The sequence below is a fragment of the Eleutherodactylus coqui genome, chromosome 12, assembly GCF_035609145.1.
Source record: "Eleutherodactylus coqui strain aEleCoq1 chromosome 12, aEleCoq1.hap1, whole genome shotgun sequence".
NCBI lineage: Eukaryota > Metazoa > Chordata > Amphibia > Anura > Eleutherodactylidae > Eleutherodactylus > Eleutherodactylus coqui.
Window position 1 is genome coordinate 10,161,714 of NC_089848.1, and position 60,948 is coordinate 10,222,661.

General features: G+C 46.6%; 2 protein-coding genes across 2 annotated transcripts; one reads left to right on the plus strand and one right to left on the minus strand.

Moving 5' to 3' along the window:
* Nucleotides 1–19,530: 19,530 nt before the first annotated feature.
* Nucleotides 19,531–48,515, minus strand: PSMA2 (proteasome 20S subunit alpha 2). The gene is made up of 8 exons (XM_066584492.1): nucleotides 48,430–48,515; nucleotides 33,216–33,292; nucleotides 29,998–30,130; nucleotides 29,770–29,892; nucleotides 22,853–22,934; nucleotides 21,894–21,967; nucleotides 19,891–19,948; nucleotides 19,531–19,814 (listed from the first exon to the last, which is right to left on the minus strand). The coding sequence occupies exons 1-8, from the start codon at nucleotides 48,468–48,470 to the stop codon at nucleotides 19,698–19,700; spliced, it is 705 nt and encodes a 234-aa protein (XP_066440589.1). The 5' UTR covers nucleotides 48,471–48,515; the 3' UTR covers nucleotides 19,531–19,697.
* Nucleotides 48,516–48,805: 290 nt separating this feature from the next.
* Nucleotides 48,806–60,715, plus strand: MRPL32 (mitochondrial ribosomal protein L32). Its single transcript, XM_066584946.1, has 3 exons — nucleotides 48,806–48,965; nucleotides 58,258–58,424; nucleotides 60,313–60,715. The coding sequence occupies exons 1-3, from the start codon at nucleotides 48,812–48,814 to the stop codon at nucleotides 60,562–60,564; spliced, it is 573 nt and encodes a 190-aa protein (XP_066441043.1). The 5' UTR covers nucleotides 48,806–48,811; the 3' UTR covers nucleotides 60,565–60,715.
* Nucleotides 60,716–60,948: the final 233 nt, after the last annotated feature.

Consider the following 60,948-nt stretch of genomic DNA (forward strand, 5'->3'; position numbering starts at 1 on the left):
CTCACCAATAGGTGGCAGGGCAGAAGGTGATGTAACTGGACTGTTGGGGCTCATGTTTACATTGGAAATATAGCCTATAGATTAGTAATGGTCATTAAATGTGAGTCAGTGTGAAAATCTATAAGGCAAAGTACAAGCACATCTGTGAAGGGGTTCTCCACTTTGGATATTCCCTACGTCTTATGAACGCCCTTTAAAGAGGAATTCAACTTTTAAACTTTCATTCCTAAATCATTAATACAAGTGAATATAAAAAACTTTTAAGGAAAAACGCTTCACTCTCCACTCATCAGCCTCCTTCTCTGCTGTGACTCTCAGGCCTCTTTCACACGACCGTATGTGTTTTTATGCTCTGCCAATCACGGGTAAAAATCACATGAAAGAATAAAAGCCGAAAGCAAGTTTCGATCTTAATTATCGTTTTCTCATCCATTCACATGGGTGGCTGCGGCGTATCGCAGAGAAAATGTGCTGCGGGGCGAAAATCCCTTGGTTGGCAAGGCAGTCACGATTTTTTGATGCGGCTAAATTATCTGTGGTCCTATGATCTCACCCTCTAAATGTTCTGATAACATCAACACACGGAAAGATCAGATTATAGATGCAATCCCTAGAAGTTTATGAAAGGGGTGAACTTCTGGAGGCAAAGAGAGACACAGAGACATGGCTACAGCTAATAGTAATTGTTTTATCTCACACCAGTGCTGGATTCACATCTACACTGCTCAGTACTGCTGTGGAGTACCCTCCATGCTGCTGCTGCTTCTGAGAGTTTGCAAACCGAGAAATAGAGAAGAACAACAAATAAAAGACTGCCTGCAAATAATTTGTCCTCACACCACCCCATATGACTTTTGGATCGATTTTAGGGCTTATTTAAAGGAGCGTATATCGGCTGGCGTTTTCCCTGAGCAGTCCCCATTTCTCTCCCCCTTACCAGCTCTCTGCCTTTCTCCTCCAGTCCCATTTGCAATGGGAGGGGGGTCCAATCTCAGTTCTGCCCCGCCCACTCCCATTGCTGGCTACAGACAAGGGGTGGGGAGGGGCGGGAGCTTAGCTCCGCCCCATCCCACCCACTACCATTGCAAAGCGGGGAGGAGAGTGGCAGAGAGCTGGTGAGGGGAAGGGAAGGGGGGACTGCTCAGACGGAAGTGTATATCGGCTGGCCGTGTAAACACCGGCCTATATACGCTCGTGTAAATAAGCCTTTGCTCTAATTTTTTCAACAGTTAATTATGCAGAATTAATAATGTGAAATTTTAATGAACTGGAACTTTATGAATGCAGCAATACCAATTTTTCAAATTTTTTATATTTTTTTTGATGCAACTGCCAGGAAAGTTTTTTTTTACTTTTAATCTTTCTTAACTTTATAATAATTTAAAAATCTTTATTTAACTTATTCTTTTAACTTTTTTTCTCCCCATAGGGCTTATATAATGAAATACTATGGTATTGCATTAGGCCGTGTTTTAGCAAGCTTCCTATTAAAGATGCGGTACAGGCACATCTTTGTAGATCGAAATACATGGCAGCCGTGTAGGCCTTCAGAGGCTTCCTGGCTGCCATGACACCCAGATAGCAACTCCGTGATCGCAGTGGGGCTGTTTGACACATTTAAATCCCCATCGATCGGGGCATTTAAATGCCGCTATTAGAACTAACAGCCACATTTATAAGGATACCAGCCATGATCTGTGCTGTCTCTGATCACAGCTGTTGATCGCTGGTGTTGGCTGGCAGAGACAGCTAATATCTGCTGTGCATGGGGTGATTTCGGCTCTCAAACCTGTTCCATGCACAGCTTATGCTGTGGATGGCTATATACATCCTAATTGCATGGGGTATGTGCAGCTAGGATATATATAGCTGTATATACCTTGAGATGGGGTAAAGGCAGCTCACCACTCTGCATTTTTGCAAATTTTGCAAGAAAGTCAGCCAGGCAGTTCTGTCTCTTGTTGCCTGGCATGTTCCTTGTCCATCTAGGAGTGCCCTGTGGCCATACCGGTAACCCCCGCAGCTTAAGACAGTCTCGGACTATGAATTCTCATAAGTTACCTTGAAATCTCATGTCCTTAATAATACGCTATATACTGCGTTAATAAAGTATCAATTGATTGGTAACCATTGAAAGGCAGAAGTGCCTGACGACCGTCTCAGAGAAGGCAGCAAAGACACAGACCAATGGAGACTTTCAAATTTGTTCAAGTCTTTATTGATGGGGGAAGGGCTGGTGATTTTTTACATAAAAATGATGGGTAATTTTGGGTGATTGGGCACTGTGTAATGCTTAAAGAGGTATTCCCGTGATTCAAAGTGAAAGTTATATGCTTCATAAGGTGATAACAGAGAATTGTGCAATATAATGTTATACCTTGTTTTACAAAGCTTCAGAGATATTGCTTTACCCGTGGTCTCCCCCCCCCCCCCCCTTCCCCCCCATTGGTATCAGGTAGTTACGGCCTGTACGCTCCGCTGTTACCGGTCAGGCATGCTCAGTGCCTTCATATTCTGTATTGTTGACCCAGTTTGTACAGTTGTGAATGCCCACGTCAGTAACTGGCAATGGGGCATTGTGGGGGATACAGTTTCTGCAGCCCTCCTCCCATTTTAAGTAACAATGTGGTAATCTGAAGCTAGCAGTGGTAGAGCATGGCGGCAAAAAAGGTACTAAAGTTCAGTTTGACAATTTAGATGGATGTTTGGAATAATGGCAATAAGTGGAACTGTTAGGACAATTTTGCCCAGTCTCCGGATTATCCCTTTAAAGAGACGCTTTCAAAGCAACAGGTTGTCTGTTTAAAGCAGGGCAGATCCTCCATAGCTGGGATGCTCTTTGCAGCTCACCTCTCTGGCTAGGAGATAAGCATTCTCAACGGATTTAACTCTGAATTCCCGAATAACATATGTGGAATAGGTTGTCTGAAGTTGATAACTCCTTTAAGTACTGAGCACATTTAAATACTTAAAACAAGGGAACAGAGCCCAGAAAAACGCATGTTTTGGTGAAATTTTACTGTTCTACAGCGCTAACCTCAAATTCCTATTTCAAGAATTATTAGCGCTTGTTTGGACAACACTGCTGAAATGCGTGGAGATCCTTTGCATCATGGTTCCCCTCCCCGGCCTATTGACAAACTGAGGGGAAAAAATATACCCAAACGATTAGCTTTAGTTGATTTTAAAGCTTTGAAAACTATTTATAGTATCGGTCTATACATGTGATTAATCTATACAAGATGTGATACGGGCGGGCATGTAGGCTCTAGGACCCTGTTGGACCGCCTATAGCTTGGATAGAAGATGTGATACAGGGGGCATGGAGGCTCTAGGACCCTGTTGGACCGCCTATAGCTTGGATAGAAGATGTGATACAGGCGAGCATGGAGGCTCTAGGACCCTGTTGTAAAGCCTCTAGCTGTGACACAAGATGTGATATGGGCATACATGGAGGCTCTAGTACCCTGTTGGACTGCCTATAGCTTGGATACAAGATGTAATACGGGCGAGCATGGAGGCTCTAGCTGGGATACAAGATGTGATGCAGGGGGCATGGAGGCTCTAGTACCCTGTTGTACCGCCTATAGCTTGGATACAAGATGTGATACAGGCAGGCATGAAGGCTCTAGTACCCTGTTGGGCATCCTCTAGCTTGGATACTAGATGTGATATGGGTGGGCATGGAGGCTCTAGTACCCTGTTGGGCATCCTCTAGCTTGGATACTAGATGTGATATGGGTGGGCATGGAGGCTCTAGTACCCTGTTGGACTGCTTAAAGCTTGGATACAAGATGTGATGCAAGAGGGCATAGAGGCTCTAGGACCCTGTTGTATCACCTCTAGCTGGGATACAAGATGTGATATGGGCGAGCATAAAGGCTCTAGTACCCTGTCGCACCGCCTCTAGCTGGGATACAAAATGTGATATGGGCGGGTATGGAGGCTCTACTACCCTGTTGCACTGCCTATAGCTTGGATACAATATGTTGAAGTTAGCATCCCAGATGGTCCCACTTATGTTCTTTTGGTGATAAATCTGGTGACAGGGCAGCAACAAACGTGTGACAGTGTTGTGGGGGCTTCCTGTGATCCCCTTGTGTGCGGCCGAGCATAGTACTACTGGAAAATGCCTCTTCCTGCCAACGCTCACCACCAAACAGTGGTAGGTACGGGCGGCAGTGCAGAGGAGATAGAAAACTGTTAACCTGCCCTGCTGTTGGCAATAGTGCCGGCCAGCTTGAATTCCGGTAAGTTTGCTTTATAAGACACACTGACTGGGGATAAAAAAGGACGTCTGAGGGCGAAGTCAGACGAGCGGGCAACTAACAGCTGAAAAATGTCTCAAATGATTTCCAGCGGTAGTTTTCCCATGTAAATCCGGGACCCGATCGGGCGCCATGTGAGGAAGCGCTCAGTAGTCGCTACTCTTCAGCTCACATAAATTAAGTGAATAGTGAGTTCTCCCTCAGTGTAAACATCAACAACTGCCTGTTCACCGCCGATGCAGGCGGACAGCTGGGAGAAATCTCTGGCGCGTATTGCCTCCATTCACCGAACAACTAGCGCTCCCGGGGGAGAAAATCTTCACATTAAATGAAGTCCACAGTGAATTTCCTGCAACAAGTAAAGCATGCTGGGATTGGAAAATCCACACCATGATTCGAATCCACAATGGATATTTTACACTATTAGATTAGACGTATAAAGACGCACATCTCACCTATGACATGAATGAATGGCTATTTCATAGTTCTGCAGAAACTAGCGGTACTGTATGGAGGTCAAAAGTTTTAGGCGGCTGTGAAAAAAATGCTATAAAGTAAGAATGCTTTCAAAAATAGAAGTGTTATGGCGGCTTCATCCGACCGTATGTGCAATAACGCTCACCGCAGCGCTATGTATTAGCACATGAACAAGGTTGGATGAGGTATATTGGTGGGCATGTCTGCGCATAGTGCTGTACCTTATGTGGACGCAGGGCCTGTCCACACACATACAACATACCCCTTCCATGGATTAAAAGGCTATTTAGCCTAATGAGGTCCAGATGTGATTTTTTTTTTGCATTTTTGCGCAGTGTTTCACACATCCCAGCCTCCCGCCATCATTCATTGTAAACAGGAGTCGCCCAAAGATCAAGTGACTCTTTTTTCCGTGGCCGACAGTCACTTGTTTTTTGGTTCTGCTAAAAAAAAACAAGGAACTCCGACAAGTGAGTGATTTGTCTCTCGGTGCCTGACGGCGGCGGCACGTTGTACTCGGGATGACTATTGCCAATATTCACTGTTTCCAGCAATAATTCAGGTGATAATCGCCCCATGTAAATGTACATTAAAACTTCATGTCCAAGGCCAAAATTGTATTGTGGAATCCCCGCGGGTCACCCACGTGGACGATCCGCAGTTCAATATAGCGATAAACAATCATTTGGCATCCACAGGCAATTAAATACCTGTTGACATCATTTTATCCTGGCGTGCGGATCGCTCGCGTGTAATAAAAATTGCAGCATTTTCCATTTTCCAGATTCCCGCACGGACAACATCCATTAAAGTCAATGGAAGCCATCTGATTCATGGCACACCCGCAGCTGACACTGCGGACGGGCCACGGATCCGTGGGAAAGCGGGAGATTTTGAGGGGAAAAGTGCACTGCGCATGCGCACAGTATGCCGATCGTTGCGCCCGCACACTCTGCACTGCAGAAGAAACGAAGATCCAGCCGTAACGGAGAAGATCTGCACCGCATCCAGACAGGTGAGAGAATATCCATGGCTGCGGGCACAGGTAGAATCCACTGTGGGTTTCTGCATGTGGACCTAAGGCTTTAGTGTCTGAGCGAGCCAGCAGCCGGCCTGGTACATAATAGGCCACCAGTACTGAACGTGGTAGGTAAAGTTTAGCAGCGTTGCTTGCCAACAAGGAAGGAAGAAGAGTTATGGTAACATAATGGCTGCAGTAGTTTTTAACAGGTTATTTACAAATAAGTTTAACCTTGCAATAAATATTCTACTTGGTACTTCAGACGGGCGCAGACCGCCCAAAATAATTATATTTGTAGCCACAAGTTCAACTGCTAGATCTCCGAGAATCAGATTATTCAAAACTGTCACTGAGCCACTAAAGAAAATGCTGGAATCTTGTGCCGGAGGACACCACCCAGCGACAATTGTTCTAGGTAAGTACCGGAATGAAACTGAGGGAGACAAAGAGCAGGGGGGGGGGGGGGGGGGTGCAAATTAGTGTTTACTGAGGGCCACATCAGCCTTATGAATGCCTTTGAAAGGGCTGATTGAAATTATAAGGCAGCTTTTACATCTGTGTTGGGTTTCTGCCCTCCTGCTATATTCAGGGGGCAGAAAAGGGGAGTCCCCTGCCGAATGGATACATCTTTTGATATAATCAAACTGCATGCAGCACTTATTCTTCTAGTACTTTGTGTCAGATACAGCACAGATGTAAAGGCTGTATAGTAACAGTGACCCACATAGTGGCTGCAGTAGCAACAGTGACCTCTGCAGTGGTCCAAGTAGTTATAGTGACCTCCATAGTGGCTGCAGTAGTAACAGTGACCTCTGCAGTGGTCCTAGTAGTAATAGTGACCCCTATAGTAATAGTGACCCCCATAGTGGCCGCAGTACTATTAGTGCCCCCATAGTGTTCCTAGTAGTAACAGTGGCATCTGCAGTGGTCCCAGCAGTAATAGTGACCCCCATAGTGTCCCTATTAGTAATAGTACCCCCCATAGTGGTTCCAGTAGTAAAAGAGACCTCTGCAGTGGTACCAGTAGTAATAGTGACCCCCATAGTGGCCACAGTAGTAACAGTGCCCCCCATAGTGTCCCCAGTAGTAACAGTGATATCTGCAGTGGTCCCTGTAGTAATAGTGACCCCATTAGTGTCCCCATAAGTAACAGTGACCTCTGCAGTGGTCCTAGTAGTAATAGTGACCCCAATAGTGTCCCCACTAGTAACAGTGACATCTGCAGTATTCCCAGTAGTAACTGTATTTCCCATAGTGATCCCAGTAATAACACTGGGGGGAAGAGTTCACCAGTAACAGACTAAGTATGGACTCCAGACCTGAACTGCAGGTTGGGTGAGTGGAATACCTGTTAGGTAGCTGCACAGCCGATGGGCCATCTAGAATGAGGTGGCCGGCTGCATCCCGCCCATAGGTCTTGTATTTCACATGTTTGAGTTAGAGGAAACCACCCTAGCAAAAAAATTTAAAAAGCTGTTCCGTGGGTACTCTGCTACCATGCTCCACCATATGAATTAGAAGGTATAAATGGGAGTGCTTGAGAGTGGGAAAGGAGTTTCATCTTCTGGAGTTGAGAAAGTTTAAAACACAGAGCCACATGGAGGCACCTTCAGCCTCCTTGTGGTGAAGATGGAAGAAGAGGAGAGATTTCCTGTGATCTTTCAGTTCTGGATGTGAGTGGAGTGAGCCCCCAATAGTGAGAGAGCAATTGTAAGTAACTACTTCTTCTGACAAGGCCAGTGCAGAGGTACTATCTCTTTGTCTGATTTTCCTACGTGGCCATCCAGAGCCAGGATCACCGCGTAGAGGTACACCCTTTAATTATCACACCCACGTGTCTGCAAGTTGGGGTGGAGGTACTGCAAGAAAAATAATCTTTACTACATTTGAAAGTCATTTGCCTGCACTGTAAAGTCTTAAAGCGAACTGCCTTGTATAATCTATTCCAGTTTGCAAGTAAAAGTTTATGTCTGGTTTTAACCGTTCTTAGAGACCCGTGGTATTCAAAGACTGTCTCTGTCTGCGTTTATTCTCCGCCGAAGGTCATACCGGTGTGTGGAAATGGTGGCTTCACCCGTGAAAACTACAACCCCTGTTATTCTCTTAAACAGCATTTCTTATCCTAGAGGTGTCCTGTGATTTGCAGTGATACTCTGGCCTTGGCTGCGTGTTATCCTTCTGGGAAAGGAGTCTGGTAAGTGCCACCGTGACACGTCAGCACTATACCCTACCAGCTCCCCACGTATGTCAGTTGTCCGGGGTCTCCCTATGGGAAGCTGCAGTGGCGCTGCAGAGGTATTGTTCTATCTTCCTTATTTGCATATTAATCAGAGGTGATATGGGCAGGCATGAAGGCTCTAGTACCTTGTTGGGCCGCCTCTAGCTTGGATACAAGATGTGATATGGGTGGGCATGGAGGCTCTAGAACCCTGTTGTACCACCTCTAGGCCAGGAAGGCGGCAAGGGCAGGTGAAGTATCTGGAGTAACCATGGGAATGGTTCTCGCCCCTGCCTTGAAACAAGAAAACAAGATGTGATACGGGGGCAGGTACAGAGTCTCTAGTACCCTGTTGTACCACCTCTAGATTGGATACAAGGCCAGGAAGGCAGCAAGGGCAGGTGATGGCATGGGAATGGTTCTCGCCCCTTCCTTTGAGAAAACCTCTGCTACTGAGGCTCCAAGGTAGAGCGAGCTGGAGGAGGAGGTGGAGAGACTGCAGAGGGAAGAGGAGTCCACCTCTGGTCTGGGCACTGCACTGTCATCAAGCGAAGATGTCAGGGGGTGACTAGAGAAGAGGCAGAAAAAGGATGTGAGGAGGAAAAAACATTAACCAGGGAAGAGGAAGTCTTCTCCTGACGCAGGTCAGAAACTAAAGGAAGAGAGCGTGATAGGGGAACCTGAGAGGGGTGAGGCGATGTCGGGGGAATGTGCCCCCCCCCCTATCCCTGTGATGATTAGGTCCCGGGTAGGGAGCCCCAAAGCCGCCAGACAAACGTTTGCCCCCCTTTGAAGGAAAGAGGGATGCAAACGAGGGCATGAATACATCAGAGACTTTGAAGAGAAGGGGGTAGAAGTGTGGATTTTCAGGTGAGGAAGGAGGAAGAGGTAAGGTGAGAGTCATCCAACCTCAATCACCCTAGATGGCGGCACTCAGTCCGTTGACGCTGGCCACCATTAATGTGGCTAGCATTAAGTCAGATACTGCAAGATTTATGGCCTTTGATTTTTTCATCCAGGTTGACTTTATTTTTTCAGGAGACGAATCTAGCCAGCATATATCAAGCAAAAAGGGAATGGACGAGTAGTCCATCCTATTGGTCTGTTGCCGCCGAGCAGTATAGCAGAGTGGTGGTCCTTTTTAAAACCGCAGATGTCACATACCAATGGGTAATTGAGGTGGAAATGGAGAGGTGTTTGGTCCTAGACGTTCTTGTGGGTGGGGGGTGGGAGCTATGACTGATTAACATCTACGGTCCTCAGAGTAAATATGAGAGAAAAGACCTTTACACAAGGATCAAGCCTTATCTTTTTTCAAGCCAGTTGGTAGTCTTTGGTGGGGACTTCAATACTGTCATGAGGTCCTGTGATAGGAGGGGTTACCAGAAACAGACTGGCTTATGCTGCATCAGATTAAATAGTTAGTGAGGCTTGTCTGGAGGACGCCCACATTGGGCATGTCTTAGGTAACACGGGGTTCACCTGTTATCAAGGTAGCAGTAGGTCTAGGATAGATAGGTAATTTTTAAAGGAGGAAACTGTCTCCTCACCCTTGTTGTAGGTGGAGGTGGAGTTCTCCAACCACTCTTTAATTATGCTTGCTCTGAGTGTTTCAGATACCCCACAGGTGGGGAGTTTTGTGGAAATTGAATTCAGCTCTCCTGCAAGAAGCAGAAATAAACGTCTTTTGAGGATTTCCTTCAGAGCCAGGTTCCACTCATGGGCCTGTGTAACAGTAACTTGGAGTGGTGGGAGATCTTCAATAAGGGGGTTGCAAGGTTTTCTGAGAGCTATCCAACCTCAGATCCTTGACCTGTTACAGTTTAGATGAAAACAAAGGTTTGGTACCGTGTTAGCCAGTAGAGCAATATGTGATTGTTCTCAGCAAGAGAAACCAAGTAATCTTGTAGATATGAGACCTTTTAATGGCTAACAAAAATACATGATGTAAAAGCGGGCTTGCGAACCTCTCAGGCTCTTCGTCAGGCTAAAAATGGAATAGATCTGAAGAGGCATGAATACTTATACACACTTATAACATGCATACTTATGACAAGGCACAGACATGGATGTGATTGGTTTGCACTTAAAAGGAATACTGCAACAGAAAACCAACTTTTTTGTCTAGGCACTGATAACGGAGTGAAAGTTTTTGGTCCCTGAATCACAGTTGGGGGGTCGTCAGGCCAGAAATGCTGCAAGAGGTACACAAACATTTTTTTTTTTTTTTAATACTGTAAATTTTTATTTGAAGTTTTCAGATTTTACAATATTGTAATAAACATTTAAATGAAATACATCACAGTCTCATTGTTATATCATAGAAGCTGTTTGTAGTGGAATGGATCGGGAGAATGAGAGAAGAGAGCACACATAGTAGGCATGTTTGAGCAATCCTCCCTCTTGGTATCCCGGTCCAATCAGGAGTTCAGACTGTTGATTAACAGTAACAGAATACTAACGGCCTGGCCAGGGCCCAACCTGAGTTTTGTTTGGGGGGGGAGTAGGGGGGAAATAGGGAAAAGTAGGGGAGGGGTGACTTCTGAGACAGAATTTTCGTTCCCATGGGGTGGATGTCGTAGAGGGCGGTCTCGGGCCTCAACAAGGCAAAGCGACAGAGGTAGATCGTTGTTATTCTAGTTCTCTTATGTGCTTAGGGAGGTTAGAAATCTATTGTTTTGCGATGGGTAGGAATATTCTAGCCATGGGGACCATATTTTTAAAAATTTCTCGTGTCTGTCGGCTAGAATAGAGGTCCGCTTTTCATTTATTAGGTACCAGTCCATCCTGCGCTTAACCTCACTGAAGTCCAGGGTAGCTTTGCGCCATGAATGGGCAATGACTTGTTTTGTGGCCAGAAACAGGAAGGATATTAACTTTCTTGAGTCAGGAGGGATATTGGTTATGTTTTTATTTAATAATGCTTCCCAAGGGTCTTTGCGGATGTTGAAGCCTGTGACTGAATATATTAGGGAGTAAACTCGAATCCATAGTCTCTTAACCCGAGGACAGGACCACCATATGTGGAGCATATCACCCGAAACTTGACATCCGCGAAAGCAGTTGGGAGAGCGTCCGGGGATTGCGTGGGCTACTCTATCTGGGGTTAAATACCAGCGGAATAAAATTTTGAATGAAGTTTCTAGCATTAACCCTTTCCAATCCACTGTCTGACCTCTGAAGACATTATGATTTAAGGCTGTACAGCTCCGATGTTGGAAGACATCCGTCGGGGTTCTCTTACTGTATATTGCCAGCCTCCCTGCTGTCGGAGCCTATCCAACGTGTCACCTCATGCAGTACTGGCTTTAGCCAGCATATAGCGCCGTTGTATAACGGCAGAAAAAGAGTAAGCCCCCTAGGAAAACCAGGATACAAATTGGATTAGAAAGGGTTAATATGTTCCTGGCGCTACTGTTGGTAGACTCCCATATCTGAGTCCAATCCTCATCGGATAGAGTTTTGCCTAGGTCTCTTTCCCAACGCGTTATGTACGGCATTTGAGAACGATAGGAGGAATGAACCAAATCTGAGTAAATCTGCGAAATGAGGCCTCTTGCATGTGGGTATTTCTGACAATATTTTCCGAATGGGGTTAAGGTCAATGGAGAGCTTGTGTTCTTGAGCAGTGAGGCTATAAAGCGTTTTAGCTGCAGGTATCGGAATATTTCCGAAGATGGTAAATTATATTTTTCCTGTAGTGTAGGGAAAGGGGTAAGCTCTTTTGTTGAGAGCAATTGGTATATTTTGATGAGGCCTGACTTCGTCCAGTTCTTAAACAACTGAGGCGATTCTATTCCTGGTATAAACATTGGGTTTCGCAAGAGTGGCGCTAGGGGTAGGTGAGGAGATATTAGTTTTTCTGAATATTTTATTGAGTCCCAGATATGGAGGGAATGGTTGATAACAGAGTTGTTGACAATGGATCTATGTTTAGGTACACAAACATTTTTAACTAGACTCTGATAAGGGATTGAAAGTTTATGGTCCCTGAATTACTGTTGAAGGGTCGTTTTCACCAGGCAAGCAGTCTTATCTGTGCAATAAATGTCTCACACCTCCCATTCATGCATAACTCCTGGGAAATAATTTAAGCCAGTGTTCAGCGTGTCAAACGTTGTTATCAATTTATATTCCCAAATTGTTCTATGGTTTTGTAACTTGAAACCACCCTTTAATATCAAAACTCTCATATCTCCTATGTCATGTCCATGGTTAGAAAAGTGCTCGGCCACAGGTAATTCTCTCTTTCTGTGATTAATTGTGTGGCGATGAGACCTCATCCTCGCTTTCAGTCTTTGCCCTGTTTCTCTGACATAAAGGCCCCAACAGGACATTTACTACACATGATCAGGTACACAACATTGGATGTGGAACATGTGAATTTCCCTGGGATCTTATAGTCCTGCTGTGTGTTGGGGATCCGTATCCTGTCCGCAGTCAGTACATGGCAGCAGGTCTTACAGCTCCTTACCTTACAGGGATAAGTTCCTTTTTGTGTGTCAGAAGGAAATGCACTCCGGATTATAAAGTTCCTCAAGTTAGGAGGTTGCCTGTAACACAGAAGGGGAGGGTCTGGGAATATGGTTTTCAGACGGTCATCCTTGCGTAGGGTATGGTAGAGTTTCTTTGCGGTTTTCCTTAGTACCTCTAGTTGCGGATTGCAGGTCACTACTAAAGGCACACAATTGTTTCTTTCCTTCTCCTTGTATTGGAGTAGTTGATTCCTGGGTATCCTGGTGGCTCTGGTGATTTGGTCATCAATTGAGGTGGGATGGTAGCCCTGATTTTAAAATGTCCTTTTAAGATGGTATAAATGTTCCTCTGTTGGGTTGGAGCAGATCCGGTTGTATCTGATGGCCTGGCTGTAGACGATGGACTTTTTAATGTGTTTAGGATGGAAACTGTCCCATCTGAAGTATGTGGGCCGATCAATCGGTTTTCGGTATAAGGATGTCTGTATTGAGTTGTTTGAAATCTTTATGGTGGTGTCCAAAAAGTTGATTTCAGTATATGAGTAGCTTAATGTCAGGTTTATGGTGGGGTGGAATGCATTGAATCTCTCATGGAATTTTATTAATTCTTGTTCGGTGTGGGTCCAGATGATCATGATGTCATCAATGTAGCGGAAGTAGGCCAATGGTTTGCTGGGGCAGGAGGCCAGAAAGTCACTCTCCAGTTTTGCCATAAAAAGGTTGGCATATTGCGTTGCCATTTTACTGCCCATGGCAGTTCCGGTGAGTTGCAGGAATATCTCTTTGCCAAAGGAGAAATAATTGTGTCCGAGGATGAATCTTGTGAGGTGTAGCACTGCGTCCGAGGCGACCCTATTAGCCTCAAGGTGTGTCTGGGAGGTGGTCAGTCCCTCCTCATGTGGGATTTTGGAATACAAGGATTCCACATCCATAGTGGTCAGGATGGCACCATTGGGGAGGGGACCTATGGTTGACAGTTTGCTCAGTAAGTCCGTGGTGTCTTGTAAGTAGCTGGTTGTGTTTCTCACCAGTGGTTTGAGGATGCCTTCCACCCATCCTGAGATCCCTTCAGTGAGGGTTCCCACACCTGAGATAATCGGCCTCCCTGGGTTGCCAAGCTTTGTGTAGTTTTGGAAGTATGTAGAATGTTCCAACCTTGGGGTTCTCCGGTATCAAGACCAGAAGTTTTGTGGAGCCCACAGACAGGTTTCTGATGACCCTTTTCAATTCCCTCACATATTTGAGTCGGGTCCTGATTCAGTTTGGTGTAGTATCTGGTGTCTGTTAGCTGTCTGTCTGCTTCTTTCTTGTAGTCTGATGTATTCACGAGGACTATAGCACCACCCTTATCTGCAGGCTTAATGGTGATTTCCTTGTTGCTCTTAAGTGCATAGATGGCCCTTCTTTCCTGCATATCAATATTAAAGGTTTCCCTTCCTTGTCCAGTATAGTGGATTGTACCGCATGCCTAAAGAAGTCTATGTATTTGTCCAAAGTGGGATTGCGGCCAGGAGGGGGCGTCTAGTCAGACTTCTTTTTGGCCGCAAGTTTCTCCTGTGTTTGTGTGCTTGAAAGTCCTGTGTCCTCTATATCATGAAAGAATTCTTTCAATCTTAATCTTCTGAAATATTCCTCCATGTCACTACAAAGTTGTTTTGTCAAGCGCTTTAGTGGGACAGAATGAAAGTTCCCTGGAGAGAACAGTGAGCTCCACAATACTGGGGTTGTGAGATGACAGATTGATAACACAGCTGTTTTTACCTTTGTCTGTGTTATGTTGGGGGGTTCTGTTCCATCTTGCCAGACTCGGGGTGCTCCTGATGATCGGTGTTTGGGTATAGGCCTGCTCTGAGTCGAAGTCTCCGGCGTTTCTTTTTCTTGTTCTTAATAAGGCAGCATCGTAGTGTTGTGTAAAAGTGTTGCATTTCCAGGTTCACGTCCTCTGTAAGTGTATTACTTAAAGTTTGTATCTCCACAAGGGCCTTATTCTTGTTGCTGTAGAAGACGTGGATAAAGGTGGTTCCGCGGTCTCTCAGAAGTCCTGTAGCAAAGACGTTGTGCATAACGAGTATTTTAAGTGTGCAGAGTTGGATTCCTCAGGCAGTTTATATGAAGAACTGAGGAGTAAACTCGAACAGCTTGTCTCAGCTGGAGGCAACCGTGAGGAAGTCTCTAGAGTGAAATCCCTGTTAAAAAGGTGCCAGTATGATAGACAGACAGCCTTGGTTTTTGAGAGGAATTTAGGAAATTCCGCTCACCCGACCCCTAAAAAAACTGTAGGATGTCAGTGAATAGTTAGTTGGTCCCAGGACTGATTAATAGTACAGGGTCTCTGAAAAGGCCCAGTTCAGAGATCCTGGAGGTGGTCAGATCCTTCTACTCAGACCTTTTGGCAGAGAGGGATCTAGATCGAGGATGTCGGCTTTCTTAGCTGAAACCCTCCCTGAAGGGAAAGAGCTTTCTTCAAATTGCCAAGCCAGAGATCAATCAGAGAAGAGGAAGTAAAACTGGCCTTTGATGGGCTTAAGCTCAAGAAAATGCCAGGATTGGATGGCTTAACATCCAAGTTTTATAAAGCCTTTAAGGAACAGTTGGTTCCCCTCTTGACGGAAGTATACAATGAGTGCCTTTCCTCGGGCAAAGTCAATGAGGAGGTCAGCTCTGATTATTTCATCAAAGGGTAAAGATCCGTCCTGTATCAAGAATTGGCATCCCATAGCGCTACTCAATACGGACCGGAAGATTTTGGCTAAAGTGCTGTTTAATTGTATAGTGCGGTTTGTGCCGGAGATGCTTTCTGGGGATAAGCACTGCTCTGTTCCTGATCGAAGCACGTTTAGTGCTGTACTGAGTGTCCAAGAGGTTGTGAAGCAGGGCAGGGCTGGGAGATGGAGGGGATTCCTGCTGTCCTTGGATCAGGCAAAATCTTTTGATAGGGTTAACCATGAGTACCTTTGGTACGTCCTTTTAAGATAAGGTCTGGTGGAGTTCATCACTTGGTTAAAAATTGTGTACAAAGGGGATGAGAGTTTCCCGCTGGTGAGCGGTTGGGTTGGACGCTCCTTTTGGTGTGGGGAAAGGGGTCCATCAGGGCTGCCTCTTAAGCCCTTTGCTTTACGTGTTTGCGATCAACCCCTTTTTAAGGAGGTTGAGCCGCGGACTGTTGGCGGAGGAGAGGATGGGCCTTGGGGACCCTGGGTCTTCGCTGAAGGCAGTGGCCTAAGCCAATGAGGTCACGATTTTTGTCTCCCCTCATGAGGAGGCGGGATGGGTGGTGGCAGAGGTGGGTAAGTATTTGGAAACATCCAGATCCCAGCTCAATTGGGAAAAGGCTGGAAGAAGATGCTCATTTTAGTCTCTCAGACACCCTCCTAGGCCCCAGGAGTCAGTGAAAATCTTGGGCATCCATTTTGGCCAGGGTGATTACCCCAAGGGAAATTGTGAAGGTAGACTGAAAGATGCCAGCCAAAAGGTGGATCAATGGAAGGGATCATCTTTGTCCCTGAGGATAAGGATAAGCCTTATCAAAACTTTCCTGCTCCCTTTATTTATCTACCTAGGTAGTGTTTGCATTTTGCCAGTCTTGTTGGACACGGATCTGTAGCCTATTTTTCCAACTGTTATGGGGCTGAACCCGGTGAATCGAGAGGTCACATACTGTTCAAGAAAACTAGGGGGATTGGGTATGGTCAATCCTGTGGTGTTTATAATAAACACTCTTAAGATCAATCTAGCCAACTTCCAATATATGGAAAGGGCTCATTGGTGGGTGGGTAGTTTCTTCTAAGGCATGGTTTTGGCCCTTTCTCCAGGATTGGGTGAGATGAGGGCGTGTGAAAGACCTGCATACGCCTCATGGATAGCGGGTTACATTGCTGCGGCTCTGAAACTGATCCGTCGGTGGCGTTTGGGGGTTGCATAGATTGGGACCCCATCAAGAAAATTCCTCGATATGGGGGGGGTGGGAAGGCGCTTGATCTCCCACTTCCAGTAGCCATTGGCCCTCAGGGACTGCCCAAGCCAGGACCTGGAGGGTGGGTTGATTTTGTTAAACTCAGTAAGGGCCCCTCTGAAATTTTGGGATTTGGCCTGGTGCTCTTTTCATGGAAAGCTGTATGTGAGGGACAATATAGGAAGTATAGGAACACTGAGGAAAGAAATTGCTCCCTTGAGGAGTGTGGTTCCACGGTGGAAACCATGGAGCATTTCCTGCTTCGATGTCCCTTTAATACAGAGGTATACAAAAGGGTGGGAATTTCCATCAGCTGGCCCCAGCTGGCTAGCCTCTCTAACTTGGAGTGGGCATATGGAGCTTTCAGAGTTCCAGGTGGCCAGAACAGGTGCATGTCATATTTAGTTAGCCCAGTGGTTAGGTACTTCCTATGGCACACGGGGTGTTTAGTTTCGACACGGCACAAAAACCCTCCCGGTGGAAGTAGTATGTAGAGCCATTCTTGGTGACCTAGGGAAGGTGCTTTCTTGGGAAGGCAGCAGGTTGGGAGGGGTCTCTCTTTTACAGTTCTCTAGCCTGTATTGCCCTTCTGTTCCTGATGCTTGAGAAGGGCGTCATTTTGAACGCCGAAACACATTGCATGTCTGTCTACGGTAACGTCTTGGTTACTTGTATTTGTTAATTTGGACTTTTACTAAATTTTTGGAAACTGGGAAGCAGATCCCAAGGGATTAATTAAAGCATAAAAAGGTACAGACAACAAGAGCGTGGAAGATGTGTTTTTCTTTCTGTTCCTGGAGGAGGGCTGGTCTGTTTCCCACAGTAAAAGTTTTTAGTTTTATCTCTTAAGTTTAAAGAGAAATGGGGCTTGCAAACAACCAAACCAGGACTCAGCGGTAAGATAGCGAAGGTAATCTAGTTTAGATAAGTATGGAAAATCATAGGAGGTTTTTGGTTTTTGTTTAATTATTTGGCATAATGTAAATATATGTATTTTGAGAAAAAAAATATTTTGTATATACAGGAAGTAAAAAGCATTTTCTGTTAGGAATCTTCCTTCTCTCTTGGGCCCGGTCTAGAAGAAAAAGGGTGGGGGCTCATAGGATGAGAGGAGGGCATGTTTTGTGGTTTTGTATGAGGAAAGGGTCTAATACCAGTTTTTTCCTTTTAGGGGAATGACTGGCATCGCTGATCGGTTGTGGACTTTGTCAAGTGATGACTCAAAGCAGAAGTAAGAATGTAAAGACAAGGAGAAGAATATCTCTTCAGGAAAAATAAGGCAAAATCTGCGAGTCTCAGATAAAAGAATTATATGGACTAGGATATGTGTATATCTTGGAAAGAATTTTTGATTTTGTAGTGCTTAAGAATTTGATGTGAGCTATGTCTTTTATGAAAAAAATGTTTTTCAAATTTATAATAAAAAAAATAGAGTTCTAGTACCCTGTTGTACCACCTCTAGCTTGGAAACATGATGTACTATGGACAGGCATGGAGGCTCTAGAACTCTGTTGTACTGCCTCTAGCTTGGCTACAAGATGATACAGACAGGCATGAAGGTTCTAGTACTCTGTTGTGCCACCTCTAGCTTGGATACAAGATGAGTTACAGGCAGGCATGGAAGCTCTAGTTCCCTGTTGTGTCATGTCTAGCTTGGATAGAAGATGTGATACGGGTGGGTATGGAGACTCTAGTACCCCGTTGTACCACCTGTAGCTTGGATACAAGATGTGATGTGGGCAGGCACGGAGGCTCCAGTACTCTGTTGATAATAATGCTTATTAACAAAACTTCCCTACCCTTTGAGGACGCATCACAGTTAAGGGACCCAATGGACAGAAAAATTGAGAGTTTCCTTAAAAGGCCCTGGGAGTCAACGTTTACTTTAGTAGAGTCCAACACAGCAACTACCTCTGTTGCAGGGTCCATGTACTTATGGCTTGCTCAACTCGAATCTCATTTAAAACAAACATCAAGAGAGGAAATATTGAAATGTATTCCTCTGCTTAAGGCGGCTACAGCTTTCCTAGCAGATGTATAAGCGGAGTCTGACATTCGCTGTCTGAAATGCAGCGTTAGGGAATTCCGACAGACGGTCATTATGGCTCAGAGCCTGGACCGGGAACACATTATGAAAAGAACAAGTTGTGTTAGATTCCCTTTAAAGGTGGATATCTGTTTAGTCCAATTCTAGACAGGCTCCAGAAGACAGGAGATAGGAAAAAAGGATTTCCAACAGATTTGCCGAAAAAGAAAGGAAACACACCAACCCAGAGGGAAAAGTAAGAAAAAGATGGGCAGATGGCTGTACCCAAAAGAAGGCAGGGGTAAAAGTTCCAGCTTTACCTCTAGGCCCGAATCCAGATGAACCTACAGGTCCAGTAGGGGGTAGGCTCTCTCAGCTTTTCCACTGAGCTTATACAGAGAGCTGTGTTGGGGGAACAGTGGAGGAGATCAGAAGGACAGAGCAGAGAAAGCTACTATTACAGAGGACTAACTCACTCTGGGTGAAATGTTCTGCTCTTTGCAGTGAGAGGAAACAGGACCAGCAGCTACTCAGAGGATGGAGAGACAGCTGTGTGGTATTCAGTGCACATGCTACACAGCCTCTGAAAGAAAAGAGATGAGGGAAGTGAGCTTCTGTATACCCATGAGACCACCTAATCAGTGCTGGTAACTATCCCAACCTGAATGTAGGAGAGCTTATACACCAAGTATGAGGCTTTTTATATGCATACGAAGGAAAACCTAATGCAAAAAAAAAACACCTACTTTTTACATCACATTTTCCTCCAGCAGGGACCTTGTAAGATATTTGTATTAATTTTTCATGCACAAAAGGTTTCCATAGTTTTAAAAATAAAAAATAAAATTACCCCAATGCAGCCAACAGGAAGTATCTCTGCGTTTCAAAACTAGATTCCTTTTCAACGGCACACAATATGCACCGACATAAGTTAAGTTTATGTATAAAACAGTCAAACTCGGATGTGTTTAAAGGGAACCCCTCACCTGCCAGAACTTATAGCACTGTTAGGAGAGGTGACAGGGCAAACCCAGCAAGCATCAGAAGACTAACAGCATACAGCGAGACTAGAAGAAACGACAGCCGGCAACAGTCTGTTTGATATTGTTTATTGTGATTAGATCCATATTTTTAAAAAGATCTGTCGGACAGGTAGAAATAAGAAAGTATGCAAAAAAATCTGCAAACAAAACCATTTTGTATCCTTTAGTGGCAGAAAAAAAAACTACATCAACCATCTCCCCAAATGGACCCTGGGATTTATGCTATTGCTGCCAAGTAATCCTTAACTTCAGCAGGAGTGAGTCGCTTAAATCCAGCTTCATTGCAGATCCCCACTTCAATGTTGTCTTCTGTCATCTGACCCTCAAAGCTTTCCTATAGCAATACAGAACAGTATTATTACATGCTCCAGTCATCGGGACGCACCATATTAGTATCTGTATGACAATACCTTCAACGTTAAAATTGCTGTGTGAATAGCATCTTCCAATTCAAGATCTTCATTATATCTAAAAAATATATATTTAAAAAAATAAATAAAAAAAGTAATGACACATAATGATGCACACTAGAAAAGTTATTAAAAAAACACGTGCTGAGGGTGGTGTAAAAGCAGAAGTGTCACAATTTTTGCACATGATGGAGCAGTACAAGAATGACTAATGCCAGCATTTGTAAGCACATTTATGAATTTCCTCTGTTTATAAAACTTGTTTTCGTGTCCCCGCCCATACCGCATTGATTTCGCTGTTAGCTATATGAGCGCTGGGTCGATTACTGGATGACTTGTTTATTTTTTTGTGGTCCCAACAAGTGATCCTTTGACTCTTTCTATAATACACTGCAATACTCCTTTTGTGCAGCATTTCACATTTAGTGCTGCGCTTTCAAATTAACCCCAGCAATCAATGGATTAAATGGTCACTACTGGAGCTAGTTAACACACCGCTGCAATGGCTAGGATGAGAACTATATATTACAACACCTGCAGCTGATTGCACAGACTCAGCTCTTACTAGAGCGCAGATAGTTAGTTATTCACAAGATATCATTCGGACTCAGATTCTCCATGCAGATTTGTTTCGAAGTCAACCAAATAGGAATGATTGACTTTACAGACAACTTTTGAACAACCAGCAGCTATTTTTTTTTTAGCTGAAACTACTAACGACTAGTGAGCAAATTATCCCTCGTCACCCTGTGGGTGGCGATGTTTACACAGAACGGTCATTTGCCTTCACCCTTTGAAGTTATTTGAATCTACTCCTACTCATGTGAAGCCACCACACGTCTCAAGAGGGGATCCTCAGTGTGCCGGGCTGACCTTTGCCATGCAGCCCTCATCGCTTATCTCCTGAAGTTTTAATCAGCTAACTTACTACTTCAATAAAAGTTTCTTTGTTGTGGTCATAAGTTAACCAACAAAAAGTACAGGAGAGGAGAGCGCAGAGGGGAGCTAAGCCTTCAACCCAGCACAGTAATGGATCTTCTGAGACTTAAGGTCCTTTTACATGGATTGATTATTGGATAAGACTGTTCCTCTGAAAGCTTGTTGACCGACAACAGGGCCATCTAAGGTGACTGCCGGATCAGCCAACGAATGAGCAGATGTTCATTCATCAAATCAGCTTATGTTAGGTATAAAAGATGTTAGCTGATCACAACTACATTTCCATGTAAAGAGGAAAATGTGCAGCCGGCCTTCGTGGATGGACGATCATATTAGCTTCTTGACTTCAGGTTTCCTCGGTTTCGGCCTATTGCAGATGTCTATAATATGGGCACAAAAACATGCCCATAATACATCCGAGTGCCAGACTCTCAGCCTCATCCATGATATTATGGTTCTGGGTCAGGAGACCTTCGCCTCTATTGTGAACAAGCGTGTCTGGTAATACGCTTGTCTGAAACTGGACTGGAGTCGGTGTTGGTCCACATGGGGCGGAACTGCTGTGACTTTTACACAGCGATCAGCCCAGGTAAAGTCCTCAGTGGGGTACAGTAGCAGGCATGTGGACGAGGTCACTAATCCTATAACCTGCTGCAGATGTTCAGGCACAGAAAGTGATCCGTGTTGTGGATACTGAAGTCTACAACCTGTCAAATTCTGTTGCAGGTGTTCACAGCGGATTCCAGCTTTTTCAAGTTTGTACATGTGAATTTTACAGCCATCTTCATAGGCAGATTTTCAGGGGGAAGAAAAATCCACCCCATGTGGAGCTGCCCTTAAACAGTTAATTCACTTCATTCTAAAACTAGGCTTCCACTCCAGCCACTTGTGGTGACCAATGGCCACACGATATCGGCTGCATCTAGTTACCGCACGGCAGGATACCCCCTTGCCACAGTTGGCAAAGCTCTGGTTGGTTCCCTCGTCTTACTTGTCAACCAACCCTTTTCTACAACTTAGATCTGCTGTGAAAAAAAAGGAACCGGAAAAAGAACCATTTGTACCTTTTTTCAAGAAAAGTTTTTCCATTTACATAATTCTTCCCCATTGCTGTAGCCTTCCATGCAAAGTATGCCCCCTGCAGGAGAAAACATGTAGGTAAAGGTGATGAACACCACACTATACAAGTCACAGAAAAGACAAGAGGTTTAGGGCTCCTTCACAAGGTCTTCACTGTTCTACAATATTAAAAGGTCCAAAACTTGTAAGCATAAAAGACAGTTAACCCAATAAGGACCAAGCGCCAAAAATATACGTCTTTAAGCCCGCGGCACTGTAAATATATGGCGCATGTTTAAAGCTCCTACTCCTGTAATCCAGCAGGTTGGGTACTCGGCAGTCAGACAGCAGAGGACCCCAAGGAGCTGTTTTTAAGCACTTCTTTCAGCCTGGATAGCGCTTAATGAAGGCTATGTGGCGAATTGAGGAAGCAAGAGTTCGATTTCCTCAATTGCACCCAAAGATCGCCTGATGGCTGGCGCCCCCTGGTATAGCAGAGCCGCTGGGAACATGGATGCCCAATTTACAGTGGAAAACTGTAAATGTCCCTCAGAGGTTTTATACAATATCATGAGGAATGCGTGATAAAAGAAATATCAAAGCATTCAAGACACAATAGGGCACATAAGGGACCATAAAACCACCATATGCATAAATCCAGGTAGGCCCCACTAGGATACGCCAGGGTTAGAGCAGAAGCGCAGCTCTGACCCGTGTAGCAGCAGACGCTCGTAATCGCAAGCATAGCTCTCATTGAAATCAATGGAAGCTGTGCTTGTAATTGCAGGTGCAAGTCTCATTGATGTCAATGAGAGCTGCGCCTGCAGTTACGAGGGCCATGCACTACACAGGGGTCAGGGCAGCGCTTCCACTCTGACTTTAGTGTATCCCAGTGGACGTTTAGGACCTAACAATGGTACTTAAAAGGTTAAATTAAACACACAAGAGAATCATTTTTACTTACAGAAGGATCAGACTGGAATAAATATGGTCGCTGTTCATCCCAACCTGCAATTAATAACGAGACGCCAAATGGTCGTACACCACTAAAAAGAAAAAAATCTGTAATGTTACATCCAATTAAAAAAATAAATAAATCACAAACATTCTATCAGCTGCAGTCAGGATGTTTAACAAGTTCCCATGGTGAGTCTACGAGCAGACAATCTACACACAATGGTCTGATGCTACGGTGGCCGGTGTCATAAGCTTGACAAAGACCGCAGTTGGGAGGTCGAAACGTCGCTGCTGAACATGTTAGATACTCTTTGCAATTAAAATATGGAAACTATGTGACATGTGCTCATCCAATCTATTGGATTCCCTGGTGCTGCCTATCCTTTACTTCTTTGGATTATACATTTGTAGATCTTTGGTGTCCGGATCCGGAGTGGCGTGCACGGCAAGTAGTCCCACACCTGGTTGGCGATTGGACTGTGTTGTGCTGCAGATTTTCTGCAGTTTGATCGCTACGGTGGCTGGGCACGAGGATACGAACATGGGAGATTTTCTTCTGAAGTTGCAAAAGTTGCAAAAGTAAGAAGAGACCTTGGCGCACATTTACCCAAGACAAGCATCTCATATGCCAAACGATGCAGCACCAGTGCAGTAAGACGTGACTGACTATAGAGGCACACCAGAGTGCGATGGGAGGTCTCCTGGTGATGTACACCACACATTCCCGAGTGAGATATCGGGGTGAGTTTCACAGCCTGATATTGCCCTTACGGTGGTTTTACTGACAACCACATAGTAAGTTAGGCTGAATGAAGACAATATCCATCTAGTTCAGCCTGTTTCAACCCCCTCCCTCTGTTGGTCCAGAAAAAGCCCCCTCCCCCCCCCCCCCCAAATAAAATTAGGCAGATGCGAATTAGCCCCCTTGGGGGGGGGGGGGGGGGGAGAATTCCTTCCTATGATGGCAGTGCGAATAATCCCTGAATCATACCAGACTCCAAGGCCCGGAACAACCACCCTGCTGATCACCTAATGTCTATATCCTGTAATATCCTTCCACTCTAGAAAGGCATCTAGTCCCCTCTTAAACTCCTCTATGGATTTTGCCATCGCCACGTCCACCACAGGCAGAGAGTTCCACAGTCTCACTGCTCTTACAGTAAAGAACCCCCTTCTGTGTTTGTGATGAAACCTGCTTTCTTCTAGACGTAGCGGATGCCCTCGTTACCGTCGCAGTCCTGGGTATAAACAGATCATGGGAGAGATCCTTGTATTGTCCCCTCATGTATTTGTACATAGTTATTTGGTCGCCCCTCAACCGTCTTTTCCAGGGTAAATAATCCCAGTTTTGATAACCTCTCTGGGTATTCCAGTCCTCTCATTCCGTTTATTAATTTAATCGCCCTTCTTTGAACCCCCTCAAGCACTGCAACATCCTTCCTGAGCACCGGTGACCAGAACTGTACACAGTATTCCATGTGAGGCCTGACAAGTGCCTTATATAGTGGGAGGATAATGTTCTCGTCCTTCGCCCCTATACCTCTTTTAATGCATCCCAAGACTTTATTTGCTTTTGCAGATGACTGGCATTGGTTGGTCCAGTTAAATCTACAATCCACTAGTACTCCCAGGTCATTCTCCATATTACTTTTCCCTAGCAGTACCCCATTTAGTGTATATTGGTGACATCCGTTTCTCCTGCCCATGTGCATAACCTCACATGTATCAACATTGAACTTCATTTGCCATTTTTCTGCCCAAGCCCCCAGCTTATCTAGGTCCTTTTGTTAGCTGCACATTGTCCTCCATTGTATTAAATTATCTATATATATATAAAATTGAATGTATGCGCGTGTGTGTGTGTGTGTGTGTGTCTGTCTGTCTGTCTTTGTCCTTTATGCGCTACTACACCATTCATCCGATCGCCATGAAACTTTGGGAAGTTGTTGAGTACACTCCTGGGAAGATTACTGGCATAGTACATCTATCATATGATAAAGGGCGCGTGTGCGAGCGTCGTCGACAGTTACGCCCCCCCCCCCCCTCCCCAGGTAGATCGATTTCCATCATTGCCACTAATCCTCTCACTTCCCGGTGTCACAGAAACTTGAAATTTGGCACGAGCATTGATTATGTCATAAATAGGAAAAGCTAATAGGTCCCAACTCGATTATTCAATTCTAAGCGCCAAAGAATTAGCGTCCAAATTTTACGTATGCAATCTAATTCTCTCACGTCCTGATGTCATCTATATATGGTTTACTCCCGCCTTGTAAGCTATTTATCAGAGAACTCTCTCCTAGACCCCCTACAGTCTGGCTTCCGACCTCAACACTCGACAGAAACTACCCTTACTAGGGTATCCAATGACCTACTGACAGCCAAATCAAGGGGTGATTACTCCCTACTGATCCTCCTCGACCTTTCTGCAGCGTTTGACACTGTTGACCACAAACTCCTCCTCAGTATGCTTCGCTCCATCGGCCTAAAGGACATTGCCCTCTCCTGGTTCTCCTCCTACCTATCTGACCGCTCTTTCAGTGTCTCCTTTGCTGGCTCTACCTCCCCTCCTCTTCCCCTTGCTGTTGGGATCCCCCAGGGCTCGGTCCTCGGCCCCCTTCTCTTTAGCTACACAGCCCCTATTGGACAAACCATCAGGAGTTTTGGCCTCCAATACCACCTGTACGCTGACGACACCCAGCTATACACCTCTGCCCGTGACATCTCTGCACCCTTCCTCCAAAACATCACCGACTGTCTGCCCGCTGTCTCTAACACTATGTCCTCTCTACCTAAAGTGAAACCTCTCTAAAACTGACTTACTGGTATTTCCACCCTCCACTAACCGACCTCATCCTGACATCTCCATCTCAGTGTGTGACGCCACCATAACTCCTAGACAACATGCCCGCTGCCTTGGGGTCATATTTGACTCTGATCTCTCTTTTACCCCCTACATCCAATCTCTGGCCCGAACACGTCAGCTGCACCTCAAGAACATCGCAAGAATCCGCTCTTTTCTCACTGTGGAGATGTTAAAAACGCTTACTGTCGCCCTCATCCACTCCCGGCTCAATTATTGCAACTCGTTGCTGATCGGCCTCCCCTGCACCAGACTCTACCCTCTCCAATCCATCCTGAATGCGGCAGCCAGGCTCATCTTCCTGTCCAGCCGCTACTCGGACGCCTCTGCCCTGTGTCGGTCACTGCACTGGCTGCCCGTTAAATACAGAATTCAATTTAAACTCGTTACCTTCATCCACAAAGCCCTCCACAGTGCAGCGCCCCCCTATATCGCCTCCCTCATCTCAATCCAACAACCAGCCCGGGCTCTCCGCTCTGCTAACGAAACCAGACTGAGTGCCCCTTTAATTCGAACTTCTCATTCCCGCCTCCAAGACTTCTCCAGAGCACCACCTGTCCTCTGGAACGCACTAACAAAAGCTACCCGAGCAGAACTTCAGGCGTGCTCTAAAAACGCACCTCTTCAGGGAGGCATACCGCATTCCCTAAACAAACCCCTCTGTACTTCGCCTGATAACATGCTCCCTGACCTACTGACTGCAATCCCTGCTAGCCATCATAAACCGCTCCTGCAGTCACACGGCTAAATGTCTGACCATTGTCTATGTGTATAACATCCCTCACTCTCCACCTCGCCATACCGTGCACATCTCCAGCCCCTTTACCTTCTGTATCTCCCCACCATTCGTAGAATGTAAGCTCGTTGGAGCAGGACCCTCACCCCTATTGTTTCCATCAACTGATTACTATATGTAACCGCGGTTCTGTAATGTTTGTACTTTTGTCTTTCTGTATCCCCCCTGTCTATGTAAGCGCTGCGGAATATGTTGGCGCTATACAAATAAAGTTTAATAAATATATATATATATATATATATATATCTATATCTCTCTATAAAAATGTCTGTCTGTCCTTTTTGCATTACTACACCATTCATCCAAGATTACTGGCATAGTACAACTATCCTACGATAGGTGGCGCGGGTGCGAGCATCGTCGACAGTTATGCCCCCCAGACAAAGATCGTAGATCGTTTGATTTCCATTTCAAGCACGAAAGCAAAAGGCATTACGAGCAACGGGATGAGTGTTCAACTACAAAATGATGCATCCGCCAAACGTTTCGCAAGACAATTGCTGGATATTGAGAATGCTGAGGTAAAATGAAAGCTGTGCTGTGATTGGTTACAATTTCTTATACTGCTGAGGTAACATGAAAGCTGTGCTGTGATTGGTTGCCATTTCTTATACTGCTGAGGTAACATGAAAGCTGTGCTGTGATTGGTTGTTATATATTATACTGCTGAGGCAACATTAAAGCTGTGCTGTGATTGGTTGATACTTATACTACTGAGGTCACATGAAAGTTGTGCTGTGATTGGTTGCTATATATTATACTGCTGAGGTAAAATGAATGCTGCGCTGTGATTGGTTGCTATTTTTTATATTGCTGAGGCAGAATAAAAGTTGCGCTGTGATTGTTTGTTATTTCTCTTACTGCTGAGGTAACATGAAAGCTGCGCTGTGATTGTTTGTTATATATATTATACTGCTGAGGCAACATGAAAGCTGCGCTGCGATTGGGTGTTATATATTATAAAGCTAAGGTAACATGTAAGCTGCGCTGCGATTGGTTGTTATATATTATACCACTGAGGTTACATGAAAGCTGCGCTGTGATTGGTTGCTATCTAGATATATAAAAACGAATGTATGTATGTATGTATGTATGCATGCCTTCGCAGCAATGCGTAAGCTAGTCTTGTATAAATTTCGAATCATCTGCAAATATTGATGTTTTACTGTGCAGTCCCTCTATCAGGTCGTTGATAAATATATTGAACAGAATGGGGCCTAATACTGAACCCTGTGGCACCCCACTAGCAACAGAGGCCCAATCAGAGTATGAACCATTTATATCCACCCTCTGCTTCCTTTCTCTGAGCCAGTTCTTTACCCAGAAACACATGTTTTCGCCCAGAACGATCTGCCTCATTTTATATATCAACCTGTTATGCAGCACGGTGTCGAATGCTTTAGAGAAATCCAGATATACGAGATCAATAGACTCTCCCAGGTCCAGCCTACAACTTACTTCATCATAGAAGCTGATCAGATTGGTCTGACATAATCGTCCCCTCATGAACCTGTGCTGGTGAGGGGTTATACGGTTTTCCTTGAAATATTCCAGGGTGGCATCTCTCAGAAACCCTTTGAATATTTTTCCAGTTACTGAAGTGAGACTTACCGGCCTGTAGTTACCAGGCTCTCCTCTTGATCTTTTTTTGTATATTGGAACCACATTGGCAATGCGCCAATACAGTGGTGCAACCCGGGTCTTGTTAGTATCCATAAATATTAGAAATAGTGGACCAGCTATCACATCACTAAGTTCCCTTAGAACCCTTGGGTGTATTCCATCTGGGCCTGGCGATTTATCGATTTTAATCCTTTTTAACTGGCTTTGAACTTCCTCCTCGGTTAGGCAGGTGATATTTAGCACGGAGTTAGTTTTATCCCCCTGTATCTCGTGTGACATTTCCTTTCCGTTTGCGAATACACTTGAAAAGAAACCATTTAATAGATTTTCCTTCCACCCATCGTCTTCTATGATTTCTCCTGCATTATTTGTTAAAGGGCCAGTGCTCTCAGTGCAAATCCTTTTACAGTTTGTATAATTGAAGAATAGTTTAGGGTTATTTTTGCTCTCTTTGGCAAGCAGTCTATTTGCCGCCTCTTTTTCTTACATATTTTGTTTTTCCCTATGATTTTAGCGCTTCTTTGCTGCCTTCTTGTTTTTTTTGTTGTTTATTGCCCCCCTTACAGTCTTGTCGAGCCACATTGGTCTCCTTCTACTTGTAGTTCTTTTGTTTTTAAAGGGTATGAACTGCTCACATGAGGTAATTCGGATGCTTTAAACTTATCCCATTTGTCATCTGTACTGATATTTTTGAAGATGTTGTCTCAACAAATGTTACCGATAATAGTTCCTGAGCTGATCAAATTTTTCTTCACTAAAGTTTAGTTTTTTTGTCGCTCCCTGATAAGGCTTCTTATTGAACAACTGCAAATTATTTACATTGTGGTCACCATTTCCCAAGCGTCCCTCAACCTGCACCCCCATGATCCTGTCTGGTTTGTTAGTTAGTTCGTACCAAGTCCAGAGTGGCCCTCCCTCTAGTTGGCTCCCGCACAAGTTGGGAAAGGTAGTTATTTTTAATTGTTCTCAAGAACTTATCAGCCTTGTGAGAGTCACAGGTTTTGCTTTCCCATATTAAATCCGGATAATTAAAGTCTCCCAAAATAATTACTTCATTGCGGTTTGACACCTCTTCTAGTTGTCTTATTAATAAGTTTTCAGTTTCTTCAATAACCAGATTTTAATAAATCGCGCAACACTATTGGCGAGACCCCCAATCAAACTTTTATCATCTCTTCTGTTGAAAGGTGATAAAACACCAATCTTTGGAGAATGCCTTAAGCATAAATATTACTAACACTAAGGGCAGAGAGTACACACAGTGTCAGGCATAGTTTGACCGACATTTGTCCAGTGTAAATGGGCTTTAAGGCCGGATTCACATCTGCGCTATAGCCTCCATCCCGAGGGTCCGTCGCAGATATGGCACAAATTACCGGAAGAAATAGCCCTGCATGCTGGGCTTATTACCCAGGTGAAATGTTGGGCAGCTGAGCGGAAACCAAATGGACCCCATTGTTGTTCATGGGTCCATTCAGTGCCGTCTGGTTCCATTATAAGATGGATCAGTTTGGCCGCAGATGTGAAACCAAGCCTAAACACATGTATTGTGGGCTGAATTTTGCACTATTCTCTGCAGCTTCTACAGTTATCTGTAAGCCGGCGGAGCCGCGACAAATATGGGTTCCAGAATAGTTCTTACCCAGACTGCGTATATTCCTGCATGACGGACGCCACTCGCTGGACTAGCTGTGCGGTGGGGATAGGCTCCTGGTACACCAGGTAATACTGCTGGGCAAGTTTCCGGGCCCTCCGAACAAGGACTCTAACAAGTCAATGGAAAAATATTTATAACACAACATATCAACGAAAGGACTGCGCTGCAGGTATCGCTCTACTCATGTCTCACAGACTACCTAAACACCGTTACCTGTAATCCGGGCCCATGCCGCTGTACACCATGCCTATGTGTTTGGTAATTGGCTCCACTTTATGTACACTTTGCTCATCATATAAGATGGATTTCTGTTTTTTCTCAGTTGCCAAAACGACACCATTTGCAGCTAAAACAGAGGAAGCGGTAAGGTTACCGAACCGACCAAGTTCACTCAGTAACAATACTTGCCTAAAAGCAGAACTGCGAGGATCCTAAGGGGCGAAGTATGATTAAATCACCAGCCATAACCACTACTTGCTTTTAAATATCTGGCTTTTTGGGTGCATCGGTCACCTGGATAGATAGCAGCTCAGTCCTATCTAAGTGAAAGGACTGAGGCGCTATACCAGGCACGGCCACTATGATGTGTACGGCTCTGTGCCCGTTATGCAGGGCAGTGGGTGCAACACTCGCTCAAGCGCTGTGGCCACTTCAGACAGCTGAGTGGTAGAGGGCCCCCGAGTAGCAGACCGCCACCGATCGGCTAGTCATGACTTACCCTGAAGGTAGGTCATCAAAATTGATCTACAGCCTCTCTGTCCTTTCTGGTTGCTGCTGACGAGGACATGTGACTGATGTAACCAATCACGGGCTACAGCAGTGACCTTCTAGAGCCTGTGATTGGCTGCAGCAATCATGTCCTCGTCAGCAGCAACCAGGAAGGACAGAGGCTGTGGGGCAATTTTAGGTAATGGAAAAAAGTCCTTTAAAAGGGGGTTTTATCATTAAAATCAACTTTAGGCAGAAGTAACTCACTCCCCATTACCACCAATTCCTTCATGCATTTTCCATTTTGCTCTGTTTTTTTGATTCCAACGCTGGTCACATGACACATTAGCACATTTTGCAGTTTCGTCTGGCGTCATGTAATATAATTATATTTGTATAGAGTCATCTTATTCCGCAGCGCTTTATTTCCGGCCAAGGCAGCGAACACAACATCACTAGTGACATAGCGTTCACTGCCCAGGACGGAAATATGGAGCTCACAGCTGTCCTATTGTATGTGCCAGAGGTCTTATAAGAATTACAGAAGGCCAGAGAGATAAAAACGACCGACTGCCGACGCCAACCAAAACAGTCGCCATATGCACCTTGTAATCCGAGACTATACAAATTATATATCAAAGTATCCAAAACAAAATGAGGAAACCACTTTATTTTAGCGTAAACGTCCTAAATGTTATTTTTAAAATTAGTATTTTTTTTAAGCTTTTTACATTTAAGCCCTTCCCTCCACAGGACGTACCCTTAAGTCATGTGGATAGTGTGAGATCATAAGATATCTCGCGTTATCCAGCAGCGGGAGCTGACTGTCACTGATAGCCGGCCTACCGCTGCAACAGTGGGGGTGCATTGGAGATGCGACCCCCGCTGTTAACCCCTTTCCTGCCATGATCCATGTAGATCGCAGCATGTGAAGGCGTCGCAAAAGGGAGCGCGCTCTCTGTGATGTCAGCGAGCTGGCAGATAGCCCAGCTGGTTGCCATGGCAAGAGGACGCCACCTACAGGCGTCCTGTATTACCACTGCCTATGATCGCTGTAATAAGCGATAAGGCATTGCAGTAGAGAAGTCCTGCAATGCTTTATCATAGAGATCATCGGTGCTATGGTGTAAGTCCCCCAGAGGGACACAAATGGTGTAAAACAAAAAAAAAAATAAAATTTAAAAAAAAATGGACAAAAAATAAGTAAAAAAAAACCTTTGTGCTTTTTCATTCATATTAGCATGAAAAAAAAAGGTTAAAAAACCCACATATTTGATAGTTATGTCCATAACGTCGTGTACAATAAGTTGAACACGCTTTTTATTCTACACGACAAAAAGCGTAAAAAAAAGCTAAAAAAAAAGAACTGAGGCAAAAATGATAAAAACTTGCATTTTGCCTCCCCAAGGACGCTATAAAAGTGATCAAAAGAAGCTGTATATACCCCAAAATGGTACCAATAAAACCTGCAGCTCGTTTCGCAAAAAAGTCCTCACAGAGCTCAGTCCATGGAAAAATAAAAAAAATTTACAGGACTTTGAATGCAGCGATTTAGAAAAAAAAAAAAAAAAAGATCTCCAAAGGGTTTTTGCAGAAAAGTGGAAAAAAAAGAAAAGAATTTTGATAACTGATCTGCAGAAAAAAATGTTATGTCATGTAAGCTGAATAATTAACGCTTATAAAAAAAAATATATATAAATTTATGGCAGGATTGATGTGTTTTCTCTCCCTGCGATCATAAAAAAAAATAAATAAAAAGTTTTACAATATAGTCTATGTACCCAAAAATGGCACCGATGAAGACTACATTTCGCTACGCAAAAAACAAGCCCTTATACGGCCGCGTCGACGGAAAAATAAAAACGTTATTACTTTTGAAAAATGGAGATTAAAATCCGCCAAAAATCGTTGTGTCCTTAAAGGGGTTGTCCCGCGGCAAGTGGGTCTATACACTTCTGTATGGCCATATTAATGCACTTTGTAATGTACATTGTGCATTAATTATGAGCCATACAGAAGTTATAAAAAGTTTTATACTTACCTGCTCCGTTGCTGGCGTCCTCGTTCCCATGGAGCCGACTAATTTTCGCCCTCCGATGGCCAAATTAGCTGCGCTTGCGCAGTCCGGGTCTTCTGCAGTCTTCTATGGGGCCGCTCGTGTAGAATGCCGGCTCCGTGTAGCTCCGCCCCGTCACGTGCCGATTCCAGCCAATCAGGAGGCTGGAATCGGCAATGGACCGCACAGAAGCCCTGCGGTCCACGGAGACAGAGGATCCCGGCGGCCATCTTCAGCAGGTAAGTATGAAGACGCCGGACCGCCGGGATTCAGGTAAGCGCTGTGCGGGTTGTTTTTTTAACCCCTGCATCGGGGTTGTCTCGCGCCGAACGGGGGGGGGGGGGGGGGGGGGTTAAAAAAAAAAAACAAAAACCCGTTTCGGCGCGGGACAACCCCTTTAAGCCTAGAAAAGGCCATGTCATTAAGGGGTTAATAAAACTGAAAAACAGAAAAAGATCTAATAAAAAAAAAATAGCCCCATATGCCACAGGGAAGAAGAAAAAGACGCAGCAAAAATAATTTTGGTAGTTGAAGGAAATAGAATAAAACAGTAAAACCAGCACACGAGTAAAACGTCTCATCAGTCTGTAAGTGACAAGTTCCGCAGGTGCACAGATTTTTTTCTACAGTTGATCCTGAGCTGCAGACGCCGCAGCAAACAACTTACCTTTAATGCCAACAGATGGCGCTCCTGCAGCTACCGCGGCCAGTGCATACTCAATCTGTACAAGTTTACCTGAAGGACTAAGGAAAGAAAGAGGCGTTAGTGAAGCATTCCGGGCCTTACAGGGTGTGGATACATCTGTGCACCGGGCAAAAAATACAAAAATAGGAAATAAAACTGCCAAACAGAGCAAAAAAAGTCAAAGTCAAAGTCATACAAGTCAAATCAAATAATTTATCCCCTTCACTCTCCAGCCATTTTAGTTTTTCATCCCCGTAACACTTTCTCCCCCATGGACATAAGCTTGTTTGTAGCAGGACAAGTTGTGTTTTGTAACGGCATCATTTAAGGCCGCCTGCAGACAGGCGGGTCGGATACGGCTGCGAGGATTCTCGCCGCGGGACCCGACGCAAGCACCTGCAGAAAGCGTCGCGTACTCACCCGTGCCCGCGGCTCTGGCTGTTTGATGTGCCGGCTTGCGGGGCAGCCGGCGCATGCGCAGACCGGAGCTGGCGGTCGGGCAGTGACATTTCCCCGCACAGAAATAGAGCATGCCGCGCGAGATTTCGCGCGGACAAACCGCGGCTGTCTGCCTAGGATTGCGTTTGCTAACGCAATCCTATGACAGCTTCCAAGAGCGGAAATTCCGTGGGAAATACCGCCGCAGAATTTCCGCCCATCTGCAGGCGGCCTAAGTCTACTGAAAAGCGTTCATATTTTGAGCTCAAGTGAAGTAGAACAAAGCCATCGTCTCGTCGTTTTTGGGTTTTGTTCTTATGATCTTCTGGCACTACATTTTTTTTCATGTTCACAATAAATAATGTGATATTTTAATAGTTCAGTCTTTCATGGATGTGACAATGTTTATTTTTCATTCTTCAGATTTTTTTTTTAAATGCTAGAAGGTGCTTTTACCATTGATGACCGATCCTCAGAACAGATCATTAATAGTTGATTAGCTGTGGTCCACCGTTCTGGATTCGTGCTGATCATCCAGCCCGCCGTCAGCGCAAGGGGGCCAAATGTGACCATCGGGGTGGCAGCCAGAAGTATAAAAGTAAAAGGTCATCAATAGTAAAAGCCCAGAAAAAATGTATTATACCTACCTGATAATCAGGTTTCCAGTAGTCTCCACGACAGCACCAATTGAGATTGCCTCCTCTTGATAGGACAGGAACACACTGAGGTTAAAAGCTCCTTCCCCACTTTCCTCAGTGGATTCTAACAAATTGCCGGGGTAGGAGCTCAACTTCAATTCCTTCCCTTAACCGGGGTTTTTTGTTGATTATAAAATTATATTATATTATATATTTATTTGTTTTTTATATTATATTCTATTAGTTTCTTTTCTATCCATTTAGGGGGGGGGGGGGGGGGAAGGTACGGGTGCTGTCGTGGAGACTCCTGGAAACCCGATTATCGGGTAGGTATAATCTATTTTTTCCCCAATCGTCTCCACGACAGCACCAATTGAGATGTACCAACTAAAGTTTATTAGGGTGGGATTGCTGCCGAGAGGACTTTGTGGCTGAAGGCCATGTCCTCGTCCTGCTGCACTTTTACCTTATAGTGTTTAATGAACGTGTGGGTTTTTTTCCAGACTGCGGCCTTGCATATCTGCTCGACCGAGGCTGAGCTATGTTCGGCCTATGAGGATGCTACTGCCCTTGTAGAATGGGCTTTAAGAGCTAAGGGGATTTCCTTCCCGAGGGCCTTATAGGACTCTATAATGGCCAGGCGGATCCACCTGGCTATGGAGTTTTTTGCAGCTTTGTTCCCTTTATTTGGGCCACTGAACTGGACGAACAGGTTGTCGTCCCGTCTCCAGTGGCTTGTCGCATCTATGTAGCCTAGGACTGCTCTCCTGACGTCCAGGCAGCTTAGGATTTTTTCTTCCTCGTTTTTAGGTTTGCTAAAAAATGAGGGAATTATTACGTCCTGGGACCTATGAAAATGTGATACCACTTTTGGCATGAAGGCAGGGTCCGTTTTAAATACTAATTTGGAGTCCGAGATTTTTAGAAATAGGTGGCGAATGGACAAAGCCTGAATCTCGCTAACCCTCCTCGCAGACGTGATGGCTACTAGAAAAACGGTCTTGATCGTAAGCATTTTTATCGGTAGTGAATGGTTCCGCTGACATGGCCCTTAGAACCCAATTAAGGTTCCAGTCTGGAACAAGTTTTATGGGTCTAGGTCGTAATCTAGCTGCTGCTGTCAGGAACCTGTTGACCCATCTATTGTCCGCGAACTTTGTGTCGCATGTGGCGCTAAGGGCTGCGACCTGGACCTTCAGGGTACTTGGAGAGAGGCCCATCTGTAGGCCCTCCTGCAAGAATTCTAAGATCAAAGGGATGCTCGGGATAGAATCCCCGGAATCCCTTCCCTGTCTCCATGAGGAGAACCTTCTCCAAACCTTCTGGTAGATAAGGTGGGTCGTCTTTTTTTCTGCTGGACATTAACGTTTCTACCACTCTTTGTGAGAATCCCTTCCCCCTTAGTGAGGATTCCTCAAGAGCCATGCTGTTAAGTGGAGTCTGTCTAAGCCCGGGTGGTTCAGTGGCCCCTGTGATAGCAGATCTGTCCAGGTCGGAAAGGTGACTGGGTCCTGGACACTCAATGTTGTCAGAAGACCGAACCAACTTCTCTTGGGCCCGAAGGGGGGGGGGTCACCAGGATTAGCGTGCATACCTGGGTTCTGAAATGTTGTAAGACCCTGGGGATCAGTAAGACCCTGGGGATCAGCGGTATCGGAGGAAACGCGTACACTAGCCCCTTTCCCCAGTCCTGGCCTAGGGCGTCTATTGCTGTAGGACGATCTCCTGGCCGGAGGGAGAAGAAATTGCCTACTTTGGCGTTCTCCCTGGTTGCAAATAGGTCCAATTGTGGGGACCCCTCCGGTTGGTCAGGATTCTGAATGCCTCCAGGGAGAGAGACCATTCTCCTGGGTCTATCTGCCTCCTGCTGAGGCAGGCTGGACATTAACGTTTCTACCACTCTTTGTGAGAATCCCTTCCCCCTTAGTGAGGATTCCTCAAGAGCCATGCTGTTAAGTGGAGTCTGTCTAAGCCCGGGTGGTTCAGTGGCCCCTGTGATAGCAGATCTGTCCAGGTCGGAAAGGTGACTGGGTCCTGGACACTCAATGTTGTCAGAAGACCGAACCAACTTCTCTTGGGCCCGAAGGGGGGGGGGGGTCACCAGGATTAGCGTGCATACCTGGGTTCTGAAATGTTGTAAGACCCTGGGGATCAGTAAGACCCTGGGGATCAGCGGTATCGGAGGAAACGCGTACACTAGCCCCTTTCCCCAGTCCTGGCCTAGGGCGTCTATTGCTGTAGGACGATCTCCTGGCCGGAGGGAGAAGAAATTGCCTACTTTGGCGTTCTCCCTGGTTGCAAATAGGTCCAATTGTGGGGACCCCTCCGGTTGGTCAGGATTCTGAATGCCTCCAGGGAGAGAGACCATTCTCCTGGGTCTATCTGCCTCCTGCTGAGGAAGTCCGCTTTTTGGTTTAGCGTCCCTTTTAAGTGTGTTGCCGTGATCGAAAGGATCCGGCCCTCTGCCCAAGGCAGGAGACCTTGTGCCCCCCTGGTGCCGAATATGGGCGACTGTGGTGGTATTGTCCGACAGTATCTTTATATGCTGGTTCCGTAGCGAGTTTCCTAACTGCTGTAGGACCCGCCATACAGCCTGTAGCTCTCTGTAATTGGAGGATTGTTCTTTTATCCTTTGGGACCACGGGCCCTGAAAGAACTGGTTCCCCACATGCGCTCCCCATCCCCAGTCGCTTGCGTCCGTTGTGATGTGCGTGGCTGGGTTTTGTAGCCAATGAACCCCTTCCTGCAAGTTCGCTGGGGATGTCCACCAACACAGGGATGTTTTCACTGTGTTTGTGATATACATTTTTGTCCCTAGCGAGGACTGCTTTTTGTCCCATGTGGATAGGACGGAGGCCTTTAGAGCTCTGGTGTGAGCCTGGGCCCATGCTACTCCGGGAATGCATGACGTTAGGCTTCCCAGGAGAGACATGGCTTCCCGAATTGTGCATGATCGTTTCTGTAGGAAGGATCTGACCAGCCTTTGGATTTTTTTTATTTTTTCCTCGGGCAGGCAGGAGCATCGTAATTCTGAGTTGAGTGTTATGCCCAAAAACGTCTTCTTCCTGTCGGGGGCTAAGCTGGATTTTTCCCAGTTTATGATCCATCCTAGAGACTGGAGGAGTTCTAGCACTATCTCTAGGTGCTTCGTTAGTAGTTTCCTGGACTCTGCTATTAAAATATCGTCCAGGTAGGGTATTATTAGGATCGACTTTTTCCTCAGGTAGGCAGCTACCTCTGCCATAATTTTGGTAAAAATTCTGGGTGCTGAGGAGATCCCGAAAGGCAGGCATCTGAATTGGTGGTGCTCTATTCCTTTGCCCATATCCACTGCGAACCTTGGGTATCTTTGGGACCCCTCGTGGATCGGTACGTGGAAATAAGCGTCCTTTAGATCGATGGATGCCATGTAGGCCCCTTTGGGAATCAACTTTATCGTTGAAGAGATGGACTCCATTTTGAATTTTCTGTACTTGACACAGGTGTTCAAAGGCTTCAGATTCACTATCATCCGCTGTTTCCCGCAGGGTTTTCTTACTAGGAAGAGCTTGGAATAATGGCCCTGAGTTTCCTTGTTTTGCGGTACGGGGGATATTGCGTTTAGATGTTGCAGGTCCCGAACGCACTGCCTTAGTAAGTGTAACTGTTGCCCTGAGCCTCCTGTGATAATGAATTTCCTTCTGGGGAGGGACACCAGTTCTATCCGGTATCCCTGCTGTAGGATCTTTGGGATCCATGGGCCTTCGCAAATTGCGGCCCATTGGTCCACAAAGTTCCCTAGCCTTGTCCCTATGGAGCTGGCGTCAGGGTCTCTGCTTGGGCTCCCCCTGGTGGGGATTAAAGAGGATATTTCTCCCTCTGCCCCCCCCTTGGGGTAACTCCAGCTGCCTGTCTTGCCCTTGCCTCGGTAGGCCTCGGGCTGTTGCCCTGGGGTTCGGAAGAATGTCTTTCCTCTTTGCGGCTTTTCTTCCGGGAATCCCTTCTTTTTGTCGGCCGCCTTCTCCAGGATTTTGTCTAGGTCTGGTCCGAACAAAAACTGACCGTAGAACGGGAGGGCGCATAGTTTATTTTTTGAGGCTAGGTCGCCTGACCAGGATTTCAGCCATAGTACTCTTCTGGCTGAGTTAGATCGGGCTGTAGCTTTTGCCGAGAGTTTAACCATTTCGGCCGCGGCATCCGCTAGGAAATTTGTTGCCATACGCAGGATAGGTAGGGAATTTAGGATCTGTTTTCTTGGCGTTTTATTGGTTAAGTGTAGCTCCAGCTGTTCGAGCCATACCCCCAGAGTGCGCGCCACGCAGGTGGCTGCGATCCCTGGCCTAAGTAGGTTTGCCGCTGCCTCCCATGATTTTTTAAGAAGGCCTTCGGCTTTGCGATCCATGGGATCTTTTAATTGTGCGGCGTCCTCAAAGGGCAGGCTCGTCCTCCTAGCTACTTTGGCCACTGGGACGTCTACCTTGGGTATCTCTTCCCAGCTTGCGCAAACTTCCTCCTCGAATGGGTACCTTCTTTTTACCCCTCTAGCAGAGAAGGAACCTGCGTCTGGTTTCTTCCACTCCTTTTGGATAATTTTAATGATGTTTTTGTGGACAGGGAAGGTATGTTTACGCCTCTCCCCTAGTCCCCCGAATATCTCATCTTGCAGGGTGCGCGGTTCTCTGGGCTCTTCCATTTTTAATGTAGCCCTGACTGACTTAATTCTGTTAAGTCGTCCTGATGGAAAAGGTATCTTTTGTAGTCCTCATCGTCTGAGGACTCCTCGGCCGCCTGTTCCTCTTGCTCCGACCTGATAGAACTCTTGGAGTCGGAAGGCTCGACAGGAATATATGCCTTTTTCTGGCGTTTCTCTGGCGGCGCCAGCTGTGACGTTAGGGCTGATCGAACCTCCTCCTTCACCAGCTTCCTAACGTCATGCATGAATCCCCCCCGATTCCTCTTTGACTAGCCTAGCTACGCATGCCTTGCATAGAGGCCTATGGTACGTAGCTGGCGTCCCACATTCCACGCATTTTTGGGGGTTTGTTCTGGGGGGGGGGGATGTCTTTTTTATCCCCCTGACAAAAAAGGGAAAGTATTTTTTGCGGGTAAATATGCAATTTTTCCATATACAATACATTGGATTTTGCATTTTGTATTTTTTGCCGCACTGGCTACTTACGGCCGCTGAGGTTTCAGCTATCTCTGGGGCTGGAGTATCCTGCGACCTGTAGTGCTGGTCCACCTTCTGGCTTCTCTCAGGTTCCTTATTTTGAATTTTCGCGCTCCTGCGCTAAGCCCCGCCCCCTCCGCTCCTGATGCGAGCGTGATGACGTCACCACGCTGGACACGTGACGCGACGTCCCGCCATCAAAGGGCTTCCTGGAGCGCCGCGCTGTGACTATACAAGGAGGAGGAGGGGGACTGAGGCTCCCGCTTTGTACCCCCCATGGGCCGCCGCGGGAGGAACCTGGCCCGGGGGTTACCACTCCATGTGGCGTCCCGGGAGTCGTCTGGCTGGGAAGGGAGGACAGGCTGACCCACTGCCCTCCGATCCGCCCGTGAGTATGCTTTGGCTGGCTTCTCCACCAGCCCCTCTCAGAGATCCTGAGGAAGGAAGACACTGAGGAAAGTGGGGAAGGGGGGGGGAAGCTTTTAACCTCTCAGTGTGTTCCTGTCCTATCAGGAGGAGGCGATCTCAATTGGTGCTGTCGTGAAGATGACTGGGGGAAATCCCTTTAGGCCCCTTGCACACGGGCGGAAATTCCACTGCGGGATTTCCCGCCGAATTTCCACCCGTGGAAGCTGCCATAGGATTGTGTTAGAAAACGCAATCCTATGCAGACGGCCGCGATTTGTCCGCATAGAAACGTCACTCCCCGGCCGCTGGCTCCGCTCTGCGCATGCGCCGGTACATCACAGAGCCGAAGCCGCGGGAGCAGGCGAGTGCCGCTCTGGTCCCTGCAGGGGTTCGGGTCGGGTCCCGCTGTGAGAATTCTCGCAGTGGGATCCGAACCGGCTGTCTACAGGCGGCCTTAATGTCTAATATCTTTTATTTTTCATCTTTACAACTTTTTAGTCTTGCAATTGTCTAACCGCCTGTAAAATAATATACTTCAGCACTTCAGTACTGCGATACGATGTACTTTTAACATCAGTCTATTAGACAGACTTGACTCCATGGCAGCCTTAGGAGCCTTCACTATGAGCCCCCCCCCCCCCCCCCCCAGCTACCATCTTAGCTGCTGTCATCAGTATTGACCACAGCATCTAAGAGCTTAAACAGCCAAAATCTGCACTAGCAATGTTTGCAGCGTTTAACACGGCTGCCAACCGCCAGGTATGGAGCGAGCTCAGCAGCAATGAAACCCCTGGTACCAAAGGGTGCACATGTACACTCTTACAAGAGGTGATTAAAGAGAATTTACAACTCTTAAAAATCTGATGACCTATCTATGACGTAGGTCATCAGCAGCGGATCAGTGGGAGTCTGCCACCTCGGACCCCAGCCCATCAGTTGTTTGCTGGGCTGCTTTCAAGGTACATTGTTCAGGAAGTAGATAGCTCCGTACGCGTGCAGTGGCCTGGCATGGTATTGCAGGCACAGCTCACAAAGTGAATTGGAGCTCTGTCTGCAATCCCACACTCAGGAAAGCAACCATGCAAAGTCGTCCCTGGAAAATTTCATACAGAAATACAGCTGATCAAAGAGGCAGGCGATCAGATGTGTTTTTGTCCTACGAGGCCCGCAACCAGCAGCATGAGGTCTATGGGTTTTGCTCCGCTGCTTCTGGATTAGGTTCAAAGTAATATCCAGGGCTCTAACGTTAACCCTTTAGTGATAAAGCCAAATTTTGGAAATCTGACATGTCACTTTAACATAAAAATCCGCAAAGGTTTTGCATATCTATGTGATTCTGACATTGTTATGTTATTTCGCCACATATTGTACTTCATTTACTGAATTTATGTAAATTAAAAGTGCCAAAATTGGAAAAAGTTGGAAAAAGTGTTTTTTCACATTTTCAACTGTAATATCTCAAATATATGCAAACATACTACACACATATTTGATGAGATATACATTTGCATCTGTTTACTTTATTCTGGACGCACATTGGAAAAACTTAGGGTTTTTAACCATTTAGGAGAATTACAAATTTAACATTAACTAATATTTTGAGGAACATTCTGTTTTCCGACACTAAGCCAAGATTACAAAGTCTCATAGGTGTCAGAATGATATATACCCCCACAAATGACCCCATTTTAAAAACTACTCCACTTAACATTCAGAGGGGTGTCATGAGCATTTTGACCCCACAGTTTTTTCAGGAGTTGTATGAAATTTTATTTTTTTAAATCAAAATAGCATTTTTTTGCAAATGTGTCATTTTAAAGGCATTTTTTTTTCTATAGGGCACACAAAAATGAGGATTCGCACGCCAAAAGGGATCCGTTAGTCCCGTGTTCAGAAACACTCATTATGGCCATAATCTGCTGTCCGTATGCACAACGGGGCCCAAACCGAAAGGAGCAGCCGGCGGCTTTCAGAACAGACATTTTGCATGGATTTAGGCCCCATTGCCCACTTGTATAGACCTTGAGTGACCAAAACGACGGAAACCCCCCACAAATGACTCCATTTTGAAAACTAGACCCCTTAACAAATTCATCTAGAGGTGTATTGTGTATTTTGACCCCACAGTGTTTGAATGAATCTAAGCAAATCAGAAGGAAGAAAACTACGATTTTTATGTTTTTGGCAATTTAAAAACTGTTTTTTTTTGTACAGCACAAACATGAATAAAGACTTTCACCCCAAAATGGATACCCATTTGTCCATGTTCAGAAATATACCCCATTGTGGCCCTCATCTTATGTCTGGTTGCACAACGGGACCCAAACCAAAAGGAGAATTGAAGTTCAACTGATTTTAACTTTCACGTGATCGCCATTATCCATTTGATAATAGCGATCACGTGACCAGAGACTGCTCACTGTGGTCCTCGGCTACCTTTAGTAGCCAAGAGATTTTATATTTCCCAGACTCTTCCCTAGCTTCTGCGCTTGCGCCCGCCATTCTGCCAACAGGCGCATGCATCAAAATTGGGGAAAGATCGACAGATAAAGATCCCGTAGGGGTATATCGCCGGAGGTCTTAGGTATTTTCACCTCCCGTCATGGATCGGATCCATGATGGGAGGTGAAATGTTAACTTTTTTTACATTTACGTGAGGACCGTTATCCATTGGATAGTGGCGATCACATGACCAGTGACCGCGTACCACAGCATCCTGTGAAGGCTCTCTGCTACCTTTGGTAGCCAGGAACAGGAAGTCTTATTATCCAGGCATTCTGTGGCTGTTACGCAGGCGACCGTCACCTTGGCCACAGGCATGTGGGCAGAAGCCGGGGTAAGGTCCGCGGATAAATCCGGGGGCCTTAGGTACGTAAATTCATCCTCCCTCTACTCATGCTGGCTGGGAGTAGTAGGATTTAAAGTTTCCTGAGGTGCGAACCCTTCTGAATATGCGCCCGACGGAGACGCACATCGCGCAGGACGTGGGCGAGTATTTTCTCCTCCCCTCATGGATCCGATCCATGAGAGGTAAAACAAACTTAAAGGGGTTGTCCCGCGGCAGCAAGTGGGGGTATACACTTCTGTATGGCCATATTAATGCACTTTGTAATGTACATTGTGCATTAATTATGAGCCATATAGAAGTTATAAAAAGTTTTTTACTTACCTGCTCCGTTGCTGGTGTCCTCGTTCCCATGGAGCCGACTAATTTTCGCCCTCCAATGGCCAAATTAGCCGCGCTTGCGCAGTCCGGGTCTTCTGCTGTCTTCAATGGGGCCGCTCGTGCAGAATGCCGACTCCGTGTAGCTCCGCCCCGTCACGTGCCGATTCCAGCCAATCAGGAGGCTGGAATCGGCAATGGACCGCACAGAAGAGCTGCGGTCCACAGAGGGAGCCGACCCCGGCGGCCATCTTCAGCAGGTGAGTATGAAGACGCCGGACCGCCGGGATTCAGGTAAGCACTCTCCGGTTTGTTTTTTTTAACCCCTGCATCGGGGTTGTCTCGCGTAATGTTACTTTTTGAACTTTTCTGTGATCGCTGTTATCCATTGGATAGCAGCGATCACAAGCCCGGAGACTAATCACCACGGTCCCCGGTAACATCTCCTGATACCCGGCTACCTTCAGTTTCCCTCACCCTCTCCCCATTTGCTGCTGTTTGCACCCAGTTTCATGCTTCAAAGTTCAGATTTTCAGGTGGTCTTTCCCTATTTTTCTGCTGCCCTGCTGTTTAGAATCTACTATCAGGCAAGCATTGTGTGGCAAGCCCAGAATTTTGCTAGTAGTTCACTGTCCTGCACTTCTTTTCCCTTACTTCCCATGTTGTATTCCTCGGCTTCTAGTCCAATCAGCAGGGAGGAAGCATCTGAGTGCCTGCTCCTCTGCTTTCCCAGGACGATTCAGGCATTAAGGCCGCTTTCACATGGGCTACAAAAATCACACGATATCGCTGTCACCCATGTGAAAGAGGCCTAAGAGACATTCTGCCCAAATGGTTAGTAAAGCCAAAGTAACGTAACCACACATGCTGTAACAGCAGGGGAGCGTGGAGACTGCAGGCAGCGACCCATGAAGAGAGACCCTCCCCACATCCCTGTTACAAAAGAAGCGCAGTACCTAACAGATAGTGGATTGTAGAGGGTCTGGAAGGGAGACCCCTAGTGGCAGCCACTTTAAACTTCATTTTCAGTGGTAATACATTCTTAATAGAAGTATATAACAAGAATGTAAAGTGTAAAGAGATGTAACAATTACTGAAGTTTCATCATTACAGCATTTTTGCTTTAACCCCTTAGTGACCACCCACAGGCGGTTTCACATCCTGGGTGTTTGGGCTTTAACCCCCAGGGCCGTAACACGCCGGCCCTGTAGACTAAAGCCACAAGGTCTGTGTGTGACAGCTCCAATGGATAATGGCGATTGCATAAAAGTTACAAAAAAAAAAAAACACTTAAGAAAGTTAAAGTTTCATCTCCCCTCACAGATTTGATTTATGAGGGGAGCTGAAACTACTTACCTCTGTCCTCCGTGATGTCCCGTGGCATTCTGGTCCTGCAAGGACTTAATGCGTCTTCTGCGCATGCGCAGAAGGCCTGAGCCCAAGAAATTTAAAATCTTCCTGCTCCTGGCTACCAAAAAGCCTAGAGGAGTGACCGGAGACGTAGTTGAGTGCAGTACACTTTTTTTGTTTTATGCAGCTGTGCACAGCGCCACGGCCGGGTTTATACCTGGAATTCGCTGCGGGCCTCCTCAAGCGGATTCCACATCCGGCCGTGTGAGCCCGGCGTTATTCAGACCGCTACCTATAATACGTAATTTACAAGAAGCCCCGGGAACGCTCTCTCCTCCCTGCAGTCCCAGGGGCAGCTTGTTGAGCGCCTTCCTTGTGAGACCTCAGCAAGCTTACGAAGCCTCACAGAGCGAAACTTTTTACACCCCTTCCCTGCTGCTGAGGTCAAGAAATACCCCCAAAAAAGCATGGGAGAAGGAGGGATACCTGGTATTATTGCCCCATGTGCCTATCCCAACCAGCCTCCGTAATTAACCGTCTTCGGACATACCACACAGTTTACATTATTACTTCTATCTAAGATTTGGCGAATACCAAAAAGGTCATGCAGGAAAAACGGGGGTGGGGAATTCCTTTCAGGGAGTCAAGTTTTTTTTTTAATGTTTTTGCTAGAAAAAGCAGCTTTGAAGCTCAAAATTCGTGGGAAAAAATGTTGCATTTTTTGCCGCACTTTTCACATGGTGCGATCGGCAGTGTGCAGGAGCCCTGGAGTCAAGATTCTGGTCTGAAAGCCGTCGGCTGCCACTTTCGGTTTGGCCCCTGTTGTACATACGGACATATTAGGGCGACGATGGGTATGTTTCTGAACACAGGACAAACAGGGGGATCCATTTTGGGGTGTAAATCCTCATTTTCATGTGCACTATAGAAAAAAATATATATGTCTTTAAAATATGAGGTTTTTTTTCTCGTCTAAATTGCATTAATTACTTAAAAGAACCTTCGGAGTCAAAATACTCCTGGCCTCCTCAGTGAATACATTAAGGGGTGTAGTTCTTAAAATAGGCTCATTTGTAGGGGTAGCTATCATTCTGACACCTATGAGCCTTTGGAATCTTGGCTTGGGACAGGAAAACAAAGTGTTACTAAGAGAGTTAAATTTGTACGTCTCCTAAATGGTTAAAAAAAAAACTCTAAAGTTTTTCCAATGTGCGTCCAGAATAAAGTAAACAGATGGAAATACATATCTTTGCAAATATTTGACATTACAATTGAAAATGTGAAAAATGAACATTTTTGAAACTTCCCAATTTGACAATTTTTAATAAATATAAAACAAATTCTGCGGGTCTATTTTTACAACCTAAATGAAGTAAAATATGTGGTGAAAAAAAACAATGTCAGAATCACTTGGATATACAAAGCCTTTACGGAGTTATGCTACGTTGAGTGACACGTCAGCGTTCCAAAATTTGGCCTGGTCATTAAGGCGTAAATGGGCTTGGTCACTAAGGGGTTAAGACATTATGCAGATAACACGGAGATTACAAGATCACTGCTAGCTGCAGCGACTCCCTGCTGTGGAGTGAAAGTGAAAGCTGTAAGGGCGTCCTGTGTTCGGAAAATTGCAGAATCATTCTGCTCCGGCGAAGACTCTGCACATCTATTCGGAGCCCCGGGTGTAACATCCCGGATGGAGCAGCAGAGCCCGCTGCCGCCATTGGTCTGACAGAAGCCAAACAGACGCCATTAGTCACGCGGCGCAGTTCGGGTCCGGCGCACCCAGGTTGTTCAGGTCCTAGGACAGGGCTGGAGCGAGTGCCGCACTAATCGCAGTACAATGCAGCCACCCAGTTTAAAAAAATGTAATCCCTTAGTGACGGACAACATACCTGTGTACTGACCTCACTAATGGGCTTTAATCCTGCACATCTTTTTAACCCTTTCCAAAGCCGATCCCACCCGCACGCTCCCGGCTTTGTTAATTCCTTCGAATTACTCCACAGAAACACAACGATGACGTCATCACCACTTTAGTGATTTTTTGAGAATTAAATGTGATGTATATTATATTCTATATTTCCCTTTACAGAAGAGACCCCCCCCCACCCCCTCGACAGCAGACCCCCCCCCCCCCTCTCACAGCAGACCCCCCCCCCCCCCCCTGCGCAGCGTTAGACACGCATCAGACCTCGCCCCATATAGAAGCTATGCAGGGAAAGCCCAAAGTGAGACAAGGTCCGGCATTGGAAGGGTTAAGGCAGTGGCTTGGCCGACTACTGACAGCCAGGAATGGAGAAACCTCAGATCCTGGCAGTTTAACCCCTCACGTGCCACAATAGCAACTGCGGCATGTAAGCCGATAACAGGGGAGGGGTTCCTTCAGTCACCTATTGAGACCCCCCAATGTGACTGAGGTGACAGAGGCCTCTGTGCCCGCCATGTCACTGCCTATTAGACAGGGCTCTGAGGCCAGAGATGTTTTTTCTGGAAAAGTTGTAGTTTTCATCGGCACCAGTCGGGGGCGCACAGATGGGTTTTATTGGGGAAGTAAACACAAGTAATCACTTTTACAGCATTTACTGCGTGCGATAAATAAAGTATCCTAATTGTCGGTCGTGTAACCACGGTAACGGCCGGATGTGATGCTTTTTTAAGTTTTTAATATTCCATCCATTAAAAAAGGTTTGTTTGGGGGGGGGGGGGTCTTTAAACTTTGTTAACGCCATTTTCTATTAGTCCCTAAAGCTGTGGTTGTTCGTCCGCTATCATAGTACACTGCAGTACTTACACCGCATTCTCCTACGCCAATGACAGCAGCCGCCTATTAGGCCCCTCCTACAAGTGATTTGCGGTGTTTTTGCGCAGCGACAGTGCAGACCAGCACGCTGATGTCACCCCTCCCCCCGGCGGCGCAGCGACCTGCATGAACAATGCAGTAAGACACAATGCGGGCGCTGCACCGTGTTTTTACTCCGCCTTTAACGCACCCAGTTCACTTCCGTGGGTGATGCGGCACATTTGTTTTACACACAACTCAGACAGAACACGCGGCGCCCAATCTAGGGGGCGCTAAACGTGCAGCGCTGAAGACGCTCATCTGCACTAAGTGAATGGCAGCGTCACGCTGCGGATGAGAACGGCGCCGAAGACGGACGTAAATCCTGGCAAAATAAAAACATGCCTGTGTGAGCAGCCTTAGGCCGCCAGCAGACGAGCGGGTCGGATCCGGCGGCGAGAATTCTCGCCGCGGGACCCGACCCCAGAGCCTGCAGAGACGAGCGCGTACTCACCCGCGCCCGGCGGCCCCGGCTCTTTCGTGTGCCGGCTGCCGGGTGAGTGACGTATCTGTGCGAGGCTCTGCGAGCCCCGCACAGAAATAGAACATGCCGCGGTTTGTTTGCTGCGCGAGATTTCGCACGGCCAAACCGCGGCCGTCTGCATAGGAGTGCGTATTGTAATGCACTCCTATGCAGGCTTTGGGCGGCGGAAACCCCGCCGCGGGATTTCCGCCCGTGTGCAGGCGGCCTTAAACGCCACAGGAGGCGGGGCCTGATGGGCGGAGTCACAGGGCAGACATGGAGGCCTTTGTCAGGCTTCCAACTGTCATGGAGACTCAGTGGTCCCTTGTGTTCACATTATGGGGTCCTGACGCATCCCCTCACCCATCACCTGCTGTGGCCTGTAAGGGGTTAACCAGGTAGTTCGCACAGGAGTCCGGCTGTCAGCACTCCCCGCATTAGTAAGCGCTATTATTAATGGATGCTACTACCCGCAGGTATCAGCCATTCCCAGAGGACTGCAGCAGGTGACATCACTAATGCTTGCGGCATTGTCCTCCTCCTCCCGGCCGCACACCATCCGCTCCCACGCCGGCACTGAGAGGCCGGTACACCGCAGGGTGACTCTGCAAAGTGCAGGCGGAGGGAGCAGCCGGATGGCTGCGGGGCTGACAGACAGCCGGGGCCGAGGAGAGCGATGCAGGGGACCGGCCTCTCCGCCGAGGAGCCCCCACACAGCAGCCCGGCCGTCCCGCCGCCGCACACTCACCTGAAAGTGGTCAGAGAGAAACTATAACCGCGCTCCGCCATCTTCACTCCGCTCTATGTGAGCAGCACGCTGAGCGTCATCGCGTCATAACGTCACACGCCGCCCACCTGCCCCGCTGCATGATGGGAAGTGTAGTTCTTATCCACAGCGCCGGTCATGCTCCCAATTACTGGATCATGTTTTACACGTCATTCTCATTAAAGAATTGTCATTACATATACTGGATAGCAGTAGAAGACACAAACAGTCATTACTTACTGCTATAAATCTATCGCCGCGTGGTACGGAGCACGCATGCGCAGTCTAGTGTCATGCAGGAAAGCGCTGGCTGGCCGCTGCAGCCATATTTTGGTTGGCGAGCTCACGTGTGGCTACAGCGCGCATGCGCAGAATATCGGGTGACAGAGCGGAGGTTACGGAAAAGATGGCGCTGTCCGTAGGAGCAGGAGGCGGACTGCTTAACGTGCTGCTGAGGTGTTGTGTGCGGGCAGAAGAGAGTGTCCTCCGGGCCCTGGGAGTGCAGCCCGTGTACCCGGGTGAGGCGCTAGTCACGTGTCCTCTGTAGTTCCCTCCTGTTAGCCGGTGTGTGGGGTGAATGACCCCCAGCGGTGAGGTGCAGCCCTGCCTGCCTTACGGCACCCTTATGGTACAAACCAGTGACAGTCAGCGGTAATCGTTCAGTGTAAACATAGACGAAAATTCCTTTGCTTTGCTGTTCATTTCCTGCAGACATAATAACCCCGTCGGCGCGTCCGGTAATCGTACGGTTTATTTACCGCCGTTCTCACTTATCCCGCGTATGATTTAGCGTGCCGACTATTAATCTGTCTGTATAAACAGCCGCAGGAGAGACCGCCGGCGCCGTCCATTCGCTCACACGATAACAACCCTTAGTGACGGTCTGCTGCCCTCAGGGAGGCGGGAGCTGTGAACGCGCGCGAAGCCACCGCCGAAGACTCCTCGGCTGCCATGTTGTCTCCCAGCTGCAGCACGCAGCTGTTTCCTACTCTTTCTGCAACCTCCAGGTTCCTCGCCATTAGTGATTACCACCAAGTCTGGCGCTGCGTCCCAGGATCTACCCCCCCCCCTGCCGTTGTAACTATACAGCGTGGATTCCGGGGTGACTGCTGCCCGTGTGACCCGGCGGGGCGAGGACTACTTGCTAGTCGCAGTCACTTGGTATTCAGCTCACCTAAAAACCAATCCGCTATCAGCTGTGCAGACGGGCCGCCATTCATCCAGTGACCTTCCATACATGCAGATGACACGGCACAGACATGGGGGGATTAATTTCCACCTAAAAAATAACAGAACAGGATGAGCAAATAAATAAATACTTATAGTCCACTGATAAGAGATGTGAAAGTTTTATGGTCTCTGAATTAGTGTTAGGGGGTCGCCAGGCCAGAGTGTTATCTGTGCTATAGATGTCTCCTATACCAGGCCAGTGGACTATTTAAAGGGGTTGTCTCGCGAAACCAAGTGGGTCTATACACTTCTGTATGGCCATATTAATGCACTTTGTAATGTACATTGTGCATTAAATATGAGCCATACAGAAGTTATTCACTTACCTGCTCCGTTGCTAGCGTCCTCGTCTCCATGGTTCCGTCTAAATTCGCCGGCAGCTTGCTTTTTTAGACGCGCTTGCGCAGTCCGGTCTTCTCCATTCAGCACGAGCCGCTTCAGTGTGCTCCCCGCTACAGCTCTTCTGCGCATGCGCAGACGAGCTGTCACTGCTCGGGAGCGCGCTGGAGCGGCCATTCTGTACCTTCCTCTGTTAGAGGAAGGTGCAGAAACTGGAGCTGCCCAGCGGAGAAGCCCAGCCCAGCCCAGCAGCCCCGAGAAGCGTCCCAGGTAAGTGATGGGTCGGGGGGGGCTGCCGCTGCGCCGGGGGAACTAGCGCTGCGCCGGGGGGGGGGGGGGGCTGTCGCTGCGCCGGGGGGGGGCTGCCGCTGTGATGGGGGAACTAGCGCTAGGCCGGGGGGGGGGGGGCTGTCGCTGCGCCGGGGGGGCTGCCGATGTGATGGGGGAACTAGCGCTAGGCCGGGGGGGGCTGCCGATGTGATGGGGGAACTAGCGCTAGGCCGGGGGGGGCTGTCGCTGCGCCGGGGGGGCTGCCGCTGTGATGGGGGAACTAGCGCTAGGCCGGGGGGCTGTCGCTGGGGGGGGGCTGCGCCGGTTACCTTCTGCCTGGCGGTGGGTGACTGGTCGGCGGCTGCGGGGCGTCCGGTCGGCGGCTGCTTGGCGTCCGGTTGCCATGGAGACACAGCTGGCAGCGTCTCGGGAGCACGCACGTCGGGCTGCAGCGAGCGACGGGGAAAGAGCCGGCGGCCATCTTGGGGAAACTTTTATAAGTTGCTGAAACGCTGGAACGGTAAGTAGAAACCAGCTAGGAAAGTAATTTACAGGGGTAATTAGTAATGTATGTTTAATTAGGGGGACTGGGCAAAAAAAAAAATCACTGCTTCCTCGAGACATCTCCTTTAAGTATTTATTTCTGTGCTCATCCTGTTCTGGTGTGATTAATTCATAGACTGATAGAGTTGGAAGGGACCTCCAGGGTCATCGGGCCCAACCCCCTGCTCAGTGCAGGATCACTAAATCATCCCAGACAGATATTCATCCAGCCTCTGTTTGAAGACTTCCATTGCAGGAGAACTCCCCACCCCCTGTGGTAACCTGTTCCACTCATTGTTCCCCCTCACTTTCTAATATCTAATCTGTGTCTCCTCCCTTTCAGTTTCATCCCATTGCTTCTAGTCTTTCCTTGTGCAGATGAGAATAGGGCTGATCCCTCTGCAGTGTGACAGCCCTTCAGATATTTGTAGACCGCTATTAAAGGGGTTGTCTCGCGGCAGCAAGTGGGTCTATACACTTCTGTATGGCCATATTAATGCACTTTGTAATATACATCGTGCATTAAATATGAGCCATACAGAAGTTATACACTTACCTCCTCCGTTGCTAGCGTCCTCGTCGCCATGGTTCAGTCTAATTTCGGGGTGGTCTTGCTTTTTTAGACGCGCTTGCGCAGATGGGTTTTCTCCCTTCGGCTCTGCTCGGCAGCATCAGCGTTTTGGCTCCGCCCCCTTGTACGCGTCATCGCGTAGCTCCGCCCCATTACGTGTGCCGGTTCCAGCCTCCTGATTGGCTGGAATCGGCACGTGACGGGGGCAGAGCTACGCGATGATGCGTACAAGGGGGCGGAGCCAAAACGCTGATGCTGCCGCGCAGAGGCGAAGGGAGAAAACCCATCTGCGCAAGCGCGTCTAAAAAAGCAAGACCACCCTGAAATTAGACTGAACCATGGCGACGAGGACGCTAGCAACGGAGGAGGTAAGTGTATAACTTCTGTATGGCTCATATTTAATGCACGATGTACATTACAAAGTGCATTAATATGGCCATACAGAAGTGTATAACCCCACTTGATTTCGCGAGACAACCCCTTTAAGTCTCCTCTCAGCCTTCTTTTTTGCAACCTAAATATTCCCAGATCCTTTAACCGTTTCTCATAGGACATGATTTGCAGACCGCTCACTATTTTGGTAACTCTTCTCTGAACTTGCTCCAGTTTGTCTGTCTTTTTTAAAGTGGGGTGCCCAGAACTGGACCCAGTATTCCAGATGAGGTCTGACTAAGGAGAGTAGAGGGGGATAATTACCTCACGTGATCTAGACTCAATGCTTCTCTTAATACATCACAGATTTGTGTTTGCCTTTTTGGCTGCTGCATCACATTGTTGACTCATGTTCAGTCTATGATCTATTAGTATACCCAAGTCTTTTTCACATTTTTAGCCTAATTCTTCCTATTCTGTATGTGCTTTTTTCATTTTTCTTGCATTTCTCCTTGTTAAATACCATTCTGTTAGTTGCTGCCCACTATTTAAGCTTTTCTAGATTTTTTTGAATACTCTCTCTCTTCCCTAGTGTTAGCTATCCCTCCTAGCTTTGGGTCATCAGAATAATTTGATCAGTTTCCCATCAATTCCCTCCTCCAGATCATTTATAAAAGTGTTGAACAACACTGGGCCGAGGACAGAGCCTATGTTCCTTATTATTCCTGTAGATGAACTTACACCACCTCAAGTGTATTAACGAACGAAAAGGAAATGTCACACGAGATGCAGGGGAATAGAACGAGCCCCCGCCAAATATTGCATAGCTAACACAGGAGGAAGTACAGAGTCGGTTAAAGAGGATTAAAAATCGATAAATCACTGTACCCAGATGGAATACACCCAAGGGTTCTAAGGGAACTAAGTGATGTGGTAGCTAGACTGCTATTTCTTATATTTTATGGACATTATCAAAACCGGGGTTGTACCATTTCATTGGCGCATTGCCAATGTGGTTCCAATTTACAAAAAGGGGTCCAAAAGAGAGCCTGGTAACTACAGGCCGGTAAGTCTCACTTCAATAACTGGAAAAACATTCGAGGAGTTTCTGAGAGACGCCATCCTGGAATACCTCAAGGAGAAAAACGGAATAACTCCTCACCAGCATGGGTTCATGAGGGGTCGATCATGTCAGAGAAATCTGATCAGCTTCTAAAATGAATTAAGCTGTAGGCTGGACCCGGGAGAGTCTATTGATCACATATATCTGGATTTCTCTAAAGCAGTTGACACTGTGCCGAATAATAGGCATAATAGGTTGATATATAAAATGAGACATTTCGGACTGGGTGAAAATGTGTGTATTTGGGTAAAGAACTGGCTCATAGAAAGAAAGCAGAGGGTGATAATAAATGGTTTGTATTCTGATTGGGCCTCTGTTGCTAGTGGGGGCCACAGGGCTCAGTACTAGACCCCATTCTATCCAATATATTTACCAGCGACCTGATAGAGGGACTACACAGTAAAATATCAATATTTGCAGATGATACAAAATTATATAAGACAATTAATACAATGGAGGACAATGTGCGGCTACAAAAGGACAGAGATAAGCTGGGGGCTTGGGGAGAAGAATGGCAAATGAAGTTCAATGTTGATAAATGTTAGTTTATACAAATAGGCAGGAGAAACGGATGTCACCAATATACACTAAATGGGGTACTGCTAGGGGAAAGTAATATGGAAAAAGACCTGAGGGGTACTAGTTGATTGTAGATTTAACTGGAGCAACCAATGCCAGTCAGCTGCTGCAAAAGCAAATAAAGTCTTGGGATGCATTAAAAGAGGTATAGGGGCGAAGGATGAGAACATTATCCTCCCACTATATAAGGCACTTGTCAGGCCTCACATGGAATACTGCGTACAATTCTGGACACCGGTGCTCAGGAAAGATGTCTCAGTGCTTGAGGGGGTTCAAAGGGCAACTAAACTAATACATGGAATGACGGGACTGGAATACCCAGAGAGGCTATCCAAATTGGGATTATTCACCCTGGAAAAAAGACGGCTAAGAGGTGATCAAATAACCATGTATAAGTACATGAGGGGACAATACAGGAGTCTCTCCCATGATCTGTTTACACCCAGGACCGCGACGGTAACAAGAGGACATCCGCTACGATTAGAGGAAAGTAGGTTTCATCACCAACATAGAAGGGGATTCTTTACTGTAAGAGCAGTGAGACTGAGGAACTCTCTGCCGGAGGAAGTGGTGATGGCAAAATCCATAGAGGAGTTTAAAAGGGGACTTGATGTCTTTCTAGAGCAGAGTGATATTACAGGATATAGATTTTAGGTGACCAGCGGGTTGTTGATCCGGGTCTTACAGACAGGTAGGAACTATTACAGGCTGAACTAGATGGATGTTGTCTTCATTCGGCCTAACATACTATGTTACTACGTCTATATGTTCCTTATTACCCCTGTAGTCGGACTTACAGCACCTCTATATGTTCCTTATTACCCCTGTAGTCGGACTTACACTACCTCTATATGTTCCTTATGACCCCTGTAGTCGGACTTACAGCACCTCTATATGTTCCTTATGACCCCTGTAGTCGGACTTACACCACCTCTATATGTTCCTTATTACCCCTGTAGTCGGACTTACACCACCTCTATATGTTCCTTATGACCCCTGTAGTCGGACTTACACCACCTCTATATGTTCCTTATGACCCCTGTAGTCGGACTTACACCACCTCTATATGTTCCTTATGACCCCTGTAGTCGGACTTACACCACCTCTATATGTTCCTTATTACCCCTGTAGTCGGACTTACACCACCTCTATATGTTCCTTATTACCCCTGTAGTCGGACTTACACCACCTCTATATGTTCCTTATTACCCCTGTAGTCGGACTTACACCACCTCTATATGTTCCTTATTACCCCTGTAGTCGAACTTACACCACCTCTATATGTTCCTTATTACCCCTGTAGTCGGACTTACACCACCTCTATATGTTCCTTATTACCCCTGTAGTCGGACTTACAGCACCTCTATATGTTCCTTATTACCCCTGTAGTCGGACTTACACCACCTCTATATGTTTCTTATGACCCCTGTAGTCGGACTTACAGCACCTCTATATGTGCCTTATGACCCTTGTAGTCGGGCTTACACCACCTCTATATGTTCCTTATGACCCCTGTAGTCGGGCTTACACCACCTCTATATGTTCCTTATGACCCCTGTAGTCGGGCTTACACCACCTCTATATGTTCCTTATGACCCCTGTAGTCGGACTTACACCACCTCTATATGTTCCTTATTACCCCTGTAGTCGGACTTACACCACCTCTATATGTTCCTTATTACCCCTGTAGTCGAACTTACACCACCTCTATATGTTCCTTATTACCCCTGTAGTCGGACTTACACCACCTCTATATGTTCCTTATTACCCCTGTAGTCGGACTTACAGCACCTCTATATGTTCCTTATTACCCCTGTAGTCGGACTTACACCACCTCTATATGTTTCTTATGACCCCTGTAGTCGGACTTACAGCACCTCTATATGTGCCTTATGACCCTTGTAGTCGGGCTTACACCACCTCTATATGTTCCTTATTACCCCTGTAGTCGGGCTTACACCACCTCTATATGTTCCTTATGACCCCTGTAGTCGGGCTTACACCACCTCTATATGTTCCTTATGACCCCTGTAGTCGGACTTACACCACCTCTATATGTTCCTTATTACCCCTGTAGTCGGACTTACACCACCTCTATATGTTCCTTATGACCCCTGTAGTCGGACTTACACCACCTCTATATGTTCCTTATGACCCCTGTAGTCGGACTTACACCACCTCTATATGTTCCTTATGACCCCTGTAGTCGGACTTACACCACCTCTATATGTTCCTTATTACCCCTGTAGTCGGACTTACACCACCTCTATATGTTCCTTATGACCCCTGTAGTCGGACTTACACCACCTCTATATGTTCCTTATTACCCCTGTAGCCGGACTTACACCACCTCTATATGTTCCTTATTACCCCTGTAGCCGGACTTACACCACCTCTATATGTTCCTTATTACCCCTGTAGTCGGACTTACACCACCTCTATATGTTCCTTATGACCCCTGTAGTCGGACTTACACCACCTCTATATGTTCCTTATGACCCCTGTAGTCGGACTTACACCACCTCTATATGTTCCTTATTACCCCTGTAGTCGGACTTACACCACCTCTATATGTTCCTTATTACCCCTGTAGTCGGACTTACACCACCTCTATATGTTCCTTATTACCCCTGTAGTCGGACTTACACCACCTCTATATGTTCCTTATTACCCCTGTAGTCGGACTTACACCACCTCTATATGTTCCTTATTACCCCTGTAGTCGGACTTACACCACCTCTATATGTTCCTTATTACCCCTGTAGTCGGACTTACACCACCTCTATATGTTCCTTATGACCCCTGTAGTCGGACTTACACCACCTCTATATGTTCCTTATGACCCCTGTAGTCGGACTTACACCACCTCTATATGTTCCTTATGACCCCTGTAGTCGGACTTACAGCACCTCTATATGTTCCTTATTACCCCTGTAGTCGGACTTACACCACCTCTATATGTTCCTTATTACCCCTGTAGTCGGACTTACACCACCTCTATATGTTCCTTATTACCCCTGTAGTCGGACTTACACCACCTCTATATGTTCCTTATTACCCCTGTAGTCGAACTTACACCACCTCTATATGTTCCTTATTACCCCTGTAGTCGGACTTACACCACCTCTATATGTTCCTTATTACCCCTGTAGTCGGACTTACAGCACCTCTATATGTTCCTTATTACCCCTGTAGTCGGACTTACACCACCTCTATATGTTTCTTATGACCCCTGTAGTCGGACTTACAGCACCTCTATATGTGCCTTATGACCCTTGTAGTCGGGCTTACACCACCTCTATATGTTCCTTATGACCCCTGTAGTCGGGCTTACACCACCTCTATATGTTCCTTATGACCCCTGTAGTCGGGCTTACACCACCTCTATATGTTCCTTATGACCCCTGTAGTCGGACTTACACCACCTCTATATGTTCCTTATTACCCCTGTAGTCGGACTTACACCACCTCTATATGTTCCTTATTACCCCTGTAGTCGAACTTACACCACCTCTATATGTTCCTTATTACCCCTGTAGTCGGACTTACACCACCTCTATATGTTCCTTATTACCCCTGTAGTCGGACTTACAGCACCTCTATATGTTCCTTATTACCCCTGTAGTCGGACTTACACCACCTCTATATGTTTCTTATGACCCCTGTAGTCGGACTTACAGCACCTCTATATGTGCCTTATGACCCTTGTAGTCGGGCTTACACCACCTCTATATGTTCCTTATTACCCCTGTAGTCGGGCTTACACCACCTCTATATGTTCCTTATGACCCCTGTAGTCGGGCTTACACCACCTCTATATGTTCCTTATGACCCCTGTAGTCGGACTTACACCACCTCTATATGTTCCTTATTACCCCTGTAGTCGGACTTACACCACCTCTATATGTTCCTTATGACCCCTGTAGTCGGACTTACACCACCTCTATATGTTCCTTATGACCCCTGTAGTCGGACTTACACCACCTCTATATGTTCCTTATGACCCCTGTAGTCGGACTTACACCACCTCTATATGTTCCTTATTACCCCTGTAGTCGGACTTACACCACCTCTATATGTTCCTTATGACCCCTGTAGTCGGACTTACACCACCTCTATATGTTCCTTATTACCCCTGTAGCCGGACTTACACCACCTCTATATGTTCCTTATTACCCCTGTAGCCGGACTTACACCACCTCTATATGTTCCTTATTACCCCTGTAGTCGGACTTACACCACCTCTATATGTTCCTTATGACCCCTGTAGTCGGACTTACACCACCTCTATATGTTCCTTATGACCCCTGTAGTCGGACTTACACCACCTCTATATGTTCCTTATTACCCCTGTAGTCGGACTTACACCACCTCTATATGTTCCTTATTACCCCTGTAGTCGGACTTACACCACCTCTATATGTTCCTTATTACCCCTGTAGTCGGACTTACACCACCTCTATATGTTCCTTATTACCCCTGTAGTCGGACTTACACCACCTCTATATGTTCCTTATTACCCCTGTAGTCGGACTTACACCACCTCTATATGTTCCTTATTACCCCTGTAGTCGGACTTACACCACCTCTATATGTTCCTTATGACCCCTGTAGTCGGACTTACACCACCTCTATATGTTCCTTATGACCCCTGTAGTCGGACTTACACCACCTCTATATGTTCCTTATGACCCCTGTAGTCGGACTTACAGCACCTCTATATGTTCCTTATTACCCCTGTAGTCGGACTTACACCACCTCTATATGTTCTCCTCTGCTGCAGCTCTGGCTGTCCCAGCTCCGCTGTCCTGCCCGTCAGATGACGCCGCCACTGATACTGCGCCTAGCTTTCTGGATGGCATCTTGTGGATGGCGGTTCCTAAATCCAGAAGAACCATAGAAGTAAATCGCTGCCGAAGAAGAAATCCTCAGAAACTTCTGAAAGAGAAGGTATTGTGAAGCGTTAGGTTTTTGCACACCATTTCACAGCAGAAGATCCACAGTATCTGTAAACATACCCTGAAGGCAGCCATTGTGTTTGCATTCTTTGGCTGGGGAGGGAAGCTTTCCAACATACCCATAGACCCCACCACCACCACCTCGCCCCCATTCACCCATAAGAAGCAAACATCGTGTCACTTTGACTTCTGTCTTGCCGGTATACATCAGTAAAGCCTTTTATGGTATTACATACATTACATCCTGAAAAAAACATATAACTACCATAGGGTTACATTTTATTTCCGAACCTGTGGATGACGTATGCCGCTGTGTGCCTATAGAGCGCTATACAGTACGATGAACGTGAAGGTGGGATCAGGCGCGCGGAGCAGAGGACCGGAGAGCTGGGATACGTGAAGAATACTTTATGGACTGCGACGTACTTCCGTGTCATACCGGAAGAGCCATCACACTGTTCACACACATACAGGGGTTTAAAACTGGCAGGAAAGGAGGCAATTACATCAGTAGGCCATGTGATGACAGTCACATGACCAAAAACCATTAAAAAAACTACATTTACACACTAACAATCATAGACACATCAGTAAGATGTAAAATGTCCCAACAGCTGTAACTAATAAACATGATAAGGATGGAACGGAGCTGAGAATAATTATTAAAAGGAACACAAGCTTAAAGGGGTTGTCCCGCGCCGAAACGGGTTTTTTTTCAAAACCCCCCCCCCCCCCCCGTTCGGCGCGAGACAACCCCGATGCAGGGGTTAAAAAAGAACACCGGACAGCGCTTATCTGAATCCCCGCGCTCCGGTGACTTCTTACTTACCGGCTGAAGATGGCCGCCGGGATCTTCTACCTCGGTGGACCGCAGGGCTTCTGTGCGGTCCATTGCCGATTCCAGCCTCCTGATTGGCTGGAATCGGCACGTGACAGGGTGGAGCTACACGGAGTCTCTCTCCGGCACGAGCGGCCCCATTGAGAAAAGAAGAAGACCCGGACTGCGCAAGCGCGGCTAATTTGGAGCTTAGGCGCTGAAGATTAGACGGCACCATGGAGACGAGGACGCTAGCAACGGAGCAGGTAAGTGAAAAACTTCTGTATGGCTCATAATTAATGCACAATGTACATTACAAAGTGCATTAATATGGCCATACAGAAGTGTATAGACCCACTTGCTTTCGCGGGACAACCCCTTTAATAAGAATGGACCACTTATATAACATTCTATCAATTGTTTAATTACCACTAGAAGAATGTTTTAGTACATATAAGTAAGGAGAGGAAGAAGAAAAAGGGAGAATAAAAACAAAGAAGGGCAGAACAATAAGCCCTACTGCAGTTAGTAATATCCACGAATGCTGATAATATGGAGCCACGTACTATATAATCATTCAATAAGTAGATGTCAATGAAAAAACAATATATTAACAGGTGATGGGAAAAATTAGATGAAGGCTGCCTGTCCCCGGGCGTCTTTGCATTGCGTTCCCCGTGGCGATAATCTGTCCGCAGTGCATGCTGTACATAGCGTTGCTATGGAAAACGCAGCCCCCCCCCCCCCCCCCCGTTCACGAGCGGAGAATCATAGCTGTTCTCCGCTTGCAGCTGGCAAATCGCAGCATGCTGTGAATTGCTGTGATTCTCCGCGGTGAGCCTATCTGTCAGAGATCTGTCTGCCGGCTCCTGCTCCCCGGCGGCAGCTCCCACGGTGGAGATCTGCTGCAGGATACCGCAACGCCCGTGGACAGACAGCCTCATAGAAAATGCATGTATTATTATTATTTCAATAACTGTATATCAATTCAAAAATTTGGAATTTGTTTCCCCCCCTCTACCTCTGCTCGGATAGAAACCCTTTTCCCTTTAAATTGTTTCAGAAAAACATTGATGTGTGCCCAGAATGTGGCCACCTGAAGCTGAAGCACGTCCTATGTGGGTTCTGCTATGCCAAGGTTCGCCATGAAACGCATCTCATCAGGAAAGAAATACAAGCCATGGAAGGAGGGCCGTTTAGAGCCCCCGTCGTGGAATCGGTTGTTCTCTATGAGGGGGAGAAGCCGCGTCCTGACGACGATGGGAAGAGGATTATTGAGCAAAAACGGAAGCGTCCGTCGTGGTTCTCCTACTGAAGCGGTGCTCTGCTGCATCCTCAATGTCTCCACAGTGAACATGACCATTCAGTTAGGTTTGGTTACTTCGGGGCGGTTCAGTCTGCCTTTTGTGGTAACGTTGGGTCTTTGATGCTACATGTAATAAAACTACACAGTAACCGTTTTGTAACTCTGTCGTTGGGTGACTTTATTTAATGTGAAGGTCTTTTGCAGAAAGGTTATTGAATAGAGTATTGGCTGCAATGACAAAAGATCGGTCCCCTGCCTTAAAGGGGTTGTCTCGCGGCAAGCATCAAGATTTTACCTTACCCCATTCCCCCTGTCACCCCCCTGGCATAAAATAGCAAATAAAAGCGGTTTTTAAACCGCTTGCTACTCACCGATCCGACGAAATAAGGAGTT

Bases quoted from the DNA above. Each gene is read 5' to 3' on its own strand.
- PSMA2 (XM_066584492.1), bottom strand. From the start codon at position 48,470: ATGGCGGAGCGCGGTTATAGTTTCTCTCTGACCACTTTCAG. The intron at 30,131-33,215 runs GTAAGTTGTTTG...CCTCTGTTTTAG, and splicing joins GCCATCTGTTGGCATTAAAG to CTGCAAATGGTGTCGTTTTG. The intron at 29,893-29,997 runs GTAACGGTGTTT...TTGACTTGTTAG, and splicing joins GGCATGGGCCCGGATTACAG to AGTCCTTGTTCGGAGGGCCC.
- MRPL32 (XM_066584946.1), top strand. From the start codon at position 48,812: ATGCGCAGAATATCGGGTGACAGAGCGGAGGTTACGGAAAAGATGGCG. The intron at 48,966-58,257 runs GTGAGGCGCTAG...CCTCTGCTGCAG, and splicing joins AGTGCAGCCCGTGTACCCGG to CTCTGGCTGTCCCAGCTCCG. The intron at 58,425-60,312 runs GTATTGTGAAGC...AAATTGTTTCAG, and splicing joins AGAAACTTCTGAAAGAGAAG to AAAAACATTGATGTGTGCCC.